At 34.7% G+C, this 68,766-nt stretch overlaps 2 protein-coding genes and 1 long non-coding RNA gene across 3 annotated transcripts; 2 read left to right on the top strand and 1 right to left on the bottom strand.

The window, feature by feature from the left end:
- The first annotated feature begins 33,816 nt into the window (after window positions 1-33,816).
- On the top strand, window positions 33,817-52,063 carry LOC132300266 (protein NRT1/ PTR FAMILY 5.2-like). The gene is made up of 4 exons (XM_059797287.1): window positions 33,817-33,995; window positions 46,845-47,062; window positions 49,741-50,309; window positions 50,960-52,063. Exons 1-4 carry the CDS (start codon window positions 33,881-33,883, stop codon window positions 51,807-51,809), a joined length of 1,752 nt encoding a protein of 583 aa, XP_059653270.1. The 5' UTR covers window positions 33,817-33,880; the 3' UTR covers window positions 51,810-52,063.
- A 468-nt stretch (window positions 52,064-52,531) lies between these two features.
- On the top strand, window positions 52,532-54,233 carry LOC132301231 (uncharacterized). The gene is made up of 3 exons (XR_009480626.1): window positions 52,532-52,936; window positions 53,253-53,310; window positions 53,943-54,233. It is a non-coding gene; the product is annotated as an uncharacterized LOC132301231 (long non-coding RNA).
- A 567-nt stretch (window positions 54,234-54,800) lies between these two features.
- On the bottom strand, window positions 54,801-59,693 carry LOC132301138 (protein unc-13 homolog). The gene is made up of 5 exons (XM_059798445.1): window positions 59,054-59,693; window positions 57,187-58,068; window positions 56,632-57,084; window positions 56,334-56,520; window positions 54,801-56,175 (listed from the first exon to the last, which is right to left on the bottom strand). Exons 1-5 carry the CDS (start codon window positions 59,618-59,620, stop codon window positions 55,199-55,201), a joined length of 3,066 nt encoding a protein of 1,021 aa, XP_059654428.1. The 5' UTR covers window positions 59,621-59,693; the 3' UTR covers window positions 54,801-55,198.
- Window positions 59,694-68,766: the final 9,073 nt, after the last annotated feature.

The following is a 68,766-nucleotide window of genomic DNA, read 5'->3' as shown; positions in this document are numbered from 1 at the left end:
TTCTTGAGACATTGCGATTTTTTGCGAATCATAATGAAGATATTAATGCGGTTACATTCAGAAATGCGCCTGAAAATCACAAATTAATGACACCTAAGATCCAAAAGGACATTGTTAATGCTATTGCATTGGAGACTCTCAATGTTATTATCGGATATATTGGCGATGCTTTTTTTCCTATTCTAATTGATGAATCTCAGGACATATCAACAAAGGAGCAAATGGCTTGTGTTTTATGCTATGTGGACAAGAATGGGCATGTAGTTGAACGTTTTGTGGGTCTAGTGCATATTTCTGATACCACTTCCATCTTACTCAAGAAGGTGATTGATGCTTTTTTTTTTAAGCATGGGTTGAGCATTTCTAGATTATGAGGGCAAGGTTATGATGGGGTCAGTAATATGCGAGGTCAATTCAATGGTCTCAAAACTCTCATCTTAAAGGAGAATGAATGTGTTTTTTACATTCATTGTTTTGCCCATCAACTCTAATTGGCTCTCGTGGGTATGGCAAAAAAAAAAAAAAATGAGGTTTCTCTCTTCACTTCTGTTGCTAATCGTATAAATGTAGTTGGCGGTTCATGTAAATGTTGTAATATTTGTCGAGAGAGGCAAGCTTTTACAATAATCGAGGCATTTAACAATGGTGAGCTTTCAAGTGGGCAAGGCCTAAATCAAAACACTTCTCTTAAACGAGCTAGTGATACACATTGGGGTTCACATTATGACACTTTGATTAGCGTGATTACTATGTTTTCAGCTATTGTTACTATACTTGAGACACTTGCAGAGGATGAGTCATCAGAAAAGAAGTTTGAGGTAAATCTTTTATTGGAATTTATACAATCCTTTAACTTTATATTTTGTTTGCATTTGATGAGAGCTGTTTTGGAAATTACAAATGATTTGTCAAAGGCACTTCAAAGGAAAGATCAAGATATTGGGGTTGCTATGTCTTTGGTCAAATTAAGCAAGGTCCAATTACAAAGGATGAGGGAAAGTGGATGGGATTCTTTACTCAATGAGGTTTCTTTTTTTTTGTGTGAAGCATGACATTCTTATTCCTAATATGAATGACACATTTCTACCTCAAGGAAGACTATGACGTAAAGCTCATGACAAGTTGAATTTGCATCATTATCATGTTGATTTGTTTTATTCCATCATAGATATGCAACTTCAAGAGCTAAGTAGTCGTTTTACTGAAATAAGTTCTGAGGAGTTGCTTTGTATGGCTTGCTTGTGTCCAGATGATTCATTTTGTGTTTTTGAAAAGCAAAAACTAATCCACCTTGCTCAATTTTATCCAAAAGAATTTTCTCCATATGCTCTCATGAGACTTGGTGATCAACTTGAGAATTATATTGCGGATATTCACTCAAATAGCGAGTTTGAAAGAATAAAAAGGATTGGTGACCTTGCCAAAAAAATGGTGGAAACCAAAAGAGACAAGGTACATTCACTAGTTTATTTGCTTGTGACATTAACGTTGATCCTACCAGTAGCAACTGCTAGTGTAGAGAGGGCATTTTCTGCAATGAATATCGTGAAGAATCGATTGCGCAACAAGATAGGAGATGAATGGATGAGTGATAACTTGATAGTATATATTGAAAAGGAGATATCTAGTGGCATAGATAATAAAGTTATCATATTTTCAAAATATGAAAAGTCGTCGGGGACAATTGTGAATGTGCTCAATGGAATGATTCAATGAACAAAAAATGTGTTCAATGGGATCCTTATGTTGTTTTTGGGACGCGTTCCCCTTTTGAACACCTTTAAAGAATTTGCTTAATTATCAAAAAAAAAAAAAAAAAAAAAAAAAAAAAATTGTAAATGTGCTCAATGGAATTATCAATGAATGAAAATTTTCTTTTTGCTTATTAGGATCGATGGTTTAATATATATATATATATATATATATATATATATATATATATATATATTATTTATGTTGTTATTAAACCCCCCCCCCCCCTTCGCGGACATAATTTTCTGGGGGATGTAACCTATATGTATACAATTGTTATCATGTTTATGATATCAAATACTCATCTTCGACTGTATGGAATTGAAAATTTGAAATTAGAATTAGTAGAATTAGAGTAAAGCAACTCACAAAATTGAACTATATATATATATATTATCAATTTCAATTCCAAAGCTCCAATTCCATGTAGCCTTATATTGTGTTTGGGAGCATTGAATCCACAATTTGAAATTTAAATTGAAGAAAAATTAGTTGAAACTTTGAACTAATTTTTCTTCCATTTCAATTCCAAAGGACAGACTCTCTTGAATCAAATCATTGGCTTGTGGAATTAATTTATTGATTGTGTTTTATGCATGTGTATCGATTTCAGTTTTAGTTTACGCAACCTCTTTTTTTGCTTGAAACATTTTATGATAGAAAATAAAAGCTAAACAATGGAAGTGATATGAAAGGGGAGGAAGCTATCCAAATTTATTGAATGGTCAATTCCCATACAAATCTTCTAAACTTTTCTTGGGTGCAACCATGGGTGAACTCACATCACAAACTCCAGAAACTTTGGAAAAGAAAAAATGACAAAAAATCTATAAAATGGAAAAGATTTAAATTATGGCCTCCTCAAGTCTTACATGGTTTATCTCCTTTGCATTTCCTCTATACATCTCATCTTGGTTATTATTTCGTGTTTCTCGCTATAATAAGTTCATTTTCTTCTTAGTAATGACTAAGTTATATTTCGGATTGAATGGAAGAACTGTTGGAATCATATGCCCTACAAGCTAATTATTTATTATTTGTTCGATATTTATTAATAAATGTTTTATTCATGCGTTGGGCTTTACATATTTTTGCGTGAGATGCATTATAGTCCTCAAGTTGCATTATAAGTGACTTAAGTATGTAAATGAGATTTACATGCAAGAGATTTGGGCTCACTGGTTTCTTGCACCTTGGTATTGTTCGCAATCAGTGATAAAAGTTAAGGCACTTTTATCTGTTAGACTGTAACTCACTTGACCTCTTTAAGATATGATGGTTTGTTTTGACCATTGTGGTTGTTGACTCTAAGGCATTGTGTTAGTGTGCTTGGAGTACACTGGACTGGATCACCATACAATGTACTGTCATTAATTATTTTGGTGTGTTTCTTATCTACTAAATTAATAGACTCTAAATCCTGAGAGATTTAGTGAACTTAAGTTTTAGTACTAGTCACTTTGACTTCCCAATGTGTGAGATCTTTTTAAGGTCAATATCACGGTATCTTGGGTGGCTAACGTTGGAGCTTTGGGAACACAAATGCTCAACATGGAATCCACACTCTTTATAAGAGTTAGAATATCCCCTTGATACAATTTAATAAGTTTGATCACTGGAACCTAGCCAGGGCATTTTAGTAAAATGTTTACTAAATTATTTTTCTATTATTTATTTAGAAAAATATTTATTTTGAAAAATCCTTTTATAAAAGAATTTAATTCAGTGATCATAAGGATTAAATTGGTTACTCAATGAATATAAAATATTAGTAAGCCTTAGGTGGGACGGTATATTTTTTCCTAGGACTACTTATGGATATTCGGTAATGGAGGAGCTTATATGTAATTATTTAGTAGACAGGGCCTTGTCGTAATTTCTGAATCCTAGAGTGCAATTACAATACTATTGTGGTGCTTATTTTAATTAATTGGATAGGATAGAGTTGTGAGATAACTCTATCTTTATCCAATTGGAGCTAAGATAAGAAAGCCCTCTTGAATCCTCATCTCTAGTCCCAGATATTATAATCGTCTTTTAGGTCATATATTTTGATATATGACGATACAAAATATATTATCGTACACTGTCCAGTGTACAGAGAGTGAGAGAGAAGGTTAGGGTTCCACAATCCTACATTGGGGTCATAAAGGTGAAAACTCATTGGTATTCAAGGCCTAAGGAAAAAGTGTTCATTAGAGTTCAAAGCCAAAGAATAGTGTTATTGAATTCAACGATTATTCAATCATCCAAAGGTATGAGATTCCTTTACAGTATTTCTTGATTTGATGAAAAATCACGTGGATATGATCCAAAAAATTTATTAAATGCTTCCGTTGTGCCTACAAGTACTTAGAGAAGAACAAAAGGGGTCGACTAAATGAGCTATCAACTAGAGAAAAGACCATCTGAAGTCTGGGCTTGACTCAAACTTTTTGAAACACAATCGGATTTGTTTCTTGTGATTTTTTATGTAATTTTATTTCTGTATTATTATTCTTTCTTCTGTTATATACATCCAGCAGAAATCATATGCACTCACTCGCTCCTATGGGACTTGTAACCTTGACCTTTCAATTTTGAAGGTGAGGAAGAACCAAAAGACTACAGGCTTCAATGGTAATTGTAGATGGTTTCACCCTAGAAATATTGGCCTTTTAATTTATAGCACTAGGCTTTTAATGAAATAACTTGAAATCTCTATCTGATGGTGAATGCATTAATTCATTGTCTTAAAAGTATGTTTCTTGCAAAATTCTGAAAGGTTTTTGTTGAATTTGAATATTGAAAGTGTTGGGTTATTTCAACCACAAGTGATAAAAGAAAAAACATATAATTGTTGGTGTGAGTAGCCATACACACGGTCAAAATTGAGATTGGTTTTGGGTTCGATGTAGCAATGGGAAGCAAATTTTGCGTCAATAGAGAATGTGTTTGGGTGGTGATTTCGGTGAATCGTTTGCCATAAATGTGGGTGTATTTTCATAATAGGATCAAAGTTAAAGGATGTTGTTGGTGTTTACGTATTGTTGGCATCTTCAAAGTATGAGTTGAGAAAGATGTAACCTCATGAGGGAATTAATGGGTACAAGAAATTGATGGGTAGAGGGAATTTAGGGATTTGGTAGGGAGAACACTAGTGATGGCCAGGCACGGACCCAACATAGGACCAGTAGGGCCCCCAATGAATTTTTTATGTTTTTATTTTATACTTCAATTTTTTTAAAATTTATGAAGATGCCCCAACTAAAATTATAATTCGCCCCCACTGAATTCTCTTTTGCTTTTACATTTTATACTTTAAAGTTTTGGAAAATTTTGAAGATGCCCCCACTAAAATTACAATTCTCCCTACTAATTTTTTAATTTTTTTTTATTGCATTTTTACACTTAAATTTTTTTTTATTGAAATTACAAAAATGGACCCAGTATATAAGTTTGCCCTCACAAATTAAAAGACAACATCCCCTCACAAAAATTTCTAGGTCCGTCACTGGTGATGGCCAAAGGGAGTGTACACAGTGTAAGACCTGGGTATCTATCACCATACCTGTAACAAAATTTTGTATATACAGTCCGGTATTTGGTAACTCTCTTCCGTTGTAATATTTTTATCTTTACACAATATAATGAAATCTCATCATCCATGGATATAGTCATGGGGTGAACCACATAAATGTATTGTTTTGGTGTAATTTTTGTTGCGTCGTTTGTAATAAACGTTAAAGGTTATTTTTCTTAGCCAAAGGCATTTACGACCAACAAGAGCTTCTGTTGGGTCGAACAAGTGGTACTATCAGGTTGGTCTTGGGGAGTGTGCTAGAGCCATGTTAGTTGGTGATTTAGTTTTGACGCCGAGATAGAGGAAAAGTAACAGTGCAAATTTGTGTTCGTGGTACATAAGGTGGTGATTAGGGAGAGCTTTTGTATTGCTGGTACAGAAGGTTTTGATCGGGAGAGTGATTGCGTATTCCGGTATTGATTGCAGAACCTCGACAGAGGAGGTGTTTCAATAGCATGGGTTGTCGGTAAAATATCGTATTGTGATTATATTGTGTTTGTTGAAGAGGGGAGACAAAGACGTGCCAGAAGAAGCTTTAGTTCTCTGTTAACGGTAGGGAAGTGCCGGTGTTGTTGGTACCTCCTCCTCGTGAGGGAATTAATGGGTACAGACAGTTTAAGGATTTGGTAGGGAGAGCACTGATCGTGAAAGGGAGTTTCGCGGAGTGGTACACGGTGTAACACTTGGGTATATGTCACCCTATACTAGAGCAGAAGTTTGTGTACACAGTTCTGTTTTTGATATTTTCTTTTATTGTAAAATCTTTATCTCTATATAAATATATAAATATAGTGGAATCTTCTCCTATCATTTATATCATTTATGAACCTAACTTGATTTTGAGTGAATCACGTGAATCTTGTATGGTAAATGTAATTTTTGTTGCATCATTTATTATTATAGATTAAAGGTTATTTTTCTTAGCACATGACGTTTAGGACCAGTTTCGGTTGCCCCCAACACACACATGATTTGGGAGGAGGCCGGAGTGGCAAGAGTCAGCGGTAGAGATAACCAAGAATCAATTTTTCTTTCCTAAACTTTTCCCAAATGTTTGGGTGTTTGGAATTCCTAAAGCTTTGCTAACATTTTTGTTACTTGTATTAAATTTGGGTTGTTCAGGTTGCCTCAGATTTTAATGGGACTCTGATTGTCTTGTCTGACACCTCTATGGGAGGCCAATCTGAAGTGAGATTGGATTTGAAGAATTTCAACCAAAACCCAATCAAAACAACAAAAGAATTGTCCAAAGATCAATTGGAATTAAGTATTTGGATTCGAATTAGGCAATCTAAATTAAATATAATCTCAAGTTGAAATAAGTAATTGTGAACATTCACTCAATAGGAATTGTAACTTCAACAGTTGAATTAAGAGGTGATAAGAAAGTTACAGAGTTTCCAGGGAGTTAGATGAGTTCATGATAAAACATAAATTTTGTGATGATGGACAAAAACTGTCATAAATATGATAATACTACTTTGTACAAGCAAATTACTCCGGTGTTTCAAAATTCTTGATCTGTTAGGAGAATTCAATTATCTATGATAGTGAATTTTTAATTTTTTTTTTTTTTTTTTTTATTATATTGATAAGTGAATTTTCAAATACAGAGTATATCTTTGTTAAAAGACAAAGTAATACTTTGTAATTAGTGCACTTTAGGGTGACAATTCGTGTTCGCGAGTCATAATCATATCATGTCGACCTAATGATATTATACTAAATAACTCAACCCGAACACGACTCGTTTAATATTCGTGTCAGGAACCTTCAATATCAATCTGACTACTAACCTATTTACTAAAATAAAAAATTATATTATTTAAATTTTTAATAATACTCGATCAAATAATAAATATTAGAAAAAATATAAGTTTTGTTTCTGGTTTATAAAAGAGTAAATGATAAGGCACAAATTTAAATAGTTATTTTATAACTTAAATATAAATTTGTTTATGATACATGTAATTAAACAGGTTACATAAGTTGAATCACTTCAATCTAAATACGACATGATTAATTAAATGAGTTAATTATGTCAATTCAAAACTATTTAAAGTTAATCCAAATCCGTTTAATTCGTGTCGTGTTGAGAAGTCATATCAAATTTTGTTATTCAGTGCACTTATTTATTTTAAAAGATAATTTGAGAATGTTATAAAAATATATATAATACATTCATAATTAGAATGAGATTTATTTTGAGACATTAAAATAAAAAGATGAACAAAAGGAGTACTTCATATGATTTTACTATGGTGATGTTTTGATGACGTGCAAAAAATAACATATATAATGCAAAAGAGAAAATAGGAAAACAATTATATCCTTACAAAGTGATAGCCTTTGACCAAGTAATAAGCAGAGAGTCACTTTCTTTTATATGATCTGAGTGGGTGAGTACTTGGCTCCAAATTTGAACAGTGAGAACTTTGTCGTGCCTCTACTTAAGAGTGGGAATTATGAGGTCTGAAAATTGACAACGTATGTAAAACCCTATATACTTTAAATCTTCTGATTTTCCCTTTCTATCTCAAATAGAAATCCATTATCTTATGCCGTGTTTGCATTGCTGGAAAGAAAATTGATAATGACTTTTATTCGACATTTGGGCCTACTATTCTACTAGTAGTCGGCCATAAATTTATGGTGTTGGTTCCTTTTGCCTGTTTCTAATCTTCAATGGTCAACCAATTGTGTACTCTTTTGTTGGCATTCAAACCCTAACCCGCCACATGGCGGTTATTTTGATAATGATGTAGGAACCACCCAAGTGTTGGCATGAACAAACAAATGGGGTGACAGGGTGGCAAAAGGATAGTGATGGCATTGTATGAGAAGAGTATAGTAAAAGTTTGGGTTGTTGACAGTGACTATTGTGATTAAGGATATGTTTGGAGAGGGAAGATTTGGAGAGGTCGGGAGAGAAAAAAAATATATATAATAATAATTAAAGTTTGTTTGGTTATTTAAAAATGAGAAAAAATAAAGGATTTGATTGTTTAAAAATGAAAGAAAATAAGAGAGAGGGCTATCCCTCTTTATTCTTCATTTCATATCTCTTCAAAAATGAAAAGATAAAGAAGAGAAATCATAATGTTTAAGTAATATTTTCATAATTCCGAAATAGTCCTTAACAATTAAAAAGAAAAAATTATTATTTCATCCACTCATATCCCATCTATTTAAAAGAATATGATAGTAATTTGGTTGTTATTAATTTTCTTATTTTTTGCCCTCTATTATATCCAAACAAGAATAATATCAATTTATTTATTTATTTCTTTTCTATCTATCCAAACATAAATAGAGATTATTGCTATTATTTCTTTTCTTTTATTTTCTCTCATAAATAATACTATCATTCCTTTTTATTTTCTCTCTTATGTTTCCAAACAAAGCATAAGGATAAATTTGTTAAAAGTAAATGGATTGTGGGTATATTTGAAGCGTGGGGATGGAGATTACTATTTCGTTATTGGTTGGAGTGTGATAGAAAAATGAATGAGAGAGAGAGAGCGGAGAGGGGAGGGATGGATAAGATGTCTTAAAGAAGAAAATGTGTCTAATCCTATCTTTTATTTTTTGAATGGAATGCATAATAAAAAATATGAATGGGTGATATTTATTTATTGGGAAAACTACATAGAAGTAGAGTTAGGAGTCTTAAATAACAAAATGGTTTATTTTTTTGTTTTGACTGAATTAAGCAAAATAATTACAAAATGCATAAGAATTATTGTTAAGGTCGAAAATGCTCTCCAATCTCTTATTTCAAAATACCCAAAATATCATTTTTAAAATTATATAATTTCAAAATACCAAAATAGATAGTTGAGAACCAATTTGAACTATCAAATACAAATTAGATAGTAACTAATGACAAACTTAAAAAATTGATGGTGAAGAACACAAACACCGTTTAATTTGGCCCTCACTTGTTCCTCCACCAGTGTCTGAGCCTATTAGGGATAGTATAACTTTTGCAGCCAACTCTGGATCACGTGTAACTGGAGGTCATATTATTTGTCACCATTATGAAGGGTTAGACATGTTAAAGCTAGCTGCTTCAAACTTTATCCTGAACTGAAGCAAAAATTTGCTAAGAACTGTTCATCTGGAATGGGTTCTTCTTATATTGCTTCTATTGCAGAGACTTCTGCTACTACTGGTGGACCTACGGTATTTACTGGACTAAGCCAGCTTCAGTCCTAAATTAGGCAAATCTAGGACTAGCTTGGCTCCCCTGCTTCCAGAGTTGGTGCTCCTTTGGCTGCTCCTACTGTTACTATTGCTACAAGTACTCCTACTGAACTTCATATTAAGGCCAATCAGCCTACTTGGGTTCTGGATTCTGGAGCCAATTATCATATGACTGGTGAGTTATCAGTTTTTTCTTCTAATGTCATACCCGTTACCCAATTTGTGTGTTATGTGGATGGCTCTACATCTTATATTCACTGTAAGGGTGATGTTTGTCTGTCTCCTGATATTTCTCTTTCATCTGTCCTTCATGTACCTAAATTTTCCTTTAACCTTTTATCTGTTAGTTAGTGTAATAACTCGAACTCAGGGGTCCGAATCGCTAACCGGGTCCTTACCCGAACCCAGGGTTATCTAAGGGCATTACCGTCCTTTTTAGTGTTAAGACACCATTTACTCAACATACCAAGGTCAATACGCCATAACTATATCACATACAAGCTCTATGATGGTCCAAGGTAACATCACATTCATTCAAAAACATAGAAATGTATATCTTATATATAGTCTCATGCTCATATACAAGAATTGTACTTTAATTACATCAAATTACAGACCATGAGGCATAATTACAATGTTAAGAGTCCCTAAGTCATAATACCAAATACAATAAGCTAAGGTTTTACAAAATAATGTGACTTAGATACAAAATAGCAAAATGATCTTCTAATTCAAACTAAGCTTGTGGTGGAATGTCATCCACCACTTCATTTCCGTGTCCTGAAAATCATAAAAATAAGGGGTGTGAACACAACGGCTCAGTAGAAATCGCCTAAGGTGTCAGTTTTGGACTCCCTAGAGCCACGTAACACATAAGGGGAGAAAAGAAATTAGGAATATACATTGGAAGTCCATAAAATAATATTTGCATTTCGAACAAGCATTTATTCTAACAACACAATTCATTTCAACAATATACCATGTATGATATGAAATGCAATACACCACTTTCCGTACTTGGTCTTTACAGACCCAACATCCAATTTCGAAAACCGTTAACTGACTTTAACAAGGCGAGATTGATAACTATCCCCAATTCCAATTCTGGCAACCATTTCGGGCCTCACAACTGTTTCGGACCTAGTATCAACTTTTTCACGCCCTACACCGGGCCACGCTCCCTCTAGGTCAAGCTAGAACCGAACTCGCAAAATCCGGTTCATTTAAAAATAAAAAAACCTCCCCTTTTCAAATAAAAACTTTTCTTTTATAAAATTTCCCTTTTCAAAACCATTTCAAAACTCCTTTCCCTTGCCATGCCATGCCATGAGATGCAACATTATTCATACTATTAACCACAAGGGCATCACAGCAATAGTAATAATACCAACATGGCATTTACAATTCTATGGACGTAAATAAGGTATTTTAATACAATTTTTCAATTATAATCATGGCATGCTCATCAAGTAATCATAATAACACAATAGCATGTTATCAACTTACACATCAATATAATTTCCACATAACAAAGTCATACATGCCTTTTTCACAACATTGAAATTAAATCATACTATAACACTTAAACAAGTTGTTAACACCAACAAGGCAACAATATGATTTTATATATATATATTTCAAAACTTTAAAGAAAGAAAAAATAGAATTGCTCAAATAAGGCAAAGCTTAAGGTATTTGGAAGGCCCCTACCTCAATTGAAGAATAAATCAAGCAAAGCCCCCAATTCAGCCCAAAAATTTGAAATCTCAAAGATGCTCCAAACTGAAATTTGCTCCGATCAAAATGGATCTCTTATCTTGCTTGTCGACTTTGCCTTCAGTGGCAAAGTCTAAATTTTAAGGATAAAAGGTAGATCTAAGCTTGTTTTGTGGAGAAAAAAAAAAAAAAAAAGAAATAAAGAAGAAACTGAAAGAGAGAATTCGTGACTGAGTGATGAAGAAATGGAAGTATGCCAATAATAAGTCATTTGTAATGACTTAATATGAAAGTGGGTTCCATGGTCTTATAATATATCTTTTAACATTAACATTTATATATATATATATACACACACACACACACACTAACTAAATTACAACCACAATTAAACATGTATCCATATAATTGTACATCAAATAATAATGCATGAAATACAATAAACTTGAAACACAGTCCCCGTACTCAACAACTCCGGTAACGGGTTTGACCTGGGACCTCCCGGCCAAAAAAATGAAAAAAATGCCAAAATAGCAACCAATGCATTTTCAAGAGTCTTGAACTCAAGGAAATGCCCCAACCAACTCCTGCAACTCACCAGGTACACCCCATGGTATCCGGCACGCAAAATGAGACGAAATGAAAATAATCCAGAAAAATAAAAAAAATCCCAAAAAATGAAAAATAGGAAAAATCAGGATCATTACAGTCGGCTTGCAAAAAATCTCCAATGTGCAGTTATATTCTTACCAAATCATTATCTTTTGCAGGACCTTTGTTTGAAGAGAATTTTTGGCAGAGGTTATGAGCATGATCGGCTTTACTACTTTGGGAAACCATCAGGAATGGGTCTTCAAGCTTCTATCTTACATGCTTAAAGTGCTTATGATGTTTCTTTTCGCACTTTTAGTCTATGGCATGCCTGTTTGGGGCATGTAAACTTTCAGTATCTATGTTTGTTATTTCCTTCATTAAATAAAGCATGTAAGGACCATAAGTTTCAATATAAAGTTTTTGAGCTTTTTAAACATGCTAGAACTAGCTATATTTCTCATATAAGTAGTGCTCCTAGTATGTTTGGGGCCTTCCCCAGTCACTGTTTTATTTGGCATCGATATTACGTGACATTTATTGATAAGTATTCTCGTTATACTTGAGTTTATTTATTGAAAAAGAAATCTGAGTGGAATAACATAGTTGTCCAAAATATTTGTTCTGATAATAAGCGTGAATATATTTCGAATGAATTCCGGACTGAACTTAATAAAAAGGGAATTTTACATTAACTCACTTGCCCCTATACTCCTAAACAAAATGGTGTGTCTGAATGCAAAAACCATCATCTTACGTTTGTGGTCCGATGTCTTTTGAGTGGTACGCACATGCCTAAATAATATTGGCATATGGCTGTTCTTATAGCTGCTTTTCTGATTAATCATACTCCCAATTGAGTTTTGGGTGGTAAGGCCCCACTTTAGATTCTCCAGCCTGATTATAGCTTATTTCATCTTCTACCTTGTGTTTTCGACTGTACTTATTTTATTCATAACCGTAGTCCTTCTTGGTGTGTCCGTACCAATTCATCAAAAGTTTGCAAAGATATGAACTAAGAGTGTGAGTGTGCAATGTGGCCAAGTTTTAAATTTGTAAAAGCCACCACTACTTCTAACTAAAAATATAGCTAGGGTGAGTAGGGATCATCCCAAGGGATTTGTGGGCACCGTTGCAATGGAAACAATATATAGGGTTAGTAGGTCGAGTGATCAAAGATTGATTGGATTGATTGATTAGACTATTATGCAATTGAAATTAAAATAAACAAAATTCAATGATTAATAAAGTAGAGAAAAATATAGAGGGGAGGACTTGGGGTACTAGAGCTCACCACTAAGCTTGACTTCATTAGACATGAGCAATTGTATATTAATGGGAAATTGACTTGTAACATATGTGTGTGTGTGTGTGTGACATTAATTGAAATTAGGCATGGATGGCAAATAAGCATAGGTTGTCAAGCCAAATCAAATAGAAAGCATAACCTATCAAATGAGACCAAAATCCATTCAATGAAACCACAATTTATGCACACACAACTATCTAGAAACATACACCAAATGCATTCATAAGTATGGAACACCAAGGAACAAGAGTAGATTGTCCACCTATATATGAATTTAAAGCAACTATACTACATCTACACTAAAAACATGAATTTTAACTAAGTAAGCTAAAGTTGTGGTACAATCTATCAAGAAACAAGTATGAACCATCAAATAAATTGCAAAAGTGTTCAATTAAGCTCTATGTTTTGACCATCTCTAGATTAACTTCATCCATACACATAGTGTAATACCCTTATATTTTAAAGAATTATTTAATTAAATTAATTGCCTTTAAATGAATTTAATGGATTTATTATTTTAATTTAATTATTTGTTTACTTATTTATTTGATTTATTGGTATGATGTGCTTGATTATTGATTAATTTGTTGGCGTGTTGATTTTTATTTGTATAGTATGACTTGGTTGTTAATTCTTATTAGATTATGTGCTACACGTATTTAGTTGTTTTAATATTAAGTATTTATTTATTTGTTTAAATTTAATGGATTGGGCTTCGATTATTTGGACCAAAGGATTTGGGTCTTGGGCTGCAGAAGGAAGCCTCAAAGGATTTTGGATGGTTTAAAGACCCATGGATTTATATATATATATATATATATATATATATATAGTATGCATATTAAATAAATTATATATATAATTATATAGAGAATTATATATTTATAGTAAGTATATATGTATAGGAATGCATATATATGGTAAGTATAGTTAAAAAAGGATTTATAAATATATATTACATAATATATATATTTATATTTATATGTTTTATGTATATTAATATAGTTAGAGTCCTACGTAGAGAATGATTGGCAATATATATTATTTATTTTTGTTGAGTGAGGAATATATATATAATAAATAATTATATATATAATATTATATATGTGTATATATTTTATTTAAGATTATTATTATTATTATTTGGATAGTCATACTAGGAATAGGATTAGGATATTAATATATTTAAATATACACATAAGGTTATATTGTTAAAAGGTTTTTCACGTTAGAAAAAAATAAGAGAAACAGAGAAAAAGAAGAAGGGAAGGCTGACAAAGAAAAGACCGGATCAGAGAAAGAGGACGTCGGATTTGGAAAAGACAACCAAGGTTGAAGCGTTGATTTCATTTCGAAACCTTCAGGCAAGTTCTTTTCTAACTCTCCTCTTAGAACCAATAAGTTTATCACCTTGGGTATTAAAATCTATAGATTAAATTGGCATGTTAATCACCTAGACATAGGATAAATGCATGTGAAGAAATTGATTAAAAGAAAAAGAAGAATCCTTCTTGAACTAGGAAACTTTCTACAATTCCCATTTTATTATTCTCTCTGTATCTCTTTCCTCGCCAAAACGGCTCAAACCTCGCGTGGTTGAATGCAAATTCGATTATCTACAATTTTGTATTTCACGAAAATTTTGTAAAACGGATGTTTACCTTGTCAAAACTGGGTTGGAAGACAGTACAAATTTTGTATATATATATATATATATATATATATCTTATCCCATAATTGTTTTAACCAATTTGGATAATTTGTATTGGTTGGGTGTTGACATAATAATTCTTAATATTTATATTTAACATGTAACGTGTTATTTGGACATTACTAAATTGTGTAACCTACGTGTTATACTGCCACACATAAATAAATAAATATAACCTAATTAACTAATAAGTTGTTCATTGATATTTATCATGTTTATATATGTGATGGTGGTGTTGATGAAATCATAATCGGTTATTTATTTAAATTAATTATATGCTTGTAACTTGCATGGAGTGCATATGTATGATTTATTTTATAGTTAATTGTAAAATTTGGTACATTGTTAAATTGGAGACATGGATGAGTTGTTAAAGGAATAAATAAATTGTCTTATTAATTGTATGAATAAAATACATACATAAGAAGTATGGATGAATTGCTAATTAAGAGTATGAATAAAAACATTCTTTTGGAGGCATGGATGAATTGCCAAGATATAAACAAATTGTCATTTAATAGGCATTGTTGATTTGCCAAAGTATAAATGTATTACTTGTAGAGGTATGGTTGAGTTGTTATAGTATAAATAAACATACTTCTAAAGGCATGGTTGATTTGCTAAATCATAAATCAATATTTGTGGAGGCATGGATGAATTGCAAAAGTATAAATAAATCAATATTTGTGGAGGCATGGATGAATTGCAAAAGTATAAATAAATTGCTAGATAAGTTAGATGATTAGATATACATCTATGGATATTGTGTTTATAAGTTGGAGGTAATAAATATTCTTATATTATAATAAACTAATGTTTAAAGGATAATATATTATTTTATAGTATTGATAAAATAATATTAGTGAAGGCATGAATGAGTTGCCAAAATATAGATCTTTGTTATGTGATATTTATAAATAAAATCATACATTGGTGGACATTGAGATTTGGATTGAAGGAAGTATTTCTTGGATTATTATTTATTATTTAAATGGTTAAGTAACTGTTTAAATATGGAATTTAGGTTTAAATGAGTTTTATTTTAAAAGGGGAATCTACTTAATGGTTAATTTAAATATGGAGGTAGTCTTATTATTGTTTATGGTCTTGGATTTCAAGGATTATATTAATGAATTTATTCTTTATATATATATATATATATATATAAGGTTAAAACTTTAATTATGATGATTTTGGTTAGAGATGTTTTATTTATTGGTTTTCAGAGGCTTGGTAGAGCGAACTTGCTCGTGGGTCTAACCCACGATTTATTTTTCAGGTTATTAGAAGTTCCAGTCTCGAGGTTGAGGATCCGCAGCTAGGAGACTGTCATTCATTTACTCATTTGGTTTACTTTTTAGTATTGTTATTTATTGTTAGATGTCTGGTAAATTAATAGTTTATGGTTTAGGAATCCTTGACTTATAGGATTTTCGAATTGTATTTTAGAATTTTAAATTCATGGAATTTATTTTTGTCAAGGAGGTTTCATTTTATTAATAGAATTTCGTTTAGCAATTTATTCATTCTTTTTATTCTTCTTGTATTCTATGTTCGTTTAAATATTAAATTGTTTTGATATTCCCATGTTTTTGGGTGTGGGTTTGGCCAACCTACACGTGGAAATTCGGGGGTATCACACATAGACATGTATAAATTCCACTAAATCTAAAGAAAAGCACATGAATCATCCATTCTAGAATACATATACATATGGTTAGAAGTAGATAATCAATTGAAAGTATTAATCCATACACATCAAGTAGAAACCATAAGATATATATAAAAATCCAAGATCAAAACATTGTTACAAATAAATCCCCAAAAATATACAAAGAACTAAGTCTAGGAAGCAAACTTAGGGACTACTCTAGCCCCAAGTAGATGTCTAGCTACTCATTGAAGTAGTCATCCAACCCTCAAGGGCTATCTCCATAGTAGGAATGACCTCCTTCTTGATGGAAACCCTAGAAGAATGGAAGAACTCCCAAAATGTGTAAAAGCTCTCTAATCTCTAGCCTCCTCTCCAAGATAAGAAAATACAAGTTATGAATAACAACTATGCTCTAAAAGTGGCTCTCAATCCTTATATAGGTAGGTCAAATGTCACCCCAATGGTCTGGGCTCGTACACCAAAGCCCCTCCAATGATTGCACCATAAGCCAACTTTTAATGAGCTGGAATCTATTTTTTTTTTCGGACTTGAGGAAGTTTAATCGATCGAACTATGTTGAGATCGATCGAACATGGCTGAGATCCATTGAATGCTATAGAGATCGATCTTTTTTGGCGATGCCTTTTTGAATAAAGACAAATCTTTGAGGTATTTTTGGAAAGAAGACAAAAGTGGTAGGTGGGTGGTAGGTGTAATACCCCTAATTTAAAAAGGATAGTCTCGGTATTATTTTAATAGGTTTAATTGCATTTAATTATTTAGTTGTTTTCTTGGCTAATTGTTTACTTGTTTAATTGATTTAATTATTTGTTTAAATTGAATTGAATGTGATTTAATTGTTTTATTTTTATTTTTATTTTATTTATTTTATTTATATATTTTTAAGGAATTGGATATGGATAGTAGTAATTGACCAATCAATTGGGCTCCATGGACTACTTGGATAAGGGGTTTAATGGGTACGGATGATTACCCATGTATATGTATATTTTATATATATATATATATATATATATATATATATATATATAACGAAAGTCCATTTAATAATAATCTGATATATATTTATATATTATATATAAAAAGGGGAACACATAGATTATACGTAACATATATTTAGTTACCGTTTTAGTATTTAAATTTTATTTTATTTTATTTTTATTTCATTTTAGTTTGTCTTGGAATGGGAAAAGGATTAGGGTTATTTTAGTTGCCTATAAATATATAACTATAGAGTTGTGAAAGAGGTTAGAAAATATATCACGTACTATATTTTAGAGAGAGAGGGAAGAGGAAGGAAGAGAAAAAGAAAGAGGGAGGTTAGGGTTTTTTATCAAATCCCTAAAGGCAAGTTCTAATTCTTCTCTTCTCCTTTGATTCGTACTCTATACATGCTAGATTAATTATAGGTTCTTTAAATAAGTTAATTGAATCAAATTTCATTGATTAATTTGACAATTTAAATTCATATTTTAATAATGGAATTTAATTCTTCTCTTTCACCGAATTTAACACTGTTGATGGCCTTGTGTTTTAATTTAATTTATTTACTAGCATGAATCAATCTGGCTACATTGATTTATTGTCTGCAAAAGTGTGCCGAACGAGGCCAATATTTTGCATGAATCAGTTGGTACACTATAAGCATTTGAAATCAAATTGTGAATTTGTTACCTTTATGAATGCACGCCAAACGAGGCGACTGTTTGCGTAACCAATTTGTATACTATAAGTATATGAAATCAAATTTTAATTTGTTTCTTGCATATACACGCTGTCCGAGGAAGACAAAAAGGAAAAAAAAAAAAAAAAAAAGTACACAAACAAACAATGGCTTAAGGACAATCAGTATAATTAGAATTGGGTTTCTTTTTGTTCATATGGTATGCACGTCCAACGAGGAAGTAGAAAATCAATGGATTTAATGGGACTAAATTGATTATTTAGATTGTTCTTTAAATTGTTTTTTATACAGTGTTGTTCTGTTTTGATTTCATAGTATTATTTGATAGTATTATTTTGTTCATTAAATATTTTTGATATTAATCTATTTAATGTTAGAATAAAAAAAAAATTATTAATTAATATTTGTTAGTTTTGATTGATCGATTTGAATTAAATTTTTATTTAATTTAATTAGATTCATTAAGAATTGGAATGCATGATTTAAGTTTACATGCTAAGTATGGAATTTAATTAATGTTAAAAGGATAAATTAATTAAATATTGTTGGATTAAATTATTTTGATCAATTGTATAGATTTAAATTAATTTAATCAGAATATGGAGATGTACAATTTAGTTGATATGCATGTTAATTTCTTGTGTTGTAAATTAAATTATACTATTTGGAATTGATATTTTTACTCAAGTAAATGCAAAGAATGTGTTTATGATTTATATCATATTTTTTTGAATTATTAGATGTAAATATTATTTACATTATTCTTGGATTGGAAACTTTTATTTGGCTATTTTATGGATTAATGCACCATTATGGGATGGGGGCATATTAGGGACGGATTAACTTACTAGTTAAGTCCTACCTATTTTTAATAAGGGAACGGATTAAAAACAGTGTTAAGTCCTACTTATTAGTGTCAGGTCAACGGAATAGTTAGATGACATAGTATTGAAATAATAATTGGATAGTTTATTTTTGATGGTTGGATAGGACGGATTTTAAATATATAATTATACACCATGATATGAGCTTGAGTCTCAGGATCAGTGGTTAGGGTGCGTATATTGCCAGGGATGTGTAGCTAGATATAGCGTAGTTGTGTACCCTGGTAGGTCTAGGTACTCATGCTCATTATATGTGCGTTTTGCATGTTGCCTACTATTCAGGTTGAGACAACTCTATAGTCTAGTGAGGTTCCTTTAGTGTGTATATATCTACATATGGACTATTTAGTTATTGTTGAATTAATTAGGATGTGTACGTGTATCGGGTCTCTATTTGGGATGTAGTAGATTAGAACTTGTTCGTGGGCCTGACCCACCATTATTTTTCAGGTGTTCGTCAGTTCCAGTCTTAGAGATTTTTCGTGCCGAGCAGAGACAGTCATTCACTCTTCCGACTCTACGTAGGACTCGTCTTTATTAGTTACTTATTATTTTTATTTCGGTTCAGTTATTTCAGTTAGGATATTATTAGGGGTCCACAGGATGGATTCCCGAGTTGTAGTTTAATTAATTACTAGTATCCGAAGATTGGAGGATTTTATTATTGGATTTTTAATTATTATTTATTTGAGGATTTTAAAACAGGGATTTATTATTTAGTTTCCTTCAGCTTATTATTTATTTATTCTTTATTATTCTTTTTGTATTCAAATGCTTGTTTAAATATTAATTATTTGATATCCCTTGTATTCTGTGCTCGAACTTGATCACCCGTGGCTCTAGAATTGAGGGGTATCACAGTAGGTGTGGATAAGATTGAATCATTTCGATCGATCTAGGAAATGTTGGATTGATCAAACTTGTTGGATTCTTTTGGATATGGACAAAGGCTTGGATCCATCTTGAATTGTTTAGATCGATGAACTTTCGATCGATCGAAGAAATGCTGAGATCGATTGAACATGCTGAATTTCCACACTTGCTTCATTTTACTCCCACTTTGCTCCTTTCTTCCATTCAGCTTGAGTTAACTTCTTTAATGCTCTTATTTGATTGAGTTGACTTATTTTTGGGATAAGCACCTGAAAAGGGCAAAAACACGAAATTAGTCTAAAACGAGAAAGTAAGATAGATAAAGGTCCTAGAATGCTCAAGCTTAAGGAGTTTAAATGCACACTTTTCAGCACTCATTACACACCCAAACTTAAATATTGCTAGTCCCTAGCAATGAACTATAAAGTAAATGAATGAAATGAACAATTATACAATTATGAACTTAGAAAGTAATAAATGGATTACATTACTTTCGTAGGGAACACGACTGCATTTAGTGTATGCAACAAGCCTTTTAAACCCTTAGGTTACCCCTAGTGAACGAGTGAAGTCTCGTGAGGGTTTTCAGAAATGATACCCATAAACATTAAGCTCATTCTTTCAAAAGAAGCACCAAAATTGGAAACAAGTATTAGGAGAAAACTACCTTACTTATGCAATTTTTCAACCATTTCCAAGCAATCTTCCAGAATCTCAACATCAAGCAAACAAATATGGTCCTCCATACATCAAGAAAATGATCATACAAATCAAAACAACACTAGAATCCTTTTTGAGTGGACCGCCATCAAATATGTTGCTATCTAAGCCAACTAAAGAAATGATCACATCCTTATCCTCAAACTAGCACACAAATCTAGTACCGATCATCAAGACAAAGAGGGGACCTTTTATTAAAACTTTATTGTTCTAGGTGCACTTATTTTTTATTATTTTTTTATTTTTTTTTTAATCCTAAGGATCAAAGATGGAAGCATAGTGCAATGTATTGATCTATTAAGCTTTCTAGCGATCCATGAGGTCAAGCGTTAGGTCAATGACTCCCAAACCAGACGGCTTTAGGGCACTAGGTGTTTAAACACCCCTAAGGACTTACAATCTCAAATCAACTAGGCTACAAATCAAAACAACCTCCATCTAATCATTTTCCACTTCTCACCTTTTGGGAGAAGTCCTCACTTTTTTATTACTTTTACAACTTTTTCTTTCCCCCCCCCCCCCTTTTTTTTTTTTTTTTTTTTTTTTTTTTTTTTTTTTTTTTTTTTTTTTTTTTAAAGAAGTTCAATTATTAACCAAGAATTTGGGCCCTTCACCTTTCAGCGTGAGAAATTCAGTACTTGATGAGGCTAGAATCCCGGTTACTCAATGAAAAGGGTTTATTATCCACCTTTATCAAAATGAAGGCTTTCAATGCACTACTAGCCCAATTGGGATATAACCAATTCAATAATCAACAAAGCATGTACCCCACAAATGAATGCTAGTGTGCGCCTGTGCTAGTGTAGAATCCTAAAGTGAATCTCAAAATAATCACAAAATTAGGATGATATGGACCACAAGTGCAAACATGATATCAATCTTTCAAAAAATTTACTCCTAAATGGCATCCACAAGGCATACAAGGAGTATTAGACTCTCAAGTTAAGCAATTTTTAAATTTTAAGCAATATAGTCTTTAAAAGATCAAAAACATAGCTAGTCATGGATCAATCATAGAAATCCGTCAAATACACAAGTCATGCTCAAAATTTTAAATTGAAAGCAAATACTGTAACAGCACCCATTACCCCCAAACTTAAATGGCACAATGTTCTCAATGTGCAAAGAGAACAAAGGAAAGAGTATACCAGTGCGGTTATGGCAAAGAATGGCCGGGATAGAAGTATCTAAAGTAGGTGGTATAACCCCCCTAAACTTGGGATTAGCTGTAATCCTGAAAAAATGGCACTGGGAGAAAAGTTGATCAGATAACAAAGAGGATAATAATAGTGCACAGTAGACATATAAGTGTAAATGAGATAATAAATGAACTAATGAGACAAGAAAAGGGTGGTCCTGAAATGGAGTCACCTGAAGTCACTGGGATGCACCTGATAATGGAGTTAGTCACAGACAGATATATCACTAGAAGAATATGACATCCAAAAGATTATGCTTAAATAGGAAAATAAAAATAGTATATGGTACATCACAGTAATAGGGCCGACAGACTGGCCACAAAAATAACATAACTGTATCAAAATATCAGGAATGTATCACAGATATATAATGTGATAAAAGAGGGGAATAGAGATCAGACAGATAAGGTAGGGCAAGTAGGGCGTGATCCCCTGATATCTCTGGATATACCTTGCAGTGCAGCTAAGACATCGGAGCGGAGAGATGCCACATCTGACCGAAGAGAGACAACTGCGTCCTCCAAAGCCTGGATACGGTCTCCAAAGCCGAGTATCGATGCTGGAGCTTTTGGTACCACTGGATCAGGAAAATGATGTGCATCTTGAGCCTGCTTTTGGAAATGTAATGGTGACCCCGTTGGAGAGTGATGTGGTAGCTCCTCTGCTGGAGGCTCCTGCTCCAAGTCTATATCCATATGTACGGTAGCGCCGGTGCGACTTCTAGATCATCTGCTGCTGGCTCTGCTGCTGCTGCTGCTATCTCCTCCTCCTCAGCTATTAGAACAACGTCCTCTACCTTTCTCTTGATAAGAGCATTGTAGCTCTTATTCCACTCCTTCTTGCCACAATAGCAAGCTCTTATCTCGGGATACTCATCTGGGTGGAAAGGATAGCGCTGATCTCAGAGGATCTGAGGGATAAGATGACCAAATGGGAGGAAAGTGGCCCTTCTAGGCTTGGCCTTGCTGATGTTAGTTGAATACAGCCTCATCATGACACTTCAGTAGAGTGCCATCATAGATACCCAGTGACCTGTAGTGAATGCATATAAAGCAACGAGAAAGTCTGAACGCTTCTGGATCTTATGGCTTGCCATAAATACGTTTCGGAAGAGTACCGAATAGTACAACCAAAGGTTATCGGGTAGATAAGTCCGGGTGGCAAAAGTCTCGCCATCTGCATAGTGGCCAGTCAGTGCCACGGCTATGTCTGTGTAAGAAGGCCTCTACTCCAAGAGAGGATAATGAACATTAGGAGGGCAGACATGTGGCCATCGAGAAGCTCTGGCAAGAATATCAATCGTAATCTGGATGGGGTGGCCATCAATAGTAGTGTGCAGCTCTGACAGGTTACTCGGGGCCGGCCGGAGGTTCTGGTAGAACAACCAAACAAGCCGCGGGTAAACTGGATAGGTGACTGGGGCCAAAATAGCTGAAATGCCCCTCCGGTCAATATCATCGTAGGCGGACCGGGTCAAAAGATACCAGGAGAAGAAAATAATATCGAATATTGACTCATGTGCCACCTCAAGGCATGAGTATCTCCTGGTAGATCTGTCGCGGTCCTAGCCTGGCTGTGAGGGAGAAGGTATATGTGCAACCTTAGCTAAATAAAGATGATGCTAAAGGTGAAGACTGTAGTCTAGAGTCAGCTGATGGGGACTGAACTGGATCTGCCTCTAACTGCTTTAACTACTCAGGTTGCTCAGCCTGCTCTAGAGTTGGCTCCGAAATGGGGTCCTGAACATGAGATGGGCCTGCCTGCTCCTTTACTCGCTGCCTTACTCGGCGTGGATAATGCCTACGAGCAACGGTCTTTACTCTAGCCATGGCCTGCAAATTAGAAAGAAAAACACTTGCAGAATAAGTTAGTATTGGCATAAAGAATTGAAGCACAGTATATAGAAACATGTATGTCAAATAAGATAAACAACACAGAATAATAACCATGAATCTATGCAAGTGATGACGTAGCCAAATAAATAGTGACCAAGTGTACCATGCTAAACAGTATAAGTATAGAATGCATCAAATGTGGAAAACACAAGCCTTGGGTATAAATAAGGTAGCATGGAACACAAAAGATGGTGTGTGAAGTGTATAGGCAAATATGTGATGTTCGATCGATCTGGAAAAGATGAGATCGATCCAAGTTGGATCGATTTGGACTTAAGTGAGATCTATCTTTACCAGATCGATCTGAGAAAAACAGAGATCGATCGAACTCTACTAAGAATGTAAACAGTCACGGATCTGTGACGTGGATGGCACCGGGGCACCCAAGCAAGCTTGTGGGGCCCTCTCACACAACAACAACACAATATTAGTCACTTGTCTTGGCACGTGACCCCCAAAATCAAATCAGAAATGATATATACACAAATCTATATACATCTATACATATACATATATACACATGCTTCATCAACTCAAAAATGGCAAGAATCAAACATGGGAAGCTCAGATCTAACATGGCAACATAAAAAATATAGGATTGAAATTCAAAACCCAAAATTACAACTTAACTTACCAAAATGGGAGAGAAGTGGATCGGGAGAGAGAGGATTGTGAGATCTGAGATAAAGATGGAAGATTCGAGGCTCGGGAAGCTTGCCGGAGAGTTCGCCGAAACTGAGAGGGATGGGTGTTGTAGCGGCAAGAGATGAGGGTCTGAGATCGATTTACAAATCGATTAAAATGACCCTAGGGTTTTATTTTAAAAACTGGTCCCGATAAGTTCGATCGATCTGGACAAATCTCAGATCGATCGAATAAAATAAACTAAAAATTCAAAATATTTTTGGATTTTTACTAAATTAAAATTTAAAATTCAAATTAAAGTCAACAAAGGGGGGTACAGATCGATCAATACAAGATCGATCTGAAAGATACTTCGATTGATCGAACAAGTGAAAACCTGCAGAAAAGTTCGAATGATGCACAGAGAGGCCTTTTTCATGGATCTCAAAAATTTTTCTAAGTGTGGAGTGAAGATCGATCTGAGAAAAAGTTGGATCAATCCAGGAACTTTTGGATCGATCCAAAGAAATTTTCGATCAATACACAGAGAGCTGATTTATGCAGGAAAATTTCGATCGATGGAACAGAGGGATGCTTCGATGCAGGAAGGGATGTTCGATCGATCGAACCTCTTTTGAGATTGATCGAACAGGAACAAAATGCCTATTTTCAGAATGAAAGTGCTTGCATACCCAATCATAGTTCCTATCAATGTGTATAAATCCCAAAACATATCTAGATGATGCAAGAAATGAAAGGTAAAATAGAAATGAGGGAAGAATAGGGTTCTAAACACTACAAAACATTTACTAGTCGATCTTTAACGTCTCTAGCAAGACGTTGGGCTCTTTTAGCTCGGATCAAATATCTTGTTATGTAACCCTTCCTTGATGGGGTGAATGGATTTTTGAATCCCACCCAACAAATTGCTCCCTAAGGAACTCATTGGATTTGATTTAAATGACATTGACGGTCCTTGGTCAAAACAACTCTTGGGCTTCCATGCCTTTGGAATACTTGACTTTAATGCAACTTTCTGTGCTTTCAAGTTGGTAGACAAACCATGGAAATGTTCAACATCAAGTAAAGACTTAATTTCATCAAATTCATGGTTAAAACATTCCTCTACAACACACACTTCTTCATGTTGGTCCATTGAATTCGAGGTTGGGTTAAAAATGTTTAACTTCACTTTTATATGCCCAAATGAGATTTTCATTATCACCATCCTACAGTTGATGTTAGCATTTGAAGTTGCCAAGAAAGGATGGCCAAGGATAACGGGAATTTAGCTTTTGAGTTTCGGAACTAATTCCGTGTCAATGACAACGAAATCGACCGGAAAGAAGAACTTATCAATTTTAAACAAAACATCCTCAATGATACCCCTAGACTTTTTGATTGATCAATCGGCAAGTTGTAAAACTACCGACGTAGGTTCAAGTCTCCTAAGCCTAATTTGACATATACCGAGTATGGAAGAAGATTGACACTTGTTCCTAAGTCTAAGAGAGCCCGATTGATGACATTATCACCAATGATGCAAGAAGTAGTAGGTGAACCGGGGTCTTTGAACTATGGGAGAGTATCATGTTGCAAAATAGAGCTCACTTGCTCGGTCAAGACCACTTTGCTTGGTGTTTGGCTTTTGTTCTTCCTCTTTTGGGTGCAAAGATCTTTTAAGAACTTGGCATAAGCCGGAATTTGCTTAATTGCATCCAAAAGAGGGAGATTAATCTTCACTTGCCTAAACATTTCAATGATTTCATTGGTCTTAGTTTTTTATTTATCAAGATAAATGGATCCTTTTAAGGCATCCGGAAATGGAGCTCTTGGCTCAAAAACTTTTTCAAAATTTTTCTTTGAAACATCATCAACACAAGAATTTTTCAAGTCCTTTTTTCAAATCATGCTTTGATTCATCTTTCAAATCATTTTTCAATGCTTTCTCAACATGATGATCATGCACATGCATTGAAGGAGGAATAAAATGTGAAACGGGACGGGTGTCAACTTTTGGTTGCACTGGTTCATTCTCTTCATTGGACATACATACTTTGTTGTCCACAATCTTTCCACTCCTCAAGGTTGTCACCGCATTGACGTGCTCAATTGTGGGACCTTCCGATGAGGAATGAGTCTCCACAACATATTGTTGCTTTGGTGGGGCATTCAAAGGCATTTTCCCTTTCTCTCTAGCATTTAAAGTACTAGTTATTTACCCTACTTGGGTTTCTAGCTTAGTAATGGATTGAGAGTGGAATGAAGCAATTGATTGCTCGCCTCTAGAGTACCTAAAGCGGTCAAAACTTTCTCTTCAAAAGTGGGACTTCTAGAGTTTCCTTGAGAATATGATTGATTTGGAAAATAAGAATTAGATAATTGGTTTCCATGTGATTGAAATGATGATGATTTAAAACCTTGGGAACCTTGGCTTTGCATTGGAGGTGGAACATACTTCCCTTGAAAACCACCTTGGGGAGGGTTTGAGCCTTCCCCTTGGCTTTTCTAAGAAAAGTTTGGATGGTTCCTCCAACTTGGATTATAATGATTGCCATAGGGATTATTCCATTGGTTAGCAAAAATGGCATTTGCTTGCTCATGATTGTCATTTTGCATATGTCCATGGGGACAGTTGGAAATAGAATGTAACACACTAGAACAAGTTATACATGATTCATTAGATGCACGATAATGAACATGATTAGGGGAGGAAGACATTTGATTTGCCGAAGTTTGGTTGATAAAAAATTGATCAAACCTTTGTGATAAGGATTTCATCTCGGCGGTTATGTCATTGGAGTTGTTAACTTGATACAAGCCAGCACTCTTCCTTCCACCTAGATTTCTACCATTTTTAGAAGACAAAGATCTATGCATGGAATTTTCACTCATACTTTCATACAATTGCCACATATCATTTTCATGCTTATCAAGATAAGAACCACCGATAGATGCATCAACCATACCCTTATGATTATCCGGTAAACTTTCAAAGAAATATTGAACTAATTGCCACTTAGGTATGTCATGATGTGGGCACTTCCTAAGCAAGTCATTGAATCTTCCGCATGCCTCATGAAACATTTCCCCATCCCCTTGAGAAAATTCGCAAATAGAAGTTCTCATTGCATTGGTCTTTGATACGGGGTAGTACTTCTTCAAGAACTCTTGTTGCATTTCTACCCAAGAAGTTATCGAAAAAGGCTTAAGATTGTTAAACCAATATTTTGCCTTGTCTTTAAGGGTGAAAGGAAAAATTTTAAGTCTTAACACTTCTTATGGCATGTCCGTGTATTTCACGGTGGAACACACTTCAAGAAACTCATCCAAATGCTTATAGGGTTCTTCACTTAGAAGTCCATGATAGTTAGGAAGCATTTGAATGGTTTGTGGTTTGATTTCATAGTGATGTGCTCTAAATGGAGGCAATGGAATTCAAGTGGGTGCATTATATTCATTAGGCACATAATGGTCTCTTAATGCAATGGGAGGATTCAAAATTGGTGGTGCTACACGAACACCTTGATTAACTTGAACCATAGGAGGTTGTGGAACAAAGATTGGTTGAGGCATTTCCAATGGAATTTGGCCTTGTTGTTGTGGTGGAATAAATGGTCTAGGCATGCCTAATGGTACTTAGATGTTGTCATGATGCACATTAGGGTGGAGGATGTCTTATTGGTCTATGTGACCAAGGTCCTCCACATGGTTGTCATTCAAATCCTCCATTGTTGAAATGGAGTGACGAGAACTACCTCTTCCCCTAGGATTACGAATAACCAATTCAAGATGAAAATTAAGAGGGACAAGAGTAGGATTTAATGACCTACGACCATGCATGCACTAGTAAAGACAATAACAAGAAATAAGCAAGCAACAAACACTTCGCCCCCACAACAATTCAACAAGTCTTCACATACAATGATCCCATACTCCTATGCTTGAACAACATGTAAAGAAAAGTAAATTGCCTCTACGCGGGCTCACGATTTATCTAAGAAAGGAAAAATAAGCCTCCACACGGGCCAACTATTTAACTAGAGCTTGAGTTAGAAAGATTTCACAAAGGGTCCTTAAGCAACTTCAATATATTTTTCAACTTTCTAGCCTTGCTTTGCTTTACAAATTTTTTTAGATTTTTAGTCCTTTTTACCTTGCTTAGCTCCACTTGGCTTCCTTGCTCTTTAATTCTCCTTTGCTTGGTTTCTTTCACTCAATGCACCTAGTCAATCACGAACAAACACAATAAGTAACTAAGAAGAAAAAAAATAAAAAAAATCACGATCAAAAGAGTACTAATTCCTATTTGTTTCCAAAACACGGCATTGCCAATTAGATCCCCGGCAACGGCGCCAAAAACTTGGTGTGTGTCGTACCAATTCACCAAAAGTTTGCAAAGATATGAACTAAGAATGTGAGTGTGCAATGTGGCCAAGTTTTAAATTTGTAAAAGCCATTACTACCTCTAACTAAAAATATAGCTAGGATGAGTAGGGATCGTCCCAAGGGATTTGTGGGTATCATTGCAATGGAAACAATATATAGGGTTAGTAGGTCAAATGATCAAATATTGGTTAGATTGATTGATTAAACTATTATGCAATTGAAATTAAAGTGAACAAAATTCAATGATTAATAAAGTAGAGAAAGATATAGAGGGAAGGACTTGGGATACTAGAGCTCACCACTAAGCTTAACTTCACTAGACATTAGCAATTGTATATTAATGGGGAAATTGACTTGTAACTTGTGTGTGTGTGTGTGTGTGTGTGACATTAATTGAAACTAGGCATGAATGGCAAATAAACATAGGTTGTCAAGCCAAATCAAATGGAAAACACAACCTATCAAATGAGATCAAAATCCATTCAATGGAACCACAATTTATGCATATACAACTATCTAGAAACATATACCTAATGCATTCATAAGTATGGAACACCAAGGAACAAGAGTAGATTGTCCACCTATCTATGAACTTAATGCAACTATACTACATCTATACTAAAGATATAAATTTTAACTAAGTAATCTAAAGTTGTGGTATAATCTATCAAGAAACAAGTGTGAACCATCAAATAAATTGCAAGAGTGTTTAATTAAGCTCTATGTTTTGACCATCTTTAGATTAACTTCATTCATACACATAGACATGCATAAATTCCACTAAATCTAAAGAAAAGCACATGAATCATCTATTCTAGCATACATAGACATATGGTTTGTATATATAAAAATTCAAGATCAAAACATTGTTACAAATAAATCCCCAAAAATTTACAAAGAACTAAGTCTAGGAAGCAAACTTAGGGGCTACTCTAGCCCCAAGTAGATGTCTAGCCACTCATTAAAGTAGTCATCCAACCCTCAAAGGCTATCTCCATGGTCGGAATGACCTCCTTCTTGATGGAAACCCTAGAAGAATGGAAGAACTCCCAAAATGTGTAAAAGCTTTCTAATCTCTAGCCTCCTCTCCAAGATAAGAAAATACAAGTTATGAATAACAACTATGCTCTAAAAGTGGCTCTCAATCCTTACATAGGTAAGTCAAATGTCACCCCAATGGTCTGGGCTCGTACACCAAGGTCCATCCAATGATTGCACCATGAGCCAACTTTTAATGAGTTGGAATCTATTTTTTTTCGAACTTGAGGAAGTTCGATCAATCGAACTGTGTTGAGATCGATCGAATATGGCTGAGATCCATCGAATCCTGCAGATATCGATCTTTCCTGGCGGCGCCTTTTAGAATAAAGACAAATCTCTGAGGTATTTTTGAAAAGAAGACAAAAGTGGTAGGTGGGTGGTAGGTGTGAATAAGATCGAATCATTTCGATCGATTCAGGAAATGTTGGATCGATCGAACATGTTAGATTCATTTGGATAAGGATAAGGGCTTGGATCCATCTTGAATTGTTTAGATCGATGAACTTTCGATCGATCGAAGAAATGCTAAGATTGATCGAACATGCTGAATTTCCACCTTTACTTCATTTTGCTTCCACTTTACTCCTTTCTTCCATTCAGCTTGAGTTAATTTCTTTAATGCTCTTATTTGGCTGAATTGACTTATTTTTGGGATAAGCACCTGAAAAGGGCATTAACATGAAATTAGTCGAAAACTGCAAAGTAAGATAGATAAAGGTCCTAGAATGCTCAAGCTTAAGGGGTTTAAATGTGCACTTTTCAGCGCTCATCACTTCTCATCATAAATTTGATGATAAATCTATTATGTGTATTTTCTTAGGGTATTCTGCTATGTCAAAGGGCTATCGTTGTTATGATCCTACGGCCAAACATATATACCATTCTGTTGATGTGACATTTAATGAAACTGTTGCTTTTTATAGTACTAATTATGTGGTACATGATTCTCTCTCGTGGTCTGGAGAAAGAAGTCTCTTTTATTGTTTGTCTTGTTCCTATATTTGAAGATTAAGCTGTCCTGGAATCTCCTTCTCAACCCATGTGGGGTTCCCCTCTGCCTTTGTAAGTCTACTATCATCGCCATTGCACTCAATATCCCCTGTCAGAATCATCTTTCAAACTGGGTCTAGGTAACTCTCATTCTCCCGTAGATCTTACCATTCACGAGTATACATCTCGTTATCCTACCCGTGTTCGTCACCCTCCTAATTGGTATGGTTTCTCTAATAGCACTAACCACCCTATTTCCTAGTATGTCTCCTATGATGGTCTTTCAGGTGCATATATATCATTCCTGGATAAGATTGGGTCCGTTTATATTCCTCAATTAGTGTGAAAGGCCCTCTAAGATCCTAATTGGGTGTCTGCTATGATAACAGAAATGGATGCTTTAAAATGTAATAATACATAGGAACTTGTTACTTTACCTGCTGGGGAGAAAATGGTTGGCTGCAAATCAGTATTTAGTGTAAAGTACTTAACTGATGGTTCTATTGATAGTATAAAGCTTGGTTAGTGGCGAAAGGTTACACTCAGATTCTGGGCAAAGATTTTGGTGCTACCTTTGCTCCTGTGGCAAAGTTGACGTTTGTGCGACTGCTTGTCTCCTTGGTTGCTGCCCATTCTTGGCCTCTACATCAGTTAGATATTAAGAATGCATTTCTTAATGGAGACTTACTTAAGACTATATATATGGATCCACCCCCTGTATTTTGGGCTAAGGGGGAGTATGTTGGGAAAATATGTCGGTTGTGGAAGTTTCTTTATAGTCTGAAACAATCTCCTAGAGCATGGTTCAGTCGTTTCAGTGATGTTATTCTATCCATGGGTTTTGTACGCTGCCAATCAGACCATACTGGTTTTATTCAGCATTGCTATGATAGTCGATCACTGCATCATGTTATCAGTATATGTGGATGATATCATTATCACAGGTGACAGTGCTTCAGGGATTGTTCAGGCAAAACTTCATCTTCAAAAGTCCTTTGATGTGAAGGACTTAGGTCCCCTTCGATATTTTCTTGGAATTGAGGTTGCTAGATCCCGTCGTGTAATTTTCTTATCTCAAAAGAAATATGTTTTAGATCTTCTTCAAGATACTGGCATGCTTGGGTGTCGACCTGTTTCCACTCCTATAGACCCTAATCTCAAACTCTTTGTTGAGTCAGGGGAATTACTTCCAAATCCATCTGTGTATCAACGTTTGGTAGGTCATCTTATCTATTTAACTAACACAAGGCCTAATTTGACCTTTGTTGTTAGTGTGTTTAGTCAATTCATGCATGCCTCTCTCTCAGCTCATATGGATGCAGTATACCATATTTTAAGGTATCTTAAGTCGTGCCCTGGCCTTGGTCTGTTCTATGTCTCAGGAAATTAGTTCAGACTCTTATGTTTTACTGATGCAGACTATAAGTGATGTAAGACAGATAAACGGTTTACCTTTGGCTTCTGTACTTTCTATGGTAATCATCTCATATCATGGAAGAGTAAGAAGCAAGCTGTAATCTTTAGATCTTCTGTTGAAGTTGAGTACCAAGCTATGGCTCAAGATACTTGTGAGCACCTTTGGCTTCAATCGATTTTTGGAGAGTTGGGTCTTGTAGAGAAAAGTTTTTCAAGGTTGTTTTGTGACAATAAATCACCCATTATGCTTGCTTCTGATTCTGTGTTACATGAAAGGTCGAAACATATTGAGGTAGACATTCACTTCATTTGAGAGAAGGTTCGATCATGTATCATTAATCATATTTTTGTTCCCTCGTCATAACAGACTGCAGATGTGTTCACAAAGTCTGTTAGGCCTTCTGTTCTTCAGTCTTCCATAGTTAAGCTGAGCTTGGTCAACATATTTGCACCAGCTTGAGGGGGCCGGAGTGTTAGAAATTATATCTATAGGTTGAATCGATGATTGTGGCAGATTTATTGGGTCTTCATTATAGGCTTATGTTTAGACTTTTATTTAGGAATTTGATTTTTATTCTCGATTTAATTTTTTTTTTTTTTTTTTTTTTTTATATTTGTAATTTTTCACTTATATATAATGATAGTCAGGCTCTCAAATTGAGTACGACAATTTTACCAAATCACTTTTCATTTTTACTTTGATTATAAACAGAAGCAATGTTTAATTATTTTGTCAAAAGTAGAATCATGCACGTTTATTAATATATATTCAAATTAGAATTTTGAAATCGGAAAATAAAAAGCTTGCATTATAACATTCCCACATGCTAATTTTATTGATATTGTGGTGAATACAATCACCTGTATATCTTTACAAAAGAAATTATTTTTCCTCTGATTCGATCTCCTTTATTGGTTGAATTCAAAGACAGCTGGAGCTTAATCTTGAATCGAGTTGTCAAGAGCATTCTTCAAGTATTTGTAGCTGAAGAAGACGGTTAACAATTTCTGATCAAGGGCTGATGAAGCTTGATCTCGAATAATTTGGTAATTTTTCAGAATAGTTGAATCTTGAAAAAAAACGGTGGCGATTTTGAGAGTGGTGGTTGTTTTTCGCTTTCAGAGCCTTCAAATTTGTTGAATTTAAGAAAGAACGATACGATTTTAGATATACTTATTATTTTTCGTCTTCAAAATTTGAATTTGAGAAAAAACAATACAACTTTAAATGTGTTTATTATTCTTTTTCCAACCTCGTCCATTTTTTTTCCTTTAATCATCAACATGCGTAGATTTCATGCCCCCAAGTAATAAAGTTGTTGAAGAAGATCGTAACAAAGTTGAAGATGGAGAGAGGGAAAAAAGAAAAAGAAAAAGCAAAAAAAGTTATAAAATGGCAAAAAGAACCTTCTCTTAAAATACTAAACGGCAAGGAGTGAGTGGTTTTTGCACATCTGTACCGCATGACATTTCATCATTCAATTAAATCATGGCATTTTGGTAATTGTGAAAAAGGCAAATCTCAGCTCTATAAACCAACGAGTTAGCCACAAACCAAATTGCTACTGAGAAACATTTTATCCCCCCAAAAAAACTGGCTGGTGAGAAAGAAAAGCACACACGTTATTGCAAAGTCGGTCATGGCTGTGGAAGAGGGGCTTGATGAGTACACAAAGGATGGGACTGTGGATCTTAAAGGGAACCCAGTCCTTAGATCCAAGAGAGGTGGATGGAAAGCTTGTTCCTTTGTTGTTGGTAACTTCTCTCCCCCTCTCTCTCTCTCTCTAGATTATCACTCTCTCTCTTTCCTTTTAAGAACGGAGTCCTATCAAGATGTTCACCATGCCACACCTTTTCATGTTTGTTGTCGTGTGTCTTTTCTTCGTAGTTTGATAAGCGTCTGAATATCTGTATGGTTGATATATAGTATAAATAAATATATATATATATATATATATATATATATATATATGTATGTATGTATGTATATATGGAGTCTTAAGAATATGGAATTATTATGAGCTAACTTAAGAAATAATAAATTATGATTTCGCATCTTCATGATAGAATCCAACTACGAACTAAAATACTAAATCACCTCCAAATTACTATTCATAAACCTCACAGGAAATACACACGTACCTTTGATCTCTTAGTTGATTGACCAAAAAACAAATAAAATTGCTAAAAAATTGGTTGCAACATAGATGATGGAATGTTTTGGACAGTGGGTGGAAAAATTCAACTGACAGATATTTAGTTGTGCAAATGATAACGTGGCTAGGAGCCTAGGATTCTTATGTGAAACAATTAAGATTTGAAATGTAGTAGGTAACAAATAAAAGCTTTAAGCACTTCAAAAAAATTAAAGAGACAAAAAATAAAAATGTTATACAAGTTTTGAATGAATTTACAGCATATGTATGTTAATATATACGCATGTAATTAATATATATATATATTGACGGTTTTTGCAGATAATTTAAAGAGTATAAATATCTTATACAATTAGAGGTCATATATCAATTGATATTCATAAATATATTATACTAAATGTCCTTATGTTTTCATATAGGATAAATAATTATGCATTCGAGTTGCAATTTTTTTTTTTTTTTTCGGTAAATAATTAGAGTTGCATTATGGGACTTCATGCCTGTAGAAAAAGTAGCCCTTTTGTTCGATTTGCATCAATACACACTCTAAATCACTTTAAGTATGTGCTCTCAAAAATATAAAATCCAATTTCTTTTAAAATCTCTCTCAAAAAGCTCGAAGAATGGTCTAAAAATAAATTTATGATTTTACTAATTGAAGCATTAAGATTCCTTCTAGGGCTGGAGTTTTGAGAGGTTTATATAAATTAGAGAGTCCTTAAAATTTATGGAAAGATGTTTAAAAAACATACAAGAACTTCTCTAAAAGTTTTGGTGCAAACAGGAAACTAAAAAGTTTTCAAAAACTGAAATCCGGTAATTCAGCAAAACGCAACCGGTTCTCTTTGAAACGTACCCGGTTTCGTTTTGGCTGAAACCACTTCTGATTTCAGAAAGTGAAACTGGTTCTGTTTTAAAGTGTAACTAGTTGTGTTTTGGCCAATAGCTGCAATTTGCCCTCCATGAAATGCAATGGGTTCTGTTCGAAAGTGCAACCTGTTGTGCTTTTACAGAGAGCAAAAAAAAGACTGTTTCGACTCTAAAAAATCCAATGCACTCTCTGCCAACCTAAAACATAAAAGTGTAATGTGTCCTCGATCATACACATACCAAATCTAAATGATGTTCTTATCGAATCGAAGTATGCGTGTATTTGTAGTTCCACTTCCGATATCGAGATTTAAAGTAAAACAAAAATTACAACTCAATATGACATGTTTTTACAACAAAATTAGCCAATTACAACATTTAAATCTCACAATAATATCATCACATGTCTTCTATGCAATATAGTCTGAACTATTCAATAAACAACAAATAGAATAATATGTCACAACTCTAGGGTTTATCACTTTAATTTGTGTTAGGAGTTTTAAGTCGAATTTTTTGGAGTGTTTTACTTTATGCAAAATCGTCCACTCTACATGAATAGATAAAATGTCATCTAAAAATCACATTTGGCCAGAATTTTATATTTCATAACCTGCTATCAAATTGCACATAAACCTATTTGATTATGCTTAAATTATTGTTAAATATTTCCACTACCTTTGGGCAAGAGGGTTGTTCAGTTTTAATCCAAACACTCTCAACTATTTTACTCACTTACCCTACACTAAAACACTAATCACCTTTGCGCAAAAGTAAATATAGATAAGTGCACTATGAAACCTCAATAGGCTAATGGCTTAAAATTTCAAAAACAGTAATCTCCATGAGTGTGTTACCTTTGGGTAAGCATCACCTACTTTGGCTACTGCTTGAAACGATCACCTTACCAATCCTCTTAAACTCTAAGGAAATGCCTAAAATGCAAAATTTTCATTTTGTTTAGGTTCATATTTTTTTATTAAAAAAATGCATATAAACTTAACCCAAATATTATGAAACAATACATGAACTTAAACCAAATATAAATAAAAAATACTATTTATAATCATTTATGTACATAAAATTATTTGAAGCATGAAAAAGAATAACATGCATCAAATATCCAATGTTCACAATTAACTATGCACCAATACCTTACAAGCGTCTTGAAGGAAAGGATTTCAAAGGCTTCATCTATATCACAACTGAATATATAATTAGAAATTCCAAACAACCAACAGTAAGTATTTAAACCTTTATCACATCTAGCATCTGTCAACTCAAAAAAAGAAAAAATCACACTTAAAATTTAAGTTAATAAATTATTCAATGTATGCTTATATGTTCGAACTTTAAACAATGAACCCAACACCATTTTCATATTTAATCAATGCGTCAATTTAGAAATAGATGCCTGCTCGTGTATATGAAGCAACTTTAGATGCATCTCTTATTACAAAGCTGCAAACTACAGTTTTAAGTTCTATATATCTTTTCGTGAATCAAGTTTAACCATGTTGTGCATCAAATCTTTTTACTAGTAAACTATATTACAATCCAATTTTAATTAGTAATCAAATAGCAATTCTGACAAGAGTATTCATGCACTAAACAGAATCTGTCACTATCACAAAACTCCGATACAAAACTTTGTACATGTGAGTTGTGCAATTCTGACAAGAGTATTGCACTAAACAGAATCTGTCACGATCACAAAACTCCGATATAAAACTTTGTACATGTGAGTTGCTCCAATATAAAACTTTGTACATGTGAGTTGTGCAATTCTGATAAGAGTATTGCACTAAACAGAATTTGTCACGATCACAAAACTTCAATATAAAACTTTGTACATGCGAGTTGCTCCAATATAAAACTTTCTACATGCGAGTTGCTCCAATATAAAACTTTGTGCAAAGTGAGTTGTGTGGTGCGGAATGATTGTGAAATATAATATGGATAAGCAACTCACGGGGGTGAATAGGTTTAATTTATTTTTTTATTTGATTTTTGCTTAAATTAAACATATCAAAATAAAAATAAATTAATCAACTCACAAAGTAAAAGTAAATGCAAATAAAGTAAAGTAGAGTTTGAGAGACACTTGAATTTTTAGTAAGGAAAACCAATCGGAAAAATCTCTATAACTTTCGCGTTGTTCGAAGTGAAATGATCCACTATATTTGAAACAAAGTACAGTCGACTCTGACTCAAGTTCACACCCTCTCGTTTTATAAAAAATTAGTTGCTGACAATCATTGACTTTGCGATTCCCTATCCAACAGCTTTTCTACCTCATGCTTATTCTTGATTTCTGTAGAATGATTACTGATAGATCAAACAATACTCCACGAATGCATTAACCCCTTCAAAGTGTTGGAAACAGGGGCATTAAAAACATAAACTTTGGATGAGATTTTAAATAAATTCCGCTAAGAATCTTTTGCGGATCTATAGACGAGCGTGCTCCTCTTCGCAAGGAGATGAACGTAATATATTTACTTTCTCAAATCCGTTTCCGAGTGAATGAGAAATTAGCTCCAAAGTCAGGTGTTTGATAAGCCTAAATGGGTTTGCAAAATGTGGAAAATATTTATCCTACATTGGAAAAATATTAAAACCAAAAGGCACCATAAGGCCTATATAAACCCCCCATTGGGTTCATTCCAAAGCACTCCAATTCAGAATCATTTTTCTCTAATTCTTAATTCTCTCATTCCTCTCTCTTCTTCTATAAGCGTCTGTGGGTTCGAGCCTTAGTCAGTCACTCTGAGTCCAAGTTTAAGTCAAAGAGTACTATGCCGAGTTGGTTCGCCTATTCCTTTTTTTGCAGTGCTACTACCCAAGGAAGTAAGTATCGTTGTATTTTAGGAGATAGACGCCACTGAATCCGTTAGCACCATAGCGAGGCAAATTTGTCTTAAAGACATAGAATCAAATTCTAGTCTCGACTTATTTTCAGGTTCTTTTATTTTGTTTTATTTTATTTTATAAGATATTATATATATAGATTATTATTTTATAATAATTATATATATATATATATATATATATTATATTTTCAGATAATATTTAAATAAATAATACTATAGTATATGGTATCATTAGACCATATTTTTGGACTACAATCTTGTGACAGATTCGGCTTAAACTATACTTTAATTATTTAAATATTATTGTTATTTTATTTCTCTAAATTTGACTGTAGTTTGTATATTTAATATATATCAGACGAATGGCAAGTACAAGTACTACTATATATGCCTAATGTTCTCGTCAGTCATACGGAGAAGTCCGAAAAATTTAATGGGGCGGAGTTTAAAAGGTGGCAACAGAAAATGATGTTTTACCTTACAACTTTAAATATGTGCCAACTAGAAGTGAGAAAAAGTATTTCATTACTTTTATTAATGATTGCACAAGATACTGTTATGTATACTTGTTAAGAAAAAAAAATGAAGCCTTGGAAATGTTTAAACATTATAAGAATAAAGTTGAGAATCAACTTGTCAAAAAGATAAAGGTGGTGAATACGAAGCATCATTCGCTGACATTTGCTCAAAATATGGTATTTTTCACCAAACTACCACTCCTTATTCACCTTAATAAAACGATATTGCTGAACGTAAAAACCATACCTTAAAAGAAATGATGATGGTTATGTTGATAAGTTCAGATTTAAACCAGAATTTGTGGGAGGAAGTTTTGCTTTCTACTAATTATGTTCTCAACAAAATACCTCAAAGAAAACAAATGTAACACCTTATAAATTATGGAAAGGTAAAAAACCTTCCTATAAATTCTTAAAAGTGTGGGGGTGTCTAGTTAAGGTTGCGGTTCCAACTCCTAAGAAAGTTAAGCTATAACCAAAAACCTTTGATGGCATTTTCATAGGCTATGCACAGAATAGTAGTGCATATCGTTTTCTTGTGCATAAGTCATACACTCGTGACATCCATGTCAATACAATTATTGAGTCAAGGAATATTTGTTTCTTTGATGATATATTTCTTTGTAAAACTTTTCTTAAAAGAAATCATGATATTGCTTATAGTAATATACAAGAGAATATAGACCAAGAGTCTATAGATGATGAAAATAAGGAAGAACCTAAACGTAGCAAAAGAGTAAAACATCAAAGTCATTCGGTCTTGATTTTCTTACATATATATTGGGGAATGAGCCATAAAGCTATAAGGAAGTTATGTCTTCTCCTGAAGCTCCTTTGTGGAAAGAAATCATAAATAGCGAAATTGAATCCATCATGCAAAATCATACTTGGGAGTTGGTGGACCTTCCTCCTGGTACTAAACCTTTAGGATATAAGTGTATTTTCAAGAGGAAGATAAAGTCTGATGGTTCAATAGATAAATATAAAGTTAGGCTTGTTGCTAAGGGATATAGGTAAGAGGAAGGCTTGGATTATTTTGATACATATTGACCAGTCACAAGAATAATATCCATTAGATTGTTACTAGCTATTGTGGCATTGCAAAATTTAGAAATACATCAAATGGATGTTAAGACTGCATTCTTGAATGGTGAATTAGAGGAGGAAATCTATATGGAATAACCTGAAGGTTTTGTTGTTCCAGGAAAAGAAAAGAAGGTGTGCAAACTTGTAAAATCCTTATATGGATTAAAACAAGCATCTAAACAATGGCATGAAAAATTTGACAAAGCGATGTTGTTAAATGGTTTTATAATTAATAAGTGTGATAAATGTGTTTATGTGAAAAACACTCAAAATGGATATTTCATTGTGTGTCTATATATGGATTATATGCTAATAATGGGTAGTAATGATGTTATAATCAAAACTACTAAAAAGATGTTGACTAAAAATTTCGATATGAAAGATTTAGACATAGCTGATGTCATACTAGGAATCAAGAATTCTAAAAATCAGATGGTCTAGTATTATCTCAATCTCACTATATTAAGAAAATATTAGAAAAGTTTAATAAAGAAGATAGTAATCTTGTAAAGATTCCCGTTGATGTAAATATTCATTTATCGAAAAATACTGGTCCTATTATATCACAACTTGAGTATTCTCGCATTATAGGAAGTTTAATGTATTTGGTGAATTGCATATGACCAGACATAACATACTCAGTTAATAAATTGAGTAGATATACAAGTAATCCAGAAAAGAACTATTGGACTGCAATAATTAGGGTTCTAAGAAATTTAATATATACCATAAGTTATGGATTACATTATTCTAGATATCCAGCAGTACTTGAAGGATATAGTGATGCTAATTGGATATCAGATATGAAGGATTCTAAATCCACCAGTGGCTATGTCTTTAATATTGAAGAAGGTTCCATGTATTGGAAATCTTCAAAACAGACTTGTATTGCCAGATCCACTATAGAATCTGAATTTATTGCTTTAGATAAAGCTGGTGAAGAAGCTGAGTGACTTCGTAATTTCTTATAAGATATTCCAAATTGGCCTAAATCTGTGCCCGCTATATGTATACATTGCGATAGTCAATCAGCAATTGGAAGGGCACAAAGTAATATGTATAACGATAAGTCTCGACATATACATCAACGACACAATACTGTTAGATAATTGCTCTGAAGTGGGATAATCTCAATAGATTATATCAGGTAAAAAGATAATTTAGCGGATCCGTTTACAAAAGGTTTGACAAGAGAGTAAATGTATAGTTCATCGAAGGGAATGGGATTAAAGCCGAAAGCTAACAAGTCATCTTAATGGAAACCCAATCTAGTTAACTGGAGATCCCAAAATCTAGGTTCAAAGGGACAACAAAAATTCTGAATGGCTTACCAGAAGCACTGGGAAGATTTAATCTTCAACCCATTACTATGATGAGACAGTGTTACCTACAACGATGAGTAGGATAAGCTATGTTTTTAATTACTCTTATATCTTGAAAATTCAAGTGGGGTATAGTAAGATAATTTTAATAAGAAGTCGCCTATATGAGTGTGAAATGGGGCCGCTTCTAAGGCTAAGTATTCTAAAGCACTTATGAAATACCAGGAGTTGTTCAGGGCCATATGAACACAACCATGAGAACCGACTTTGTGCGGGAAGGAACTATGTGTTTGCTATTGTCTTAGTTTACATCAATGGCTGAATAGTTCAAGACATCATGTTCACTAGTTAGCTAGTAAATCCGATAGTAATACATTAGGGAAGGTTTAAGACCAAAAGTTACCTATCCCGATTCAATTACTTTCCAATAGTACTCTCTCTTGTGTCTGTATCTTCTTCATATTCTTTTTATGCAAATTTCCATTCATGTGGGGGATTGTTGGAAACGGGAGTATTAAAAACATAAACTCTGGATGAGATTTTGAATAGATTCCGCTAAGATTTTTTTGTGAATCTATAGACGAGCGTGTTCCTCTCCGTAAGGAGATGAACGTGGTATATTTACTTTCTCAAATCCGTTTCTGGGTGAATGAGAAATTAGTTCCAAAGTAAGGTGTTTGATAAGCCTAAATGGGTTTGCAAAATGTGGAAAATATTTGTCCCACATCAAAAAAATATTAAAACTAAAAGGCACCATAAGGCCTATATAAACGCCCTCTTCGGTTCATTCCAAAGCACTCTAATTCAGAATTCTTTTCTCTAATTCTAAATTCTTTTCTTCCTCTCTTTTCTTCTATAAGCGTCTGTGGGTTCGAGCCCTTATCTTTGGGTTAGAGCCTTAGTTAGTCACTCCGAGTCCAAGTTTGAGTCAGATAATACTACACCGAGCCGGTTCACCTATTCCTTTGGTTTGCAGTGCTACTGCCGAAGGAAATAAATGTCGTTATATCTTGAGAGATAGACACCACTGAGTTATATCTTGAGAGATAGACACCACTGAGTCCGTTAGTACCATAGCGGGGCATCGACTTATTTTCAGGTTCTTTTATTTTGTTTTGTTTTATTTTATTTTATTTTATATGATATTATATATATAGATTATTATTTTATAATAATAATAATTATATATACTTATTTTCAGGTTCTTTTATTTTGTTTTGTTTTATTTTATTTTATATGATATTATATATATAGATTATTATTTTATAATAATAATAATTATATATATATATATATATATATATTATATTTTCAGATAATATTTAAATAAATAATACTATAGTATATGGAATCGTTAGACCATATTTTTGGACTATACAAAGTGTGATCGCTACACCCCTTTTATTCCAATCAGAATCTATTGGAGATAAAACGAACTTTGCCTTTTCTCTGCACGTTATCAATGGACCTTCAATGATTCAGCCTCCGATCAAATAGAGAACAATACCCTAAATTACTCTTGTGTTTATGTGTGTGTATTCTCAAAATAAAATTAGAAAAATCCAAGTTGATTTTTTGAATTATCATAAAATCCTAAGTGAGAAAACATATATTTATAAACTTTTGAAAAACTAATTATACTTGGAAAACAAGTTAATCTTGTGCATGATCATTGTGACAAAAGTCTATCCAAAAAGAGAAAGCCAACACATACTAGAATTGAAAATAGTCTACAACCGGTTCCATGGGAAGGAACCAGTACGCAACTTAATAGAAACTGGTTTCCAAAAATACGTTGCCCAACCGGTTCCGTGGGGCTCCGCAACTGCAGTGAGTTTTCCAACCAAAAATTTATCCATAATTAAAAATAACGTAATCAATATCGAAGTATAAAAATTACAATTTGATCAGACACATTTTGATACTGAAATTTTTCAATTACAAAATTAACATCTCACACGGTACACGACATATAATCAAATGCCACGTGTAAAGTAACGTTAACTACCATAGCTAATTTATCCCAAAAATAAAAAAATAAGAAAACCTTTAACTACCATAAAATTTTGTTCTTTTTATCTCAAAAATATATGTACACACAATATCAATTACATCATGGAAGCGCCCTATTCGACTTAAACCCAAATCATGAAAGAATGAAAACAGTGAACTAGACGATATGAACCACCATGAAATCGGTCATTAAAAATTTTTTATTTTGATTTGGTCAATACCCTATGTCACATAATTATTTTTTACGAATTTTGCTCTCACGTTTCAAATGTGCTCTTACTTTTAATCTCATTTTATTTATTTATTTAATTTTATCACTTTTACTTTCCGCGCTCTCGAATTCATTACGCCTTGTTATAACTTAGTCAATGCCATGCGCGCCACTCATTTTTATTTTAATTTTTTTGGTCCCACACCGTAGCCGTGAAACTCAATGAGTCACGCCTTTACTCCAATCAAGATTAAAACTTATTTGTATTTGAAAAAAAAAAAATCTAGTCCAAACTGTCTCTGACACTTGGATTTAAATTCAATATTCAACTTAAAGAAACTAAGATTACGGCGGCGATAACTAAGGAGAAGAATTTAACGACATAACTGATAGATGATTAAATTTTAGACTAGTGATACTTATATAGAAGATTTGCAGTGAATTATCTAATGAAATAATTTTTAATTAATTATTTATTTTAAATACAAGTAGGTGGATGTTCACACCCTTTATTTGTTACATAAATGACTAATTAAAATAAGTAAGTTTAATAATTTACTGTAACTACTTAATGCAAAAATTATTTTTTTAAATTTTAAAATAACTAATAAAATCATACTTTTAATTATATTATAAAATTTAAAAGTACAACCTAATCCATAACTATCATAATTATATTTATATTGTAACTTAATTTTTGAAAACATAAAGTATAACAAGAAGATAACTTTTTATTTTAAAATTTTCCAACAGTTGAAACTTGAAATTAGTGACCTTTTTATCCATTAATTTTACTGCATATATTGAATTCTATGGTTATCTTTATATTATTTTAATTATTTTGGAAAGCTACTTTTTGATAATTGTAAGAATGAAAAGACCATATTATAGTCAATGACAAATCATCCGTATCTTTGTATTCTTCAAATCAATTTATAAGTGATGAAAGGTCTAGCTCGCTCCTCAGTGAACAAATACCTAAATACCGAACAAATCAATTTATAAAAAATGCCAATTTCTCAACGAGTTAATTTACATAAAATGACATCTTACTTATAGCTTGTCCCTAATTAATATATATATTTTTATCAAATAGATCTGATTAATATTGACAATATTATTTCTGCAAAATTATTGTCTCAAGACTTTGGATGTGGAATTTTAATTCCCTATTAATGAGTCAACTCTATAAACTTTTGCCAAAAATTTCTTATAATCAAAACTTATATTTGAAAAGACAGTACTTAGATATCTTAGGTGAGGATCTGTACCATTCTCTCTATATTTGTGGCATAATCTTGATATGACACAACTCTTTATCATCAATAATAATAATAATAATAATAATAATAAAATCTAAGAAAAAAGGGAGAATTGAAATCCAATGGATCCATTTTACTTTTGGATGACATTATTTCTTTTCATATTTTATTGATCATGATGTGCCATAACAATATTATGGCCACATATGTGGTGAGAGGTGCAGGTCGGTAGAGGATCTAAGTACTGTCATAGATTCTTTAGATCACAACAATTACTTGATATCATGTGACAAAAAATAGTAGGAACATAATCAAGAAACTACGCTATGCACTACACAATACACAAAGATTGATGTGATTTGACTTTATAAGTAAAGATTTGTGAAAAGGTTTCAATGTGAAGAAAGTAGGAGATTACAGGTCCAAAATCTGGACACTTTTCTCTCTCTCCCCCACTATTTTCGCTTTTAATTTTCTCTCATATTCGCGTCACAAACTCTTAACACTCTTATGCTATGTTTGGTGTACAGAAATGGAATGAAATTGAATGTCAATTTCAATCATTTCATTGTTTAATTGGTATGCAATTTAAAATTGGAATAGTCATTCCATTGAAATGAAAATTTATTTCACAACTAAATCTATAAAATAGCCATTCCATTCCCAAATAATTTTTTTTTTATAAAAAAAATCAACTTCTCAAATAATCATCATGTTCTAAGTCCAAAAACTACCATTACCTTCTACTACAACCACATCCGCTTTCACCACCAACACTATTACCACCGCCACCAACTTTTACCATTGCATACCGCTTTCCACCACCACCTCCACCTTCTTTCACCACCAACACTGTCTTCCTTTGCCCGCATTAACCACCACCACTGCTATTGCCTTTCAACATACACCACTACCACCAATGCCACCATCACCTTTCACCACCACTACCACTACCACCTTCCACCACCACCGCCTTTCACCATAGCCACCGCTTTCCTCCATGGCCATCACTGCCACCACCACCACCACCACCACTGTCTTTCACCACCACTACCACCTTCCACCACTGCCTTCCACAACCACCTTTCTCCGCCACCACTGCCTTCCACTGCCACCGCCATCGCTACCATCTCCTTCCACCACCACCACCGCCATTGCCATCGCCATCATCTTCCACCACCACCACCACAGCTATCGCCTTCGACCACCTTTCATCACCATCACCTCCTTCCACCATCGCCACCACCACCGCCGCCACCACCGACACCACTTTCCACCACCGTTACCACCACTATCGCCACCACCTTCCACTATGGCCACCACCTTCCACCATCGCCACGGCCACCTTCCACCACCTTCCACCACTACCACCACTTTCTACCACGCCTACCACCTTCTACTACCACCATTGTCACAACTTTCCACCATCACTACCTTCCACTACCGCCACCTCCGAATCTACTGCTTTCCACCACCACAACAGTCACCTCTATTGGCTTCCACCATCGCTACCTACACCATTATCTCTTTTGACAACAACCACTACACTACTGCCACCGCCTTCCACCAACATTACTGCCAACTTCCACCACCACCGCCACCGCCACCGCCACCGCCACCGCCACCGCCACCGCCACCGCCATCTCCACTGCCACCGCCTTACACCATTGCCACCGCCACTGCCTTCCAACACCACCATTTATAGCACTACTGTTTTCCATCTCCACCACCATCCACCACTGCCACTGCTACCATTTATTTTTAAAAAATTATTAGAGAATGTTATTTTGTTAATTTAATTTATTTGTTACTAAGAATGATATTTTGAAAAATTCAATTTGAAATTTATTCCATTCTAAAATTTAAATTGGTATAACCAAACAGTAGAATGGTTATTATCATTTCATTTCTACACATTTCATATTTACAACTAAACAATAAATTGAAAATAGTCATTCCATTTCATTCCCATTCCCATTCTCATTCTTATTCCCACTTGCATTACATTTTATTCCTGCACACCAAACACAGCATTATAGAATGAATTCTGATAGATTAGGTCTTGGTCCATGACCCGAAAAATATAACGAATCAAACAAAATTACAGCGCGACCCGAATTGAAACAAAATTCAAGCCACAACATCGTGTTAACATTATTATACAAGATAGAAATATATATATATATCCTTATGACTTTTACCATTACTTACCATACAGTTCATATGATACAAGTAATCACTTTTTAACCCTTGTTTTTTTGACCTTTTCTTGATTTTGGGTGTCTTTTTGCAGTGTATGAAATGTTTGACCGCATGTGTTACTGTGGTATATCAGCAAATCTGATCCTTTATTTGACAAAGAAGCTCCATCAAGGCACAGTCACTGCATCAAACAATGTCACCAATTGGATAGGCACCATCTGGTTAACTCCAATCTTGAGTGCATATGTTGCCGATGCCCATCTTGGTCGTTATTGGACGTTCATCATCGCATCTGCAATTTATCTATCGGTATGTCTCACACACCATATTATTATATTATGCATATTTGTTGATAAAGGAGATTTGTTTTTTTCCTAGTTAATACTCACTCCCAAAGAAATTATTTGCACCCAAAAGAATTCAAACCTTATCCACTTAAACCAACCCTTGGAATTTTGATAAAAGGAGAATTCAAAACATTGTGTAGCAATGTCTTGATAAAACTAGCCAAAGAGCAACAAAAGATTGCTATAAGAAAATCTTAACCATCAATCAGTTGAGTTTCAGTTTGACTAACTTGAATTCAATTTGATTAAAATCTTTTTAAATATTTCAAAATCATCACCATAACAAAAAATTTTGATGCCCATCAACAAATGTGGCAGATATCTATTCTGACAATAAAGTCAATTAAGCAGTTGTGGAGGAACTAACATGAGCAACCTTGGTAAACACGGTGAGATGAGATTGGCAGTAGACTAACGAAATTGAACAGAAGGGGACTCTAATAAATCTTCAGGAAAAGTATTTTTACAAGTTATACAACAATGCAGATAAAAACATGTAGATAATAAGCTTAAATTGGAGCTTTTCTCGAACAAAGGTGCCAATTAAGTTCAATATGCTTCATGCATTCATGAAAAATAAGATTGTTGGCAATATGTAGCTTAGCTTGATTGTCACAAAATAATGTGATAGGAGAAGGATGAGAAATACCAAGATCGCCTAACAAATATTTTAACCACTGAAGTCATATGTTAAAGTAGGTATAACACGATATTCGGCCTCAGTAGAAGAGCTAGAAACCGTAGCTTATTTCTTGGTTTTCCAAGAAATGAGGTTGTAACCAAGAAAAGTGCAATGACAACCTACGAATCACAGTAACCTCGAAAACGAAAATGAAGACTATTAGATGATGATAAAAAAAATTCATTTACCAACATAACCCTTCAAATAGTGAACCACACATTGTGCTGCATCAATTTGAGCACTACGAGGAGATTGCATAAATTGGCTTAAAACATGCACCGAATAATTAATATTTGGTCTTGTAACAGTAAGATATATAAGACGTCTCACTAATTGGCGAAATGGAGTGGGATCAGGAAGTAATGTCCCATCATCGGGTGATACCCACCAATGTTGTTCCATGGGAAAATCTGAGACATGCCCACTGATTAAACCAAAGTGTCTTTTCTTTGTGAAAGAAAAGTACCCTTATGAGATCGAGCAACCTTAATGCTAAGAAAATATTTTAGGTTGCCCAAGTTTTTAATAAAAAACTTGGCTTCAAGAAATTGTTTGACGTGTTGAATAGCCAAATCATCAATTTGGTCGAAAGACAATTTGTAAACAAAGAGTAGGCAACTTTGATTGAGAAAAACCAGCCTCAAGAAGAGTATATGAAAAATTGGAAAACCACTGGCGTGATGCCTTCTTTAACCCATAAATGGATTTGTTTAATTTACAAATCTGTGTCTCCCCGTCGGGGGAACCAGGCGAAAGCGCCATATATACCACTTCTTCAATATCACCTTGTAAAAAGCAGTTATTAACATCAAGCTCATGAAGAGGCCATCGCTTGACAGAGGCAATGGAAAGTAGAGCACGTATTGTTACCAATTTTGCAACAGGTGCAAAAGTATCGTATAATCCAATTACAACCAATGAGTTTCTTGTAGGGTGGAAGACATGTGAGGCTCGAAGTATGGTTGGATGGTGACAAGGAAATTAAGTCCATTCCACAATGATTTGAGCTTTGTGAAATAAGCAGAAACAAACATGTCCACTTTTTTAAGAGGGGAAATTGACTGTTTCAATTGATAAATTTGTGGAGCATTGGATTGAGAAAAACGCTCCGAAAGATCCATCCAAATTGCCCTGGCAGTGTCAGCATATATGATACTATTGCGAATCTCACTTGTAACGGAGTTGAGAAGCCACGATTCAACTAAATCATTGCATCTCTCCCATTGAGAGAGTTCATTAGGTGTAGTCGGCTTTTCCAAGGTGGCACGAATCCAAGTGCCATAATTATCACTAGACAGTGGAGGTGCAACAAGCACCATGGTCGGACTATCGGAGATTTGGAATGATGAACATAAAGAGGATAATTAGTTGATCCTTGCAGTTTGTCTTAAAACGATGGCTTAAATCAATTTGTGTTTCAGCAATTGAAGAAGTGTTGAAGAAAAGAAAGAACAAAAGAGGAACGAATTAAAAAAAATGTTTTGAGAAATTAAACTCTGATACCATGTACACAAACAATTTTGGTGATTTCTTTCTCAATTGAAGAGAAAATTAATAATTATTTTATTTATATATATAGACAAATATATTATAATATAAAAAGAATCGACAAAACTTGATTTACACGAATTTGAATTAAAGCATTATGGATCATAGTCAGGACATATAAGAATTTGAATTAAAGCATTATGGATCCAGAATGCTTTAATTCAAATTCTTATATGTCCTGACTATTTATATATAAATATGGTATCAAAAGTCCAAATTGATCTTTAAGCTTAGTTGGTCCCCCAAGCCCCTCAGTTAACTTATTAGCCTTTTAGAATTTTGTTACTGATTGTAATCTACCACTAAACTTTAATTTTGTTACTAATATTTTTTACCGCATTATTTGTTTATTTATTTATTTATTAATATTTGCTCTTTTGACAAGATGGCCATTATCAATCTGATTGCAGGGGATGTGCCTACTAACACTAGCAATTTCAGTCCCTGGACTAAAACCACCTCCCTGTGCCGCCAATGTCAACCCGGCCGACTGTAAGAAGGCCTCAACACTAGAATTAGGTGTGTTTTATACTGCACTCTACATTTTAGGCATTGGGACCGGCGCGACGAAGCCCAACATCTCTACGATTGGTGCGGATCAATTTGATGATTTCGAGCCCAAGGAGAAGGCCCAAAAGCTTTCCTTCTTCAATTGGTGGATGTGCAGTATCTTCATTGGGAAACTCTTTGGGACCACAGTTCTTGTATACATACAAGACAACGTGGGATGGGCTCTTGGCTATGGGATCTCAACTGTGGGCCTTGCTTTTGCCATATTAATCTTCATAGTTGGCACACCTTTCTACAGGCACAAGGTCCCCACAGGGAGTCCCTTCGCAAGGATGGCCAGGGTCATTGTGGCTGCCCTAAGGAAGTGGAGGGTACCCATTCCTAAACACCGTAAAGAACTCTATGAACTTGACTTGGAAGAATATACCCGCAAAGGAAAGTTTAGAATTGATTCCACACCCACCCTCAGGTTTGGTACCATTCTTCTATAAAGGATCTAACTCGTCAGATTTACATGTCTTACCTTCACATATTCGGAGTATCATATATATATAAGTGGACTCTACTACTTGTGTGGTGAACTTCACCCGGTGTACAAGAGAGGATCCGAGTTCATGTTATAGATGAGTACACATTAGCTTGGGCTAGACTAAGCTTCAAAAAAGTCTAGGTTTTACCGTCCAAGCTTAGTCCATGTATTGGTTTATCTTTGTAAAATTTAGGCCAATTTTAAGAGTAGATATTGGGTGAGCCAGATATGCCACGTCATTAGTGTGCTCAAGCCCGAATCATGTACTATAGCATTTTTCAACGCACTTACATATGTTTTCAACACATTTATTTAACATTTCAATGGTCAAAGTGTGTTGATTTGTATAATAAATGTGTTGAAAACGGATGCTAAGTGCGTCGAAAAATATTATAGCACTAAGGCGCTACAATAGAAGATCCGGACTCGGTATGCTCGCACAATGTAAATGCAGTTGAGTATACCTATGACGTGATATGTCTGGCTCACCCAATATCTTCTCCAACTTTAGACCTACTGGCCCCAATTAATAACAGCCCTATGCTTCCTTCTTAGTATTCTAATGCATGTTCTTTCTTGTGCTAATGCAGGTTCCTCAACAAAGCTTGTGTTGAAACTGGTTCAACCAGTCCATGGATGCTGTGCACGGTGACCCAAGTCGAGGAAACCAAACAAATGCTGCGAATGATATCCATTTTGATCACCACATTCCTTCCTGTGGTAATGGTTGCTCAAAGCATTACCCTCTTCATTAAGCAAGGCACCACTCTTGATAGAAGTATGGGTAATTTTAAACTTCCCCCGGCTAGCTTAGGCGCTTTCGTGACAGTGTCCATGCTTGTTTGCACCGTTATATATGATCGTGTCTTCGTCCAGATCATAAGAAGATGGACAAAGAATCCAAGAGGTATCACTCTGCTTCAAAGAATGGGAGTTGGTCTTGTACTCCATACCATCATTATGTTAATAGCATCCCTAACTGAGAGGTACAGACTTGGTGTTGCCAAGGACCATGGCTTAGTTGAAAATGGAGGAGAAGTGCCATTAACCGTATTCATTTTGCTTCCTCAATTCGTGCTTATGGGAGCAGCCGATGCGTGTTTTGAGGTAGCCAAGGTTGAGTTCTTCTATGACCAAGCACCCGAAAGCATGAAGAGTCTTGGGACTTCTTATGCAATGACTTGTAATGGAGTTGGGAATTTCCTCAGCACATTTCTTCTTTCGTTGATTTCTGATATCACCAAGGCGCATGGTCACAAAGGATGGATTTTGAATAACCTTAATGCTTCTCATCTTGATTATTATTTTGCATTTCTCACAATACTAAGCTTCTTGAATTTCATATTCTTCTTAGTAATGACTAAGCTCTATCAATATAAGGCTGAAGTTTCGGATTCAATGGAAGTACTTGGAGAAGAACTAAAGGGGTTGACTGAATAAGCTAGGAAGAACAAATGACCATCTGAAGTCTTGGCTGGACTCAAACTTTGTGAAACACAATTAGATTTGTTTAGAGTGATTGTTGATGTATTTCTTTTTTTATATCCTGACAAATAGAACACGCACTCATTTGCTTCTATGGGATTTAAAATATCGACCATTCACTCTGAATAGTGAGAAAGTATCATCAGGCTACATTCTTTAGCAATAATTGTTGATGGTTTCACCCCATAAAATATCGGCCTTTTGATTTATAGCAATATGCTTGTAATTTGGATTAGCTATACTGTTAAGACACCGTATTGGGAATTCATAAAGCTTTGCGAAGATTTGAGCTAAATGTGTTTAACAATAACGTCTCAGAAAAGTGACTCAAAGCAGTTTCATCAGTTTTGACATGGTCTTAAAATAAAAATCTAGTTCTCCTTTCTTACAAGTGATGGATGATTTATAAGCTGTGTCTTCATTGAGAAGTCCACACCTTTTTGCTGGAGCATTTTGAGGATTAAATATGTCCTTGGTAGTAGAGAAGTGCTAGGATTTATGGTTCAGACATGTGTTCAGAAGCTTAAGCTAGAACCACTAGATGGTCAAATATTCTTTTACATTTAGGTTCTGTTTGTGTTATTTTATTTATTTATTTAATAAATATAACAAATTTTACTAAATACTAGTTTTATTGAATTATGATGTAAAAATTTGTCAAGTTACGTACTTGGGTACACTGCATCTGTGTATAATATTAGGTTCTGAGCCTGCATCCGTTATATATATATATATATATATAAATTTCGAAACTAAAATTCTTCAATGATGGTTCTATGACTAGCATATCAGTGTATTGGTTCATGGATAATATAAAAGGGAATAATCAGTGTTTGTTTGCTTAACCTCCCAAAACAAAACAAAAACCCAAAAAAAAAAACAAAACAATGGGGGCATACCTCCGAGAACAAAAAAACACATGGGCCAACTAAAAACTAGCTAGAAATCCCAACCAAAAATGAAAAAGCAACCAAGGCGGGAAAATCATCAGGGCAGTTTCAACCTGCCCAAACTTGGCCTAATATCATTTTCATATTTGAAATCAATCAGACTTTGACCCAACGTCTAATTTCCCAATTCAGGTAAGTCAAGTAAACATTCCTGATGTTGTCTCTCATGAAGTTGTGAACCTTTTTTTTTTTGGAAGAATATGATTCAATTGAGGACTAATTTGATCATATATTTACTTCATCTTTCACATCATTTCAATTCACTGTGAACCCTTTGCATATGATTCAATTAAGGACTAATTTGATCGTATTTTTACTTCATCTTTCATATCATTTAAATTCACTGTGAACCCTTTGCATCTGATTTGAAGTTATATATAAGTCCTCTTTTCTTTGCCTACTCAATGCTTGTTAAAATGACAGACTGAAATTGTTTTATACATTGTAGATTTTTCAATTGTGAGAGTTTTGGACAGGCACTGGAAGGACTTCGGGCTGAGTTTTAGGTGAGCCAGTGCTTGAATGCATTTTATTCTCATTATTACCTCTTTTGTTTCTTAAATCCATCAAGTGGGTCAAATTCCCATTTTGTAGTTGTCATGCCTATGATGTAAATCATGTAACCCCTCATTGTAACTGATTTCACTAATAGTATGTTTGGGAGCATCAAATCGGTGGCCTGTATTTGGACTATGAGGAAATTTAGTCAAAACTTTGAACCAAATTTCCTCCAGTTTTAAATCCAACGCGCCAATTCAGTGCTCCCAAACGCAATGTTAGTACAATCTTTTGCACGACACTTAACGTTATGTAGCATGTCACCCATGGTTGCATACCAAAGTGGGAAATAGGATGTTGCAGTGTTAAGCCTTGATCTCCACTTTCACATAATATCTGCTCTATACGGTTAGTCTAGTCCCATTGAACAAGCCACAAGGTTGAAGGTGCAGAGAACAGAGATCTGTGGCATTGCTTTGGGTTGTTGCAAATTTTCTGCTCTCTCTTGGTTCACATCAATGGCTTGTGGAACAAATTTTATTGCTAATGTATTTTATGCACGTTATGGATTTAATTTTTAATTTCAACAACCTCCTTTTTTGCTTGAAACATTGTTTTCTTTTATGATTTTCTTTCACAGTGGTATCTGCCATCTTGTACTTGGAAGCCAATCATTCTTAGTGGTAGCTTGTCGACAAACTTGGTGCTTTAGGCAGACTACGATGAATTTTTGCCCCATACCAGTACCAAACAATGCTAAGAAATTATGAATGTGAAGTTCACGATCGCATTGAATCCTCCATTCGCCGAGAGGAGAGAGGGGTTCAAATTGACTTAGATACTTTTGTTTGCTAGAACTAAAATTGTAAGAACACTAAAATGATGTTGCAGAATGATAATTCTGATTAGATGGTTGCTGAGTTACCTTTTTCATTTCCAATTCTATCAAGTTGCTGAGTTACCTTTTTCCGTATGTTGTGCTTTAAAAACATGTTAACTGTGTTAAATTACCGGAATATATATACATATACATATATATAAAGACATACTGGATATTTTTAAGCCTCCAGAGCATCACTTGGCACTAACATATATACATATATATATATCTGTATATATGTTAGTGCCAAGTGATGCTCTGGAGGCTTAAAAATATCCAGAATGTCTTTGAACCTTACAATTTAAACTGTTCAATACTTCTTAGTAGTAAATACGTGGAAATTGGATTCTAAACTAGAGCAGAACTTGCTAAAATGTCCCCTTTTATTTATTTATTTTTAGGTAAGTTAAGAAATTTTTGTTAGCAGAAGTAAAATTTAGGTGAAGATCAAATATTTGGCACTCTCCTCACACCAAGATTGAGTTATAAAAATCATAATTAAATTATGTATTGCTTCTATTCAACAATTTGTGAACGTAGTTCTTGATTGAGAGTGTCAAACACCCTAAATTTCTTTTTCTAGAATTTGTTTTCAAGATTTAAGTCAAATACCAAAAGTAAAAATAAAAAGAAAATTATATTACATGTAAAATGCTTTACAGAAAGAATGTTCTGTGATGAAATAGTTGGCACAAGTTAATAATACCAGAGAGGATAAATAATTTATCCTTTTGCACATTTCATCACATATAAGAACTAACAACATTCCTAGTGCTGTAAAGAATTAAGCCAAGAATAACTACAATCTCTCTCTCTCAGCTCCCCAACAATATCTTGATATCACATTCAAATGTACAATGAGTTTGTTACTATTAATCCCCTCTCACACTTTCTTCAAGCTGCCAATGCAATTTTTCTCCTTTGCATTTACTGTACATGGTTTGAACCCGGCCATTATCGGATTTCCTGAAGAATGTGTTCTTTCGGATTAAACTATACATGTCAAACTATCTTCATCACCTCCTCTTTGCTAATTGGAATGTCCTCTTCAAGAACTGATTCGCTGCTCGATCATTCCTATGGCACAGCACCCTCAATATTGTATTGGGATCGGTTCTATTCCATCTCCCGGTTGTTGGAGGCATAGGCAGCTTTTGCCCTGAGCCCATAACCCCTATTCCACTTCCCTCACAAGCCACAATGCCGAAATCTTCCACTAGTTGTTCGGCAGATTGGCCCATCAAAGCCACCACCCCTTTCACTGTCTCTGCCTCTCGGTCCACCACATCCTCGGCTATCAACCCTTCTCCACATGTGCAAAAAACCCGTTTCAAACTTTCAAAGTCCTCCTCAATCATATCGTGATCTGACCTAGAAAAGATTCGAGAGCTTCCCCCCGCTAGCAAAACCATTAGGTAGGCCTCGAAAGAAGCCTTCATAACTTCTTTCATTGCCATTGGTTGAGCCCGGTCAGTCACAATGGCACCCAAGAGAGTAAGGTTCTGCTTGAGGATCCGTAGAGCTGGTCGAATACGTGCATTTTCTACATCACCAACGTATAGGCTTTCATAGAATACAGGATTGGAATCAAGGAAGATGAGACGGTAGGCAGCAACTTCCGACACATGTTGGGAGGCTGCTTGAATGGTTGTACGGGCATGATCTAGGTATGATATTGAACTGCTAAGTTGTCTGCGGTGGTTATTATAGTGGCTGCGTGGTGACTGAACTACTTGAGGGGAGAAGGAGAGGCTTTTGTCAAGCAAATGAAGCTGAGATAGAAGATAATGCAAGGTGTTGAGGCGAATGTAGAGGCGTTGTGTCCCTCTGCTTGTTGAAGGACGCGGATGGTGACCTTCATTTGATTCATGTGGGTGTGAATCTTCCACAACCACACTGCAGGGGCTAGCTCTTTTCCACAACTTGATGAACTTGGAATCCCGGTTGCATCGTGTCAGGGAAGGAAGATTAGGGATATAGCTTTGCTTTGATCCTGAAAAAAACACAAAAATTCGACAAAGAAGATTTATTCATGATCAGTTGTCTTATGTATCGATTATTAGAATAAAACACATAAGATTCGTGTAGCCTAAACAAAGATACATTTCAAAGAGAGTATTAAGTGTAGAGATTTTCAACGATGGTTGTTACCACATGATGCGACGAAGGCAGTGTAGTCTAGCACCATATTCTCTAATCCATCAGCAAAGTCATGAACTAAATCATCAGAAACTCCTATTGGGATTTCAAAGAAGTCATCGACAGCTTCATTGGAATGTCTCATTATCTCTACAGCCGATTGTGCATATGGTTCTGATTTGGACTTTGGGTTCCATGTCTGCAACAAAAATTGCAACCAAATTACTCTTACAAACTAATTAAAACATAAATTTTAATGAGTCTAAAACTTATTTTCCAATTTGACAGGGCATGCAAGAGATAAGATTACTTCACTATCTTTTGCTCTCTGAATACACTCTTTTCCTCTCTTCAACCTCTCCTGAATCCATTGTTTCAAAAAGTTTTGTATGATTGAATCAACTTCATATGGAACCATCTCCCTCACGACCGCTTTGCCTCCATCTTCACATTCGACAGAGTCTTCAACTGCCATCTGAACCAAAACCTTTTCTAGCTTCCCAGCACTCTGTAATACCATGATTGTCTCATTTGTGAGCGTTGACACCCCAGCCAAGTATTGCCTCAACAATGTTCCATAGCAATTATGAAGCGTCACTGCTGCAAGACCGGCTGCAATTGGATGCCATTTCTTGAGCACAGGACTATAAGTTAATCTCTCTTTCAAGCCCAATTCCTCAGTTTCTTTCGCTAACTGAAGGAGGACTTCGCTAACCTCTTGAACTTCAACTGTCATAGAATCGACATTTTCACATTCTAGCATCTTTTTTTGAAACAATTGAACACGGACACAAAATGATAACATGTGTTAGAGTGGTGAAACACAATTGGAACTTGAAACATTAAAAGGGGCTAAGGTACAAACCTTAGCGAATGCATTCCTCAGCGACGACCGGATATAGTGATTCACCCTAGTTCCTATTGTGTCTTCTGTCACTTCATCTTTCTCTAGCCCCTCTGCTCCAATGCATTTAACATCTTCTTCCAATATCTTTGTGGCCGAAAAAACTAAGGGAAGGAGGTTCTCCATTAGGCCAACTGTTCCCCCATCGAAACAACCATGATAGTCAAGCAGTCTCTTCTCCGACCATTTCTTAATTGAATTCAATGCGGATGACAGCATCTTGACATAGCCAGGCTCTCTGTCTGTTCTCTTGGCATCATTGGCTACTTCTGCGAGCATAGTTAGTGTGGCACAAAGAAGCTCACTTTCTGTTTGTCCTGTGGTGAGATATTGTTGGAACAACACCCAAGTAAAGCACAAATTGTGTGTGCATCTATTGATTCCCAATATAGACCATGTCTTCTTCATGAGCTCAAGAAGCTCATCAATCTCATCCAGGACTCGAGACTCGTCCTTTAGATCAAAGATTGAGTGGAGAAGAGCAATGTAGAGGTGCACGTTGAGAGGGAAGCCATCAGCCCAATGGCATATCTCCGTTTGTGTGCCATCAGGGCTTCTCCAGGCTAGTGAAACCGCACAATTACAGAGTGTTTTCATGGCCTCGGAGTTTTTTCCTGTGTCAATTGGCTTTATCTCAGAAGCTGCAATGATTTCCCTCAGACGCATAGCAGATGTGTTCGACTTCTCTAGTGGGATCGAGGGGTGAAGAACAAGTCCTGCTTCAAGGATTTTGAGCTGACGCTTTTGCCATATATGGTACTCGTGGGAGTCATTGAATTCGGACGGCTTTAGGTGGCGGAGGAGCTCAAGTGGTAGAATTATCGTCTCTGCGCGTCTTCCCATCTGAATAATCATGATTAGATCGATTAGGCCAAAAACTATGAATGTGAGGGATAAATTTGAGTATCAGTTTTTTCTCTGATTGATTTATTGTTATGACTACCATATTTCAGCAGCAAACAGACTTGGAATGAATTCATAGAAGTGAACATACAAAAGCAGATAAAACAAGTTCAAAAATTTGAAGTTGCAACAAAAACAAAAGGAAAATGCTTTTTAGTTTACCTATTGATTGATTAGAAGTGAGATTCCCTATATTTTGTAAACATGACCAATCAAAAGTTGTGGGTGAATCAATTTTCTATAACAAATCCGTCTAAATAGCACTATTCAAAAGAAAATGGACAGTCGAAGTTTGACTCACTACAGTAACAATGAAATAAATAGTATGAAAATCGCATTGCAGGCCAAACATCAATTGAGCATGTTTAACTGGTTCAAGATTTTTTTTCAAATCGCAAACCATTGTATTTCTCTGCATCACATATCTCATTTACCTCTAAATTGAGGGTTTGAGTCTCGTTAGAAATAAAGGGGTGTGTGTATTTCTTGTAAAAAAAAATAAATAAAAAAAAGACATTATGAAAAAACACAGGTTTTTAGGCACACAATTAAAAGCCACAAAAGTCTTATCTTTGAGCATGATATGATTAATTGAAAATGTCGGCAGCCATAATAGATCAAAAAAAAAAAAAAGGGCCTATAAAGTGATTGTCATTCAAACAACCAAGGTCTTCACAATTTAAAATGTCCTATATTACACAAACATGTGCAAAAGTTTTACATGTAAAACTTTTATATCTGGTCCTAAAATTATTGACAACTAATGCTACTTGGTTTCAGGATGTTCCATATAATTATTTCATGAAATTTTTGTACCAAAGCTTTGTTTTAATTAAGAATTATACAAACACACACACACACATATATATATATATATGTATATATAAATGCATGCATGCATGAATAAATCCATGCACATACGTACTTGGCCAACTAGGGTCCTCATGAGCGTTTTACGTAGTCTGTTATCACTCTGCTCCGTCACCTTCATCTGCTGCCTCATTATCTCGGCCGACGTCATCGGCCGCCTTGACCGTGGTGCCTGGGTCGCCCCAAATGCGACGCCGGGACTGGATCCGCCGCCTGGCGAAGAAGGGTTATTCCCGCACGCGGTGGTCCTCCGTGAGTGCGAACGTTTCAGCATCTTCAACCCTAAAGCCCTCTTTACTTTACTCGTCACCGCCATCCCCACGCCATGCGCTCTTGCCGGGGACCCGCCGGACCCGGATCCCCCTCCATCACCTCCTCCTCCGGTGCCACTGTCCGAGGAATAGAACGTCAAGGCGTTCCTCCCACCTCCAAACCCCGGTGACGACCGGCACGCCGTGAAGAATATCTCGTAGGCGGCCTCGCGAAGGTCGTCGCGGTCGATGCCGTCGAGCTTTCCGAACGGCCACCCTAGGTCGGCGGCATCGGTGGCGGAGACGACATGTCCTGATGGGGAGGAGCCGGAGGATGTAGGAAGGGAGTCACGGCGGGTGTGGTGGCACATAGCGTATTTGGGTGGTGGGTCAGATCCCGGCGAGTGGGTAGGTCGTCAGCTATCTGGCGGGAGAGACGGAAGAGAGAAGGTCAGCATTTCTCTTAAAATAAAAGGATAAAAGAGAGGATGTAAATTAGGTGGCTTTCTGGTGATGACAGCATCGTTGTGCGAGGAATTGGTAGGAAAGAGAATGAGAGAGAGATGGGCGTTCATGATTTTGCCAGCGTCATTTGCAAAGATACAAGAAAGCAAAGATGGCCAGTCATATTTAGCAATAGTTATCCTTATATTTTTCTTTTGGAATTATAGTTATCCTAATATTTCTAGAAGTATTTTATGAAGGACAAAAAAAAACAAAAAAAGTCTGGGATCAATTATATTGTCCATTGATATGATGATTATTGAGAAAAAATATCTTAGGGCACTAAGGGTTCTTTTGGAAAGTGTTGTGTGGTGTAGTATAATGCTTTAGCTTAGAACAGAGCAAGTGTTTTGTAATGTGGTGTTCTAAAATGAAAACAAAACATTTTTGGCAACAAAAATTTGTTCCAAAGAATTTTGGAACAAAAATGGTAGAACATGTTTGGCAAGGTATGTTGCTCAAAAAAATATGAGAGCAAAACATGTTTGTCAAAGTGAAAGTGTAACCAAAATCACTAAAAATAATAATAATAAAAAAGGTTGGGTTGTTTGGTAAATAATGTTTCCATCATTATCTTTTTTATAACTTTATTAAATAGAAAGTTAAAATTAATTATTGTATTATTTTCTGGAGGAAAATCACATACTAAAATGTTCGTCCAAAATATTCCCACTAAAATTAAACACCCCCTTAAACAATAAACCGTCATCACATTGTCCCATTTCCGTTCAAATCTATTAAGTTTATATGAAATGACAAATATACCCCTATAATAAAATATAAAATTTAAATACCTTGTATAAATATAAATTAAATACCTTATATAAATATATATATATAAATTTAAATACCTTATATAAAGATCTCTTGTTTTAAATACATTTCTCTCTCTCTCTAAATATATATATAAAGCCACTATATTGATGACACACTGACACCTTATCAATCCTCCTCTACTACCAATTTGTTGGATAAGCCCAAGCAAAGTCAAACAAAAATCATATATATATATATATATATATATATATATATATATATACAAATTATATATAGCGAATGTATGGAACGCTGTTACAGATGAATCACTGCGCCAAGAGAGAAAATCAAAGTCTTCAATAGTCAATGATTAAATTAAGGTTTATTTCATGATTATCTTAGTTTGTGTATATGGAAAATATCAGTTTTTCTTGCAACCATGGCCATCATTAAAATTGGTGGAAACAGAGCGACGAGGTGGAGTGATCGGTGCCGGAATTGACTGTAAATCAATCTCCGACCAAATTCTGGTGTACAAAATCGGAATGCTCAACATCGCTGATCTATGGGCAGTTAAAACTATGGAACAGACGATGCAATTGAGTAACCAGGACACAATAATTAAATTATTGTCTCCCTGTGATCTTCAGAGATACATGAAGAAATACAAGTATATCCATATAGGTTTAATATAAATTGCTTTTAAACCTTTAACCTTACTTGGTATGGATGCTTGTATCCAGGCAACACTTAGGGATGCTAGGTGTTTAGATTTTCACCCTTCTTTAATGGGTGCACTGGAAACCAGTCTATATTATGGACCGGTTTACTTTGATATATATCCTAGTCTGAATCTATCCTTGACGGATTGAAATATATACGAAGCAGCTAGTCTTCGTGTATAGACTCATGGGTATAATTTCTTACCTGGATCGGAAGTGATAAGTGTAATTTATCGCATTCACTATATGGTACTTGATACCTACTGTCCGAAAGTTATTCGCAAAGACTCTAAAGGAGCAACTGCGCTTTGGGATACAAACATGTTCACTTCAAATATTGCCACAAAAGGCTAATTTCTTGGAGTGACATAACGTTCCCTGACCATTGGACAATTCCTAATGCAGTTCCTGCAAAGCCTATTTTTAATAGGAATTTGGACTGTATCATCCAAGATCGTGATGGTGATGTTCTTCTTAGTTTCAGAAGATCTTTAGATCTACCCAGATCTACATCATCTGGAGGAATTAAAGTTCGTTATAAGGTTTCCTATCCCCCTTCTCGCAACTCTGTTTCATGAATGTCTAAGGACAAAGATGAATTTACAGAGGTTGATCAACTCAAGCTGAAGGGACTCCAGCAATCACAGAATAAGATTCCACATGTTGTTTATGAACCAGCACCAAAGAATCCATCCTGTCGGGAATTTGGAATTGAAGTCACACCCACTCCATCAGAATTGGGTATTGAAACTGAAGAGAAAGGTGATGAAAGATAAGAATATTAGTTTTAATGGATTTTATACCTGATAGAAAAGCCATTAATGCTGAATTTCAACAGGAAAAATATCACGAGTTTAGAAATTGGTATTTTAAAACTTTTGATGATGACAAGTTACAGTTTTATAAAACACAATTTTATACTTATCTTCAAGAAAAGAAAATGGTTACACCTTTTGTTTCTTGGTTTTGTCTGACACATCATTCCATTATGAATTTAAATATTTTTGATGATTTTCTGAAAAACATGGATTACTAAATCTGATAAAGTTATTCATTCAGTCCATCCCCCCACTAAAGCTCTATTTTTGAAAACCACGGATCCAGATACTGGTTCTAAAGTAGAGACTAAGGCTTATAGCCAACCCGCTGCTAATCTTCCAAACAGTGATAAAGAAACCAGCTTTATTATAAAGGAAGATATTTATAAAGTATACAGACAGAATAACTATACTAATGTTTGTATACAAACGATAGGGTCCCAATTAGGAAGAATTGAGACAGGTATGGATACAGTTTTAAATATTCTTAATACTAAGACTATATCTGTTAAACCTTCCCCAGAAGTTCCCTTATCAAAGGCCCTTGTTCAACCTGCTATTGAAGTTTCAGGTTTCAGGTTGTCCAATCAGAAAAAGAATGAAGAATTTCTTCAACTCCTTACTCAGAAAATTCAAGGACTTAAACTCCAAACTTTGTCCCACATTGAATCTGACACTATTTCTGACAATGAATTTTCCCCTTATATTGAGGATTTTTAGGCTGCTTTTTCAACTATGCCTGATCTTAACAGAATTGTCTATGATAAAAATATCCACTCCAATACAGCCCCTGCTCCGAGTAGATATTACTATCCTAGACCAACCCTCAAGATATTTTGTATGAAGAAGATTATTTTCATACTCAGAAATCTTTTCATGGAAAAACCTTTATGAATGGAACATCGATGGTAAATCTGACTATCAGATTTATGAGGTGGTACATCAAATGTTAATGTATAGTCAAGTCTGTAAACTTAGCAACAACACTGATCCAACAATTGCCAGATTCATTGTTGCTGGTTTTACAGGCATCCTTAAAAGATGGTGGGATAATGTTCTCACTGATATTCAGAAAGTAGAGATATTTTTAGCTATCAAGATTGTAAAGGATGAAAATATTCAGCAAGAAGGCCCAACTGCAGATGCGGTCTACACTCTCATCACCACAATTATTCAACATTTCGTTGGCCCTAAAGGTGCTAACAGTGAAAGGAGTAGAGAGTTGTTACATAATCTAAGATGTCCATCTCTAACCCATTTCCGTTGGTATAAAGATGTCTTCTTAGCCAAGGTTTTACAGCTTCGTGATGCCAATCATGAACACTGGAAGGCAAAATTTGTGGATGGTCTTCCTACCTTTTTTGCTGAAAGAATCAGAAAGAAGCTTCGGGATATGAACAATGGAATTTCTATCCCTTACAGGAACTATACCTATGGTGGATTAGTCAACATCATAATCCAAGAAGGTTTAGCTCTTTGTAATGATCTGAAGCTACAGTCTCAGTTAAAACAACAGAGACTAACGGGGAAAAAGGAAGTAGGTGAATTTTGTGAACAATTTGCCTATCAAACACCTTTATCTTTTCCTAAAATTAGGAAAAGACATAAGGTTGACAAACCTTATAAAAAGAAATATTCCCGAAGGAAATATCAACAAAAGGTTGATAATTCAAAACAGTACACTAAGCCCAAAAGGAAAACTTATTCAAAAGCAAAGGGTAAAGGAAAACCCAAAACAGAGGCTAAGTGTTTCAAATATGGACGGATAGGCCACTATGCCAATAAATGCAGAACTAAGGAGAAACTTAACAATCTTCCCATTAGTGAAGAGTTAAAACTCCAATTAAGCAAATTACTACTTAATACTAGTTCTTCTGAAAATGGATCTTCTGAGTTTGAAGAACTCATGGAATTACAATCCTCGTCTTCCTCTGAAGAAGAAAATAGTAATCCAGAATGTTCTTGTCACCAGAAGAATGACTATTACAAGGCTATAGTTGAAATGAATGGGCTAAGTTTAAATGTTTTAACTGCTCATCAACAATCCTTGTTGGATCTTATAGATCAAGTTCAAAATCCTCAGATAAAAATGAAGATCTTTGAAATAGGTTATGCTATTGCACAACCTCAAGAAGATAATGATAATCCAGACTTTATAAGATCTGAAAATCATTATAGCATGAAAGAAGTTCTAAATAGGTTAGAACATCAAAGCCAGAACTCTCGTCCTGCTAATCTTCCAAATTTAGGGATGGAGGTTAATAATTTAAAAGCTGAAATTCGCCAATTAAAGATCCATCAAACCAATATGAATTTGGAAATTAAGCTTTTAAAAGATAAGGCTAATCATGCTCCTATAGAATCCTCGTCTTCACAGATTGAAGTGCCTAAAGAAAAAGATTATCTTAATCTTTTGAATCAGGTCACTTACCAAAAATGGTATATCTCCATTAATTTGGTAATCAATCAGGAGTACACTATCACTAATGCTGTTGCTTTAGTTGATAGTGGTGTAGACATGAACTGTATTCAAGAAGGATTAGTCCCTACTCAATATTTTGAGAAAACCACTCAAGGTCTTACCAGTGCAAGTGGTGGTAAGATGCAGATTAAGTATAAACTTAATCACGTTTTTATCTGTAAACAAGGTATTTGCCTACCATCTACCTTTTTACTTATTAAAAACATGGCACAACAGCTTAGTTTGGGCACTCCCTTTTTAGCCTTAATTATGCCAATTGAGAAAATTGATTCTCAGGGAATATGCTCCACTTTACAGGGTCAGACAATTACTTTTGAATTTTTGACAAAACCTGTAAATAAGCATATCAATGCTCTTAAAGATAGCATTATCTTTAAAGAAAAGCAACTAAATTATTTGCAAAAGGAAGTCTCTTCCTTAGCAATCAATCAAAGATTGGTACATCCCACTGAGCAACAGAAAAATTGAGTCAATACGACAAAGTTTTCTAAAGGATATCTGTAGTGATGTGCCTAATGCTTTTTGGGACAGAAAGAAGTATATTGTTTCTTTGCCTTATGCAAAAGGATTTACCGATCTGATGATCCCTTCCAAAGCTATTCCTAGCCATATGAAGGCTGACTATTTGGAATTGTGCAAAACTGAAATTAGCTATTTAATGGGAAAAAAGCTAGTTACAACAAGTTACTCCCCATGGAGTTGCAGAGCTTTTTATGTCAATAAAAATACTGAAAAAGAACGAGGAATTCCTCGATTGGTCATTGATTATCGTCCCCTCAACCTTGCTTTGAGCTGGATTAGATACCCAATTCCCAACATTAAAGATCTGTTAGATAGATTACAATCTACTGTAATATATTCTAAATTTGATCTCAAATCAGGATATTACCAGGTACAGATTGTAGAAGAGGACAGATACAAAACTGCTTTTTGTGTACCCTTTGGACAGTATGAATGGACAGTAATGCCTTTTGGATTAAAAAATGCCTCTTCAGAATTTCAACATATTTTGAATGACATTTTTAATCCTTATACTAAATTTTTTATTGTTTATAATGATGATATTTTAATATTTTCAAAATCAATAGATCAACATTATAAGCATTTTAAAATTTTCAAAGATGTTATTTACAAAAGTGGTTTAGTAGTATCTGCTCCTAAACTAAAAATTTTCCTCACTCAAGTAAGATTTCTTGGTCATGAAATTTGTGATGGAAAAATCAAACCTATTGACAGAAGTATTGAGTTTGCCTCTAAATTCCCTGATGAAATTAAAGACAAAACTCAATTGCAAAGATTTCTTGGGAGTTTGAATTATATTCGTAACCATTACAAGAATCTTGCACAGGATACAACAATTTTATATACACGGCTCCGGAAGTCACCTTCCCCTTGGACTGAAGAACATACAAAAGCAGTCCAGAAAATTAAACTTCGTGCTAAACAGATTCCTTGCTTAGCCCTAGCAAATTCTTCATGGTTTAAAATTGTTGAGACAGATGCATCCAATATTGGATATGGTGGTATTCTTAAACAAAAGAATCCAGAAACAAGAACAGAGGAGCTTGTTCGCTTCACTTCAGGATCTTGGAAAAATGCACAATTAAATTATTCTACTATTAAGAAGGAAATTCTTTCTTTAGTTAAATGCATTTATAAATTCCAAGATGATTTAATCAATCAGAAATTCTTGTTACGCATTGATTGCAGTGCTGCTAAACAAGTGCTGGAAAAAGATGTTAAAAATTTAGTTTCCAAACAGATATTTGCTGGTTGGCAAGCTGATTTATCTGCTTTTGATTTTTCTATTGAATATATTAAAGGCAGTTCTAATTCCTTACCTGATTTCTAAACCCGTGAATTTTTACGGGGTTCATGAATCAGCCCCATCATGGGCAAGGCCGTGGTAATACCACAAAAGGCCGTGGCAAAGGCAGGGCAAAAGCCAAAGTGGTTATACCACTCACTGATGATCAGTATCCAGCTTTGGAGCATCTCTCTGATTTGCTTCAGACTCCTATTCCAGGAGAAAGCTCACAGAAGAAAACCATAAAAGAGGTTCTTATCACAGAAACCCCATGGATACCTAATTCAAGGTATATCCAAACAGTATTGGTTTTAGATCCTCAAGATGAACAATGGATGCCAGATCCTTGGGAAATAAAAACCAGATATTTCCAAACACAGCAATATGCAGCACCAGATGGTCGTCATCGATATGTCTATAAAGTAATGCTTACTGAAACTTCATCTGTGGAATTTACCCACACAAAGAAATTTCCAAATTCCAAAGATAGTCCTCTTACTTATAGTAAAACTATTTTTAAAACGCTTTATAAGCCTTCTGAGTAGGGATTAAATCCTAATTTATCCAGAAAACTTGCTTTCAGGCATAATTATAATTATTGGGATTATATCTCAGCCTGGACATATTCGTTCTTTTATTAGAATCCAACACATAAACATACTTGGTTTTTCAAGATATGTCCTCAATCTTTTAAGGTTGATTTCCCAAATTGGGCTATTCCTTGGTGGGCTATATTTGGTCCAGATCTGAATATTTTACCAGAATAGGTGAGACACTTATTCCTCGCATGGCAGCAATTTCATCCTCAACTCAGAGGACAGGATAATATTCATGCGGGCAAATCCACCCTCTTATTCTTTACAGAATTTGGAATCCCTTGGATTTGGAGATGGGATTTCCAATGCAGTTTTAATCCTGAAAAGCTACCTATCTCGCAAAGGAGTTTTTATTACAGATGGTGGGCTAGCATGTCTCAAGAACTGTCTCTGACAACTCTCTTGAACCTCATCAAATAGAAAATAGTGGAGTATCAGAATGCTATTCCTAAACTGACATTAACTCAGTTTCCAGATGCCACTGACATCTTTAATCCTTTTGAAATGATTAAAGATATGATCAGAAAACAGCAGCCATTAATTACTGAACCAGATTTAATGGTTAAATGCATGGATTTCATGAAGGCTAAATTTGTTAACACATTTGGTTCTTCTCCATCCACAGTGCCGGATGACATCTCCATGGTATCAGTATCCAGCCAATATGGTAATCAGTATTCCTGTCTAGCTGGCGAAGCACAAGATCCTAATGAAGATCTTATCCAGGATGAGGACCCCTCTGCTGAAGATTATTGGGATTCTTTAACAATCCACTTGAAGGAAAAGATGAAAGCTCCCAAATAGTAGAAGTTCTCTTTATGTTGCCGATAGAAGATGACAAAGCACTTTTCCCCAAAGTCTTCGTTCCAACAGTATTGATTCTTGTCAGACGTCGATCGTTCCTATCCGACAAGATGACAGAATGTAGTGGTGGACCATCCGACTGCATTATTCTAGCACACGCCATCCAACCACTATGCGGATTTCAAATTTAAAATTTCACGTCCGTTTTCATATATAAATAGAGGGCAATGTTTCCCCTCAAAGTATCTTTCAGTTTCCTTTTCTCTCTCGTTTATAATATTTCTCAGTGTACTATATTTTGAAGTCTTAATAAAGAAGGAAGTTTTCTGTAAGTATTTCAAAATTATTATCTGCTATTATTTATTTGTTGATTATTATCTGTTTATTTCAATTGTTAACATATATATATCGATCCTGTCAGATATATATATATATATATATACTCACACCGAGATAGCAAAGAAGCGTCGTCACAAATGAAGCACAACATACACTCTGCAATCGCCTACCAAATTGCAAACGACAGATGAGAAACACGCCGATTTGAAGAGAGACGATGAATAGAGAGCTGGCCGGAGTTTCCTAAACGCTGATTTGAAGCGTCGTCACAAATGAAGCACAAATCGCCTCTGCAATCGCCTACCAAATCGGCCACGACAGATGAGAACAAACCCTAGTTTGTGTTCAATCTTTCCTTTTATACTTATTCTGCCATGGGCTAATGTGTTCTCACCGCTATAGTATCCATTGTAGCCCAAAAATTGTTGGAACAAACTAGAACATTTTTTTTTTTTGTTTCAACTTTGGGCCTCGAAAGCTGAAGTGTACTGGAACTATTGGGAACAATACAATGCGGGCCAAACATATTGTGAGCTGAAAATGCATGGTTACTGTAGCACTGTAGGGAACAACACAGAACATTACACTACACAAACCAAACAGGGCTTAAGGATTAGTGTTGAACACTGTGTATTAGTGTTACACAAAAAGTTAATGGCACTCATCTCAAAAACATACTTTTGGGGTGA

The sequence above is a fragment of the Cornus florida genome, unplaced genomic scaffold (assembly GCF_030987335.1).
Source record: "Cornus florida cultivar Cherokee Brave unplaced genomic scaffold, ASM3098733v1 CherokeeBrave_3.0.0_Hap2_Chr01, whole genome shotgun sequence".
In the NCBI taxonomy this organism is placed as follows: Eukaryota; Viridiplantae; Streptophyta; class Magnoliopsida; order Cornales; family Cornaceae; genus Cornus; species Cornus florida.
Note: the sequence above shows the minus strand (reverse complement) of the source record. Positions and strands in the feature narration are given on the sequence as shown.

Coding starts and splice junctions, on each gene's coding strand:
- LOC132300266 (XM_059797287.1), top strand. CDS start 33,881: ATGGCTGTGGAAGAGGGGCTTGATGAGTACACAAAGGATGGGACTGTG. Junction 47,063..49,740: donor CATCTGCAATTTATCTATCG/GTATGTCTCACA, acceptor ATCTGATTGCAG/GGGATGTGCCTACTAACACT. Junction 50,310..50,959: donor GATTCCACACCCACCCTCAG/GTTTGGTACCAT, acceptor GTGCTAATGCAG/GTTCCTCAACAAAGCTTGTG.
- LOC132301138 (XM_059798445.1), bottom strand. CDS start 59,620: ATGTGCCACCACACCCGCCGTGACTCCCTTCCTACATCCTCCGGCTCC. Junction 58,069..59,053: donor TGAGGACCCTAGTTGGCCAA/GTACGTATGTGC, acceptor ATGATTATTCAG/ATGGGAAGACGCGCAGAGAC. Junction 57,085..57,186: donor TGAGGAATGCATTCGCTAAG/GTTTGTACCTTA, acceptor TTTCAAAAAAAG/ATGCTAGAATGTGAAAATGT.